This window comes from Chiloscyllium punctatum, unplaced genomic scaffold (assembly GCF_047496795.1).
Source record: "Chiloscyllium punctatum isolate Juve2018m unplaced genomic scaffold, sChiPun1.3 scaffold_286, whole genome shotgun sequence".
In the NCBI taxonomy this organism is placed as follows: domain Eukaryota; kingdom Metazoa; phylum Chordata; class Chondrichthyes; order Orectolobiformes; family Hemiscylliidae; genus Chiloscyllium; species Chiloscyllium punctatum.
In genome coordinates this window covers 177,756-249,844 of record NW_027310020.1, presented here as the reverse complement: position 1 = coordinate 249,844, position 72,089 = coordinate 177,756, and the positions used below count along the sequence as shown (strand labels likewise).

The 72,089-nt window shown below is 45.3% G+C and overlaps 1 long non-coding RNA gene across 1 annotated transcript; it reads right to left on the bottom strand.

Annotated features, from left to right (window-relative positions):
• Positions 1-25,471: 25,471 nt before the first annotated feature.
• Positions 25,472-58,918, bottom strand: LOC140472263 (uncharacterized). The gene is made up of 4 exons (XR_011957500.1): positions 58,806-58,918; positions 51,630-51,736; positions 30,004-30,097; positions 25,472-25,822 (listed from the first exon to the last, which is right to left on the bottom strand). It is a non-coding gene; the product is annotated as an uncharacterized lncRNA (long non-coding RNA).
• Positions 58,919-72,089: the final 13,171 nt, after the last annotated feature.

The window sequence follows — 72,089 nt, the reverse complement described above, 5'->3', positions numbered from 1 at the left end:
ATTGACAAAGTCTTTTCCTCGCTGTAGTGGAGTCCAGAACGAGAGGGCAGAGGTTTAGTGTGAGAGGGGAAAGATATGGAAGAGATCTAAGGGGCAACTTGTTCACTCAGAGGATGGTCCATGAATGGAATGAACTGTCAGAGGAAGTGGTGGAGGGTAGTACAATTGCAACATTTAAAATTCAGCTCGATGGGTATGTGAAGGGGAAAGTTTTGGAGGGAGATGGGCCAAGTGCTTGAAAAAGAGACTAGAGTAGGTTAGGATATCTGGTCGGCATAGACGGGTTGGACCAAAGGGTCTGTTTCCATGCTGTACATCCCTAGGAGTATATGACTCCGCGATTTTGTGACTCACTACATTCTGTCCATAAACCACACTGAACCCCTTGATTAGATTCCAGGCTGTAACTCACTCAGGGCTATCTGTTATTCTGTATATAAACAGGTCTGAACCCCTCAATAAGATTCCATGCCTTAACTCACTCCAGGGTATCTGTTTTCTGTATATAAACCACCCCGATCCCCTCGATTAAATTCCAGGCTTTAACTCACTCCGGGCTATCTGTTATTCTGTATATAAACCACTCTGAACCCCTCAATTAGATTCCAGACTTTAACTCACTCCGGGATATCTGTTATTCTGAAGATAAACCACTCTGAACCCCTCAATTAGATTCCAGGCTGTAACTCACTCCAGGGTATCTGTTATTCTTCACATAAAACACTCTGAACCCCTCAATTAGATTCCAGGCTAGAACTCACTCCGGGATATCTGTTATTCTGTATATAAATCACACTGAACCCCTTGATTAGATTCCAGGCTGTAACTCACCCCGGGCTATCTGTTATTCTGTATATAAACAGGTCTGAACCCCTCAATAAGATTCCATGCCTTAACTCACTCCAGGGTATCTGTTTTCTGTATATAAACCACCCGATCCCCTCGATTAAATTCCAGGCTGTAACTCACCCTGGGCTTTCTGGTATTTTGTATATTAACCACTCTGAACCCCTCAATTAGATTCCAGGCTGTAACGCACCCTGGGTTATCTGTTATTCTGTATATAAACCACTCTGAACCCCTCAATTAGATTCCAAACCGTAACTCATTCCGGGCTATCTGTTATTCTGTATATAAACCACTCTGCACCCCTCAATTAGATCCAGACTGTAACTCACTCCAGGATATCTCTTATTCTGTATATAAACCACTCTGAACCTCTCAATTAGATTCCAGGCTGTTACACACTCCGGGATATCTGTTATTCTGTAGATAAACATGCCTGAACCCCTCAATTAGATTCCATGCCTTAACTGACTGCAGGGTATCTGTTTTCTGTATATAAACCACCCCGATCCCCTCGATTAAATTCCAGGCTTTAACTCACTCCGGGCTATCTGTTATTCTGTATATAAACAACTCTGAATCCCTCAATTAGATTCCAGGCTGTAAGTCACTCCGGGCTATCTGTTATTCTGTATATAAACCACTCTGAACCTCTCAATTAGATTCCAGGCTGTAACTCACTCCAGGCTATCTGTTATTCTGTGTATAAATCACTCTGAACGCCTCAATTAGATTCCAGGCTGTAACTCACTCTGGACTACCTGTTATTCTGAATATAAACCACTCTGAACCCCTCAATTAGATTCCAGACTGTAACTCACTCCGGGATATCTGTTATTCTGTAAAAAACGACTCTGAAACTCTCAATTAGATTCCAGGCTGTAACTCACACTGGACTATCTGTTATTCTGTATATAAGGCACTCTGAACCCCTCAATTAGATTCCAGGCTGTAACTCACTCCGAGATATCTATTATTCTGTATATAAACCACTCTGAACCCCTCAATTGGATTCCAGACTATAACTCACTCCGGGATATCTTTTAGTCTGTATATAAACCACTCTGAACCCCTCAATCATATTCCAGGCTGTAACGCACTCTGGGCTATCTGTTATTCTGTATATAAAACACTCTGAACCCCTCAATTAGATTCCAGCCTAGAATGCTCTCCGGGCTATCTGTTATTCTTTGTACAAACCACCCTGAACCCCTCAATTAGATTCCAGGCTGTAACGCACCCTGGGTTTTCTGGTATTTTGTATATAAACCACTCTGAACCCCTCAATTAGATTCCAGGCTGTAACTCACTCCGGGATATCTATTATTCTGTATATAAACCACTCTAAACCCCTCTATTAGATTCCAGGCCGTAACTCACCCTGGGTTATCTGTTATTCTGTATATAAACCACTGTGAACCCCTCAATTAGATTCCAAACTGTAACTCATTCCGGGCTATCTGTTATTCTGTATAAAAACCACTCTGAACCCCTCTATTAGATTCCAGGCTGTAACACACCCTGGGTTATCTGTTATTCTGTATATAAACCACTCTGAACCCCTCAATTAGATTCCAAACTGTAACTCACTCCGGGATATCTGTTATTCTGTATATTAACCACTCTTAACGCTTCAATTAGATTCCAGGCTGTAACTCACCCTGGGCTTTCTGGTATTTGGTATATTAACCACTCTGAACCCCTCAATTAGATTCCAGGCTGTAACTCACTCCGGGATATCTGTTCCTCTGTATATAAACCACCCTGAAGCCCTCAATTAGATTCCAGACTGTAACTCACTCCGGGATATCTATTATTCTGTTCTAAACCACTCTGAACCCCTCAATTAGATTCCAGACTGTAACTCACTCCGGGATATCTGTTATTCTGTATATAAACCACTCTGAACCCCTCAATTAGATTCCAGGCTGTAACCCACTTCGGGATATTTGTTATTCTGTATATAAACCACCCTGAACCCCTCAAATAGTTTCCAGACTGTAACTCACTCCGGGATATCTGTTATTCAGTATATAATCCACTCTGAACCCCTCAATTAGATTCCAGACTGTAACTCACTCCGAGATATCTGTTCTTCTGTATATAAACCACTCTGAACCCCTCAATTAGATTCCAGGCTGTAAGTCACTCCGGGATATCTGTTATTCTGTATATAAACCACTCAGAACCCCTCACTTAGATTCCAGGCTATAACTCACTCCGGGATATCTGTTATTCTGTAACATAAACCAGAGGATTTGAGCCACGGGGAGAGGCGGAATAGGCTGACGCTGTTTTCCCTGGAGCATCAGAGGCTGAGGGGTGACTTTATCGAGGTTTATAAAATCAAGACGGGCATGGATAGGAAAAATTGACAAAGTCTTTTCCTCGCTGTAGTGGAGTCCAGAACGAGAGGGCAGAGGTTTAGTGTGAGAGGGGAAAGATATGGAAGAGATCTAAGGGGCAACTTGTTCACTCAGAGGATGGTCCATGAATGGAATGAACTGTCAGAGGAAGTGGTGGAGGGTAGTACAATTGCAACATTTAAAATTCAGCTCGATGGGTATGTGAAGGGGAAAGTTTTGGAGGGAGATGGGCCAAGTGCTTGAAAAAGAGACTAGAGTAGGTTAGGATATCTGGTCGGCATAGACGGGTTGGACCAAAGGGTCTGTTTCCATGCTGTACATCCCTAGGAGTATATGACTCCGCGATTTTGTGACTCACTACATTCTGTCCATAAACCACACTGAACCCCTTGATTAGATTCCAGGCTGTAACTCACTCAGGGCTATCTGTTATTCTGTATATAAACAGGTCTGAACCCCTCAATAAGATTCCATGCCTTAACTCACTCCAGGGTATCTGTTTTCTGTATATAAACCACCCCGATCCCCTCGATTAAATTCCAGGCTTTAACTCACTCCGGGCTATCTGTTATTCTGTATATAAACCACTCTGAACCCCTCAATTAGATTCCAGACTTTAACTCACTCCGGGATATCTGTTATTCTGTATATAAACCACTCTGAACCCCGCTATTAGATTCGAGGCTGTAACTCACTCCGGGATATCTGTTATTCTGAAGATAAACCACTCTGAACCCCTCAATTAGATTCCAGGCTGTAACTCACTCCAGGGTATCTGTTATTCTTCACATAAAACACTCTGAACCCCTCAATTAGATTCCAGGCTAGAACTCACTCCGGGATATCTGTTATTCTGTATGTAAACCACTCTGAACCCCTCAATTAGATTCCAGGCTGTAACTCACCCCGGGCTATCTGTTTTTCTGAATATAAACCATCCTGAACCCCTCAATTAGATTCCAGGCTGTAACTAACTGTGAGAGGCGATTTCGGTTCAAACAATTAAGATGTGCATTACCCTAAAGACTTGGGAATAGAGCTATAGGGGTGGGGTAAAACAGGCTTCTCTATAATAAAGGACAAGACATGCTTCTTTTGTAAGAACATTTTGTGAGCAGAGTAAAGTGGGATAATTTAAATTGTGCAAATGCTGACATTTTGTGAGCAGAGTAAAAAACAAGTCCTTGATTGATGAGACCACTAACACAGACAGAGAAGAATAAGTCCTTGACTGATAAGACTACAGGGTAGAAAAAAACAACTCGGGAGACATCTGCTGCAGACTTTGTGACAAGTGTGCAGAATGGAAAAATACTGACGGTTTAGAATGTGAACCTCGTGACTCTTTAGAGCCAAAGAGGGGAGGGACTTGTGCTGTATATAGTGAGAAACTTTGTAAGCCTCAGCGCGCCTTTTTCTCAAAAGGGTGCCCAACTCTGCAGACTTGCTAATAAAACTTTGTTTTCCTGAATTTGTCTAGAGCGATTATTAAGAAGCGATTTTCGTTTCTAACAAACTTGGGGGCTCATCCGATCAACTCTCCGGCCACGAGGGGAGCTGAGGAAGGACATCGGAGAAGGTGCACCCTGCCGAGTTCGGCAGTCCCTGATTCCTTGCTTGTCGCCCCGCGCGGCTTGAGCGAGTGATATCCGGAAGGCTCAGGAAACCAAAGAAGGGGTGTGGCCGAGGCAGTGGGGTCGGTTCACGATCGAGTAATTTCGATGCACCGAACCCAGGTAAGAAAAAACTTGCGGGGACCGTGTTTCCGGAGGACTGGGGACCTGCGGAGTGCCTGTAGGTTTTTCTACAGAGGCATGGGACTCAGGAATCTAGAGACCAAGGCTCGTCTGTGAGAGATTTTGCAGAGACCGTTGTTTGCGGAGGAACATAGACCTACGGGGTGCCTGTGATCTGTTTCACAGAGACGTAGGACACAGGAATCCAAAGACCGGGGGTGCCTGCAAAGGGACCTGGGCGATCACGTGACTGATGGTCCGGGAATTGGCTAAATCGTGATAGATTATCACGGGATAATACAAGAATCTCCGATTTTACAAAGTCCTCGGCAATGGGAATTAAGGGATCCAAGGCGAATAAGGGAAAGGTAGGCTTGAACGTAGACAATGAAAAATACCCCGGGGTACCTGATGATAGTCCGTTAGGAAGAATGTTAAATAATTGGGATCAGGGTAGGAGAAAAGGAAAATCTAGACAACAGATGGTGAAATACTGTCAAACGTGGTCCCAGAAACCTATTCAGGGAGACTCAGTGTGGTGGCCTAGATTCGGCACTGACGAAGACTGGGTCTGGCAAGCTCTAATTTTATATGTCAATTCCAAACCTAATGTTACTCGGGAGGAAAGTGATTACGCCCTTTGTTGGCTACCGGTTACGATATCTTGCAAAATGAAGGTAACTAATGAAGACTCGAAAGGGCAGAACGAATGGGAACCTTTAGATCACTTACCGCCGCCCTACGTGACCCCGTCTGCCCCACAAAATATTCCTTCGGGTGGCGACGATTCAGGGGAAGGGGAAGAACAAGGGGAGGAACCACCGGGAGCCTCAGGAGTACAGACTAGATCTCAAACTGAAAGGAGTCACAGACAAAACCCTGTCTCGATTGTAAGAATGAATCCACTCCGGGAAGTGCCCATGGGAGGCGAGGAAGGAGGGACGGGATATGTGAACGTCCCCTTAACGAGTACTGAAGTACGGAATTACAAGAGGGAGATGAAGGGCCTACTGGAGGACCCCATGGGCCTGGCTGAACAATTAGATCAGTTCCTGGGGCCGAATACTTACACGTGGGATGAGATGTATTCCATTATGGGAACATTGTTCTCTAGCTAGGAGCGACAGATGATACGACAAACTGCGCTGTTGGTCTGGGAGAGAGAGGGAAGAGCAGGAGGGGAGCAGAAATTTCCCCTCACCGACCCCGAGTGGGATAAGCAAACGGAAGAAGGACGGCGCAACATGAGGGACATGCGGGAAAATTGAATAAAAGGAATAAGGCAGGCAGCCCCGAAGGGGCACAATTTTACCAAGGCCTTTGGGAATCATCAAAACCCGGAGGAAACCCCTACAGACTTCCTAGACAGGATTAGGAAGAACTTGCAGCAGTTCGCTGGGGTGGACCCTGAGACAGAAGTGGGACAACAACTCATACGGGTAGAGTTTGTATCAAAAGCCTGGCCGGACATAGGAAAGAAGTTAGAGAAGATGGATGATTGGGATAGTAAATCTCTCAGTGAACTACTACGGGAGGCGCAAAAGGTGTTTGTGAGAAGGGACGATGAGAAGCAAAAGAAGGCGACAAAGATAATGATGCAGACGGTGCAACAAGTGACAGCTGGAAGGAGGGAAAAGGGAGAGCCGTGGCAGGAACAGGAAAGGGGAGAGTCGTGGCAAGAGCAGAGGAAAAGAGAACCATGGCCGGAACAAAGGAAGAGTGGAGGAACGCGAGACCGCGACAGGGAAACGAAGAGGATACTCAGATGTTACTACTGTAATGAAGAGGGACATTTTAAACGAGAGTGCCCCCGCTACAAGCGGGAGGTGCGGTCGTACGCCCTGATGGAGGAAGATTAGGGGGGTCGGGGATTCCTACCCTTGGGGCAAAAGGACTATCGACAGGAACCCCTGGTAAACTTGAAAGTAGGACCCCAAGGATCGGCGATCACATTTATGGTGGACTCGGGAGACGAAAGATCAAGTATAATCCAAATACCCCCCGGCACCCGAGCAGGAGGAAAGGTTATGGGGGTATCTGGAATTGGAGGAAAGACATTGCAAGTCCCAGTAGTGGAGGACGTGGAAATTGGGTATGAAAACAGAACTACTAAACGAGACCTCCTTCTACTGCCATCGGCGGGGTTTAATTTGTTAGGAAGAGACTTGCAGGTCAAACTAGGGATCGGAACGGTACCAAGTAACGGGGAAATGGTGGTAAGGTTGTTCTCTCTCACTGAAGAAGATGATCAACAAATAGACCCGGAAGTATGGTACCGAGAGGGGAACAGAGGGGGTCTAATTATCAAACCTCTCCAAATCACCATGTTACCAGGAAGAGGCCCGGTAAGAAGGAAACAGTACCCGATTGCTGTGGAAGGATGGGAGGGGTTACAACCTGTGATAGAAAAATTAATCACAGATGGACTACTGGAGGAATGTATGTCCCCTTTCAATACTCCAATACTCCCTGTGAGGAAGCCGAATGGGACGTATAGGCTGGTGCAAGACTTGCGGGGGTTGAATGAAGTAGTCCAGGCTAGGTACCCGGTGGTACCCAATCCCTACACGTTAATGAGTAAAAGTCCCCCCGAACATGAATGGTTCAGCGTAATAGATCTGAAGGATGCCTTCTGGAGTTTCCCCCTTGACGAAGAAAGTCGGAACCTTTTTGCATTTGAATGGGAGAATCCCTTCACAGGACGAAAGCGACAGTTAAGATGGACAGTCTTGCCGCAGGGATTCACGGAGTCATCCAACTTGTTTGGACAAATACTGGAGCAGATCTTAGGAGGATTTCGGTGTAACGCTGAAAATCAATTGCTCCAATATGTCGATGATCTCTTAGAACATAGAACATAGAACATAGAACAATACAGCACAGAACAGGCCCTTCGGCCCACGATGTTGTGCCGAACTTCTATCCTAGATTAAGCACCCATCCATGTACCTATCTAAATGCCGCTTAAAGGTCGCCAATGAATCTGACTCTACCACTCCCACGGGCAGCGCATTCCATGCCCCCACCACTCTCTGGGTGAAGAACCCACCCCTGACATCTCCCCTATACCTTCCACCCTTCACCTTAAATTTATGTCCCCTTGTAACACTCTGTTGTACCCGGGGAAAAAGTTTCTGACTGTCTACTCTATCTATTCCTCTGATCATCTTATAAACCTCTATCAAGTCACCCCTCATCCTTCGCCGTTCCAACGAGAAAAGGCCGAGAACTCTCAACCTATCCTCGTACGACCTACTCTCCATTCCAGGCAACATCCTGGTAAATCTTCTCTGCACCCTCTCCAAAGCTTCCACATCTTTCCTAAAGTGAGGCGACCAGAACTGCACACAGTACTCCAAATGTGGCCTAACCAAAGTCCTGTACAGCTGCAACATCACCTCACGACTCTTGAATTCAATCCCTCTGCTAATGAACGATAATACTCCATAGGCCTTCTTACAAACTCTATCCACCTGAGTGGCAACCTTCAAAGATCTATGTACATAGACCCCAAGATCCCTCTGTTCCTCCACCTGACCAAGAACCCTACCATTAACCCTGTATTCCGCATTCTTATTTGTTCTTCCAAAATGGACAACTTCACACTTGGCAGGGTTGAACTCCATCTGCCACTCCTCAGCCCAGCTCTGCATCATATCTAAGTCCCTCTGCAGCCGACAACAGCCCTCCTCACTGTCCACAACTCCACCTATCTTTGTATCATCTGCAAATTTACTGACCCACCCTTCGACTCCCTCATCTAAGTCATTAATAAAAATTACAAACAGCAGAGGACCCAGAACTGATCCCTGCGGAACTCCACTTGTAACTGGACTCCATGCTGAATATTTACCATCTACTACCACTCTCTGACTTCGACCGGTTAGCCAGTTTTCTATCCAATTGGCCAAATTTCCCTCTATCCCATGCCTCCTGACTTTCCGCATAAGCCTACCATGGGGAACCTTATCAAATGCCTTACTAAAATCCATGTACACTACATCCACTGCTCTACCCTCATCCACATGCTTGGTCACCTCCTCGAAGAATTCAATAAGACTTGTAAGGCAAGACCTACCCTTCACAAATCCGTGCTGGCTGTCCCTAATCAAGCAGTGCCGTTCCAGATACTCGTAAATCCTATCCCTCAGTACCCTTTCCATTTCTTTGCCTACCACAGAAGTAAGACTAACTGGCCTGTAATTCCCGGGGTTATCCCTATTCCCTTTTTTGAACAGGGGCACAACATTCGCTACTCTCCAGTCCCCTGGTACCACCCCCGTTGCCAGTGAAGACGAGAAGATCATTGCCAACGGTACTGCAATTTCCTCTCTTGCTTCCCACATAATCCTAGGATATATCCCGTCAGGCCCGGGGGACTTGTCTATCCTCAAGTTGTTCAAAATGTCCAACACATCTTCCTTCCTAACAGATATCTCTTCTAGCTTATCAGTCCGTTTCACACTCTCCTCTTCAACAATACAGTCCCTCTCGTTCGTAAATACTGAAGAGAAGTACTTGTTCAAGACCTCTCCTATCTCTTCCGACTCAATACACAGTCTCCCACCACTGTCCTTGATCGGACCTACCCTCGTTCTTGTCATTCTCAGGTTTCTCACATACGCATAGAATGCCTTGGGGTTATCCTTGATCCTATCCGCCAGGGATTTTTCATGCCCTCTCTTAGCTCTCCTAATCCCTTTCTTCAGGTCCCTTCTGGCTATCCTGTATCCCTCCACTGCTCTGTCTGAACCTTGTTTCCTCAACCTTATGTAAGCCTCCTTCTTCCTCTTTACTAGACATTCAACCTCCCTCGTCAACCAAGGCTCCCTCACACGACCATTTCTTTCCTGCCTGATCGGTACATACATATCAAGGACACGTCGTATCTGCTCCTTGAAAAAGTCCCACATTTCCACCACATCCTTCCCTGACAGCCTATGCTCCCAACGTATGCTCCTCAAATCCTGTCTTACAGCATCGTAATTTCCCTTCCCCCAATTGTAGAAACTTCCTTGTTGTGCGCACCTATCTCTCTCCATAACCAAGGTGAAAGTCACAGAATTGTGGTCGCCATCACCAAAATGTTCACCCACTAACAAGCCCACCACTTGTCCCGGTTCGTTACCGAGTACCAAATCCAATATGGCCTCCCCTCTGGTTGGACAATCTACATACTGCGTTAGAAAAGCTTCCTGGACACACTGCACAAACACCGCCCCATCCAATCTACTTGATCTAAAGAGCTTCCAATCAATATTTGGGAAGTTGAAGTCGCCCATGACTACGACCCTGTGGCTTCTGCACCTTTCCAAAATCTGTTTCCCAATCTGTTTCTCCACATCTCTGCTGCTATTGGGGGGCCTATAATAAACACCCAACAAGGTGACTGCACCTTTCCTATTTCTGACTCTCAGGACCAAGAGAAGAGGAGTTACGAGCAGATACCGTTGCCCTGCTGAACTTCCTGGGGAAACAGGGACTACGTGTCTCCAGGACAAAACTCCAGTTTGTGGAGCAAGAAGTAAGATATCTGGGCCATCAAGTCAGTAAGGGGCATCGCCGTATCACGCCGGAACGAATATCGGGGATTACGGGTATGCCAATACCCAGGACGAAGAAGGAAATCAGACAATTCCTGGGACTAGTAGGGTATTGCCGGATATGGATTGAAAGTTACACCACTTTAGTAAAATTTTTGTACGACAAACTGGGACAAGAAGGACAAAAGGTGGACTGGTCAGATGAGGAGGAGCAGCAATTTAATATTATTAAAAGTAAACTGATCCGAGCTCCGGTATTGGCTTTACCCACCCTGAAGGAACCGTTCCAGTTATATGTCAATAGCGCCGGCGGAATTGCCCAGGGTGTGCTTTCCCAGCTGTGGGCAGGGAAACGTCAGCCGGTTGCATTTTTGTCAAAAATGTTAGACCCTGTGTCATGTGGATGGCCGACCTGTATACAGGCAGTGGCAGCTACGGCAATGTTAGTAGAAGAGGCCCGGAAACTTACCTTTGGAGGAAGAATCATAGTATACTCCCCACATTCGGTTAGTACCATACTGGCTCAGAAGGCTCACCGCTGGTTAACAGACTCTCGCATCCTGAAGTATGAGACGATTTTGATGACCGGGGACGATCTCAATTTTGCAAAAGATCTCAGTTGCAACCCTGCCCAGTTTCTATACGGACGTCCTGCAGATGGGGAACAGGAGCATGATTGTGTGGAATTTGTAGACTTGCAGACCAAAAGCCGAGAGGACCTGCAAGAGGCCCCGCTGGGTGAGGGACAGGAACTGTACATCGACGGATCCTCCCGGTGCGTCAGTGGGGTCCGGTACAGTGCCTATGCTGTCGTAGATGGTGCAACGAAACGGACGATTGAGTCCGGACGACTGCCCGGGAAGTGGTCAGCCCAATCCTGTGAGTTGTACGCCCTCCAGAGGGCCCTGAAGTTGTTGGAAGGGAAAGTGGGGACCATATATACTGACTCAAAGTATGCATATGGAATCGTTCATACTTTCGGAAAAATCTGGAAAGAGAGAGGATTGATAACTTCCCGGGGAAAAGAATTGGCTCACGAACAAATGATCAGCCTAACGTTGGAAGCCCTGGCGTTACCTACGGAACTCGCAGTAGTCCATGTACCCGGTCACCAGAAGGGGTCGACACCGGAAGCGGTGGGAAACTGGCTGGCAGATGAGGAAGCCAAGCGGGCAGCGGTCGAAAAATCCGTCCAATTGTTAACGTTAATACCGTTGAGGGAAGGGCTCGCTAAACAACCCGTCTTCACCCAGGGGGATATTGATAAAATGGATCAATTGGGTGCCCGGCTAGATACTAACGGGAAGTGGACGGTTCCTGATGGGAGACAAGTACTGAACAAACAGATCACCCGGGGTATTCTGCACCGATTACACCATCAGACCCACTGGGGGGGTGCAAGCCATGTGTGACATGATCCTGAGGGACGATGTATGCAGGGGTATATACACGTTAGCCCAACAAGTAGTAGTCGGATGCCCCACTTGCCAGCGTATTAACCAGAAAGCCATGCGTTCTATGCCAGCCGGTGGTCAGCCCCTCGCAATTCGGCCATTCCAGAGGATCCAAGTCGACTTTACAGAATTACCCCCAGTACAGAGATGGAAATATCTGCTAGTAATAGTAGACCATTTCACTCACTGGGTAGAGGCTTTCCCAACCGCCAAAGACGATGCACCAACCGTGGCCCGACTGTTGTTAGAGAACATAATCCCGAGATATGGCATAATGGAATCTATCGACTCAGACTGTGGGACACATTTTATTTCTAAGCTACACCATTTGATCTGTACTGCCCTGGGTATCCAATGGAAATTCCATGCACCCTGGCATCCTCAGAGTTCGGGTCGGGTTGAGAGAATGAATGGCACGCTCAAGACCCAATTAAGCTGGTGTTAGAAACTAAGTTACCTTGGCCGAAGTGCCTTCCCATTGCCCTATTGAGGATACGTACGGAACCTCGCCGGGATGTCGGGGTTTCCCCCTATGAAATGCTGTTCGGATTACCATATTGGAGTAAGGTTGATGGCTGTCCCACTCTACAAGGGGGAGATGTATTTGTCAGAAACTATTTACTGGCCTTATCCCGTTCTTTTGCAGAACTCCGGAGGAAGGGTCTCCTGGCTCAGACTCCGCCGCTCGACATCCTCTTGCATAAGGTGGAGCCCGGAGATTGGGTACTTGTTAAGACCTGGAAGGCCGAAAAGCTCCAGCCGCGGTGGGAAGGACCGTTCCTGGTTCTGTTAACAACTGAAGCAGCTGTTCGGACGAAAGAAAAAGGGTGGGTCCACGCATCAAGGATAAAGGGGCCTGTTCCGCCTGAAGGAGAGAGCACTTGGACATGCGAGCAAGGGGACAAGCCGTTGGTGGTAAAACTGAAAAGACAGCGATAATGAACTCGACTTGGACTGTATTGGTGGGGATATTGATCAGTTTACTCCTGTATGTGGGGGAGGGCGAGGGGAGATGTGACAAATGTCGGACTACAGTAAGGCTTGGGATTCGAATCTACTCGGGATCATTTGTGTCTCACTCCCATGTGGACGATTGGTGTTACGATGTGAGTGCACGACACGAATGTTGGGAGGGTGGAAGACCCTATTATCAGGTGTATAATAAAGGATACGGTGGCAAAATCCGTGGATGCCCTATAAATGACCGCTGGGTGTGTGTTAGCAAAACTGGGAGGTGGGACCCATCCTCCGTGTTGCTCAGGGAGCAGGTTGACAGAGTCAAGGAGGCCAAGATACAGAACACTGATCGGGGGTTGGGGAAAGAGCAAGACCGTCAGGGAACGGTCGTGCTCTCTAAAGTGCCATCTGTATACGAAGAGGTAGAAGAAAAGATTGAACTCCCTGATGTTACACAAAACCTGTTTATTGATCTCACCTCTAGAATAGCCACTGTTTTAAATGTTAGCAATTGCTGGGTTTGTGGGGGGCCGCATATGTCGGAACAATGGCCGTGGACTGGTCAAAGCTTAGACATATGGGAATTGCTGCAAACCACTTGGACTCATGTCAACGAAAGGAAAAGCCAGGGGTGGAGACTGACAAACAGCCCTGAGGGCCAGTTCTGTATTGAAGGCAAGGGGACCGTGGAGGTAGGGATTAGTCCCTGTCAGAATGTATTGGATGCGACCACGCGAGTATGGTGGCCTGAGGATATTACTTGGTACATTGCAAACCGAGGTCATGGAAATTGCGTTCCATTACGTACTGATTCCTCCTCTGACGAGCTGGGGGCTGATTACTGGAATTGCAGTGGTCCTGGTCCTTATGAGGGCGTCCCTGGGGTAAAGGAACTGTGGGATGACGTTGTGAGGCAGGGAGGGCCTGCTCCAGATGGCCTATTTTGGATATGCGGTAATCAGGCATACCCCAAACTGCCCATGGGATGGGCTGGGGTATGCTTCCTGGGTCTAATACGACCTGCGTTCTTCCTATTACCACGGAAGGAAGGCAACGATTTGGGAATTAAACTCTTTGACTCCCTCCGTAGGTCGCCAAGGGATATCCAAGTCGGTGATTGGGGGGGATGAGTGGCCACCGGCCCGGATTATTGAATACTACGGGCCAGCTACATGGGCACAGGACGGATCATGGGGATACCGTACTCCTATCTATATGTTAAATCGAATTATCAGGCTCCAAGCAGTTGTAGAGGTTATTACTAACCAGACTGCCCTGGCCCTGGAGTTGCTGGCTAAGCAGCAGGATCAGATGAGGGCTGCTATATACCAAAACCGACTTGCCTTGGATTATCTGTTGGCCTCGGAGGGGGGGCGTGTGCAGGAAATTTAACCTGACTAACTGTTGTCTAGAAATTGACGATAATGGTAAAGCGGTTTTGAAAATTTCCGATGAAATTCGGAAATTGGCCCATGTGCCAGTACAATCCTGGCGTCCTCTTAGTGGCATCGGATGGTGGGATGGTCTCCTGGGTGGTAGTTGGTGGCGCACGGCGTTGCTGGTGGTTGGGGGGGGGGGGGAGCGTGATGCTTCTCCTCATATTACCCTGCCTAACCCCCTGTATTCAGTTTTTAATTCAGAAAAATATTTCCCAACTCCAGGCAGTGGCGGTTCCACAACATGGGACGCGTGAACTTAAAGTGATGTTGCTGCGAAAGACCAAGGATTTCCCGGGCCCTTGGGGAGGGGCTTATCTTCGTCAGGCACATCTTAAAAAGAAAAAGGGTGGAATTGTGAGAGGCAATTTCGGTTCAAACAATTAAGATGTGCCTGACCCAACAGGCTTCTCTATAATAAAAGACAAGACTTTTGCTTCTTTTCTAAAACATTTTGTATACTCAAGAGTGGGATAATTTAAATTGTGCAAATGCTGACATTTTGTGAGCAGAGTAAAAACAAGTCCTTGATTGATGAAACCATTAACACAGACAGAGAAGAATGAGTCCTTGACTGATAAGACTGCAGGATAGAAAAACAACTCGAGAGACATCTGTTACAGATTGACAAGACCGCTAGCACAGACAGAGAAGAATAAGTCTTTGACTGATAAGACTACAGGGTAAAAAAACAACTCTGGAGACATTTGTTGCAGACTTTGTGATAAGGGTGCAAAATGGAGAATAATGACAGTTTAAGAATGTGAACCTCGTGGCTCGTTAGAGCCAAGGAGGGAAGGGACTTGTGCTGTATATAATGAGAAACTTTGTAAACCTCGGGGCGCCTTTTTCTCAGAAGGGTGCCCAACTCTGCAGACTTGTAAATAAACCTTTGTTTTCCTGAATTTGTCTAGAGCGATTATTGAGAAGCGATTTTCGTTTCTAACACTTAGCTTTAAAAACATTCATTGAACTAGCATCAAATACTTCCCTGGGCAATGCACCCCATCAAGGTCAAGACATTTCTTCTCAATTCACTCCTAAATTTGCTGCCTCTAACCTTGTGGTGATGCCCTCTTGTCCTAGCTTCACCTGCCAGTGGATACATCCTATCTACTTCTATTTTATTTATTCCATTCATTATTTTATATCTATCCATGCTTCTGAATTCCAATGAATATAATCCCAATCTACTCAGTCTCTGTTAAGCCAAACCCCTCACCACCGGAATCAACATAGTTAACCTCCTCTGCACCCCCTCTAGGGCCAGTACATCCCTAAGCACGTCAGGAGATAAAAACTGCATGCAGTACTCCAGGTGTGGCCTCACCAGCACCCACTATAGCTAGAACATAACCTCTGCTTTTAAACACAATCCCTTCAGAAATGAAGGACAAAATTCCATTTGCCTTCTGAATTGATTGTTATACCTGGTGACTAACCCTCCTGCAGAAGGATGTTCGGGTGCCTCTGCATAGCAAATAATGTAACTTTTTAAAAATTCAAGTAATAGTCTTTTTATTAATGTTACTCCAACCAAAGAGTATGACTTTACATTTATGAACATAATATTTCACTTGCCAAACCATTGCCCACTCACTCAATGTATCTCTGTTCCTCTGCAAAGTTTCACAGTCCTCCACACACTTTGTTCTGTTACTCATCTTAGTCTAAGATGCAAACTTTGACACCCTACATGTGGTCCCCAACTCTAAATCATCTGTATCAATTCTAAATAATTGCAGTCCCAACACTGATCCTAGAGGCACACTACTAGTTACCGATTGCCAGCCAGAATAAGGCTTATTTATCCCGACTCTTTGCTTCCTGTTATTCAACCAATCTTCTATCCATGCTAATACTCTATCCCATGCACCCTTATATAATGCAACAGCCTCTTGTGTGGCACCTTGGTGAAGGCCTTTGGGAAATCAAGGTACACTGCATCCACTGGGTCCCCATTGTCCACCTTGCTCGAAATGTCTTCATAGAATTCCAAACGATTTGTCAAGCATGACCTGTCCTTCATGAATCCATGCTCTGTCTGCCCAATGGGACAATTTGTATTGAGATTCCCTGCTATTTCTTCCTTGATAATAGACCCAAACATCACTCCAACTACAGAGAATAAACTAACTGGTGTAGAATTCCCTACTTTTTGTCCACTGCCTTTTCTTACAGTCCTTCCTTTTCACTGGAATATGCCTTTGCTGAGCACTTCCTAAAATGTCTTTGAAAATCTTTTACTGCTCATCAACAGTCCCACCATAAAATCTTTGTTTCCAATCTACATTATCCAGGTTCTCCCTCATTCTATTTTAGTTCCCCATGTTCAAGCACAGGACCAAGGTATTAGATTTTATCTTCGCACTGGAGGAGAAAGCGAGGACTGCAGATCAGAGCTGAAAATGTGTTGCTGGAAAAGAGCAGCAGGTCAGGCAGCATCCAAGGAGCAGGAGAATCGACGTTTCGGGCATAGGCCCTTCTTCGGGAATGAGGAAAGGGTGTCCAGCAGGCTAAGATAAAAGGTAGGGAGGAGTGTTGGAAATGCGACAGGTGGAAGGAGGTCAAAGTGAGGGTGATAGGCCGGAGTGGGGGTGGGGCAGAGAGGCCAGGAAGAAGATTGCAGGTTAGGAAGGTGGTGCTGAGTTCGAGAGGTTTGACTGAGACAAGGTGGGGGGGCTGGAAAAAGAGGAAACTGGAGAAATCTGAATTCATCCCTTGTGGTTGGACTGTTCCGAGGCGGAAGATGAGGAGCTCTTCCTCCAACTGTCGTGTTTCTATGGTCTGGCGATGGACGAGTCCAAGGACCTGCATGTCCTTGGTGGAGTGGGAGGGGGAGTTGAAGTGTTGAGCCATGGGGTGGTTGTGTTCGTTGGTCCAGGTGTTCCAGAGGTGTTTTCTGAAACGTTCCGCAAGTAGGCAGCCTGTCTCCCCAATATAAAGGAGGCCACATCGGGTGCAGCGGATGCAATAAATGATGTGTGTGGAGGTGCAGGTGAATTTGTGGTGGATATGGAAGTATCCTTTGGGGCCTTGGAGGGAAGTAAGGGGGGAGGTGTGGGCGCAAGTTTTGCATTTCTTGTGGTTGCAGGGGAAGGTGCCGGGAGTGGAGGTTGGGTTTGTGGGGGGTGTGGACCTGACAAGGGAGTCATGGAGGGAGGGGTCTTTTCGGAATGCTGATAGGGGAGGGGAGGGAAATATATCCCTGGTGGTGGGGTCTATTTGGAGGTGGCTGAAATGAGGACGGATGATACGCTGTATATGGAGTTTGGTGGTGTGGTAGGAGAGGACCAGTGGGGTTCTGTCCTGGTGGCGATTGGAGGGGCGGGGTTCAAGGGCGGAGGAGCGGGAAGTGGAGGAGATGAGGTGGAGGGCATCGTCGACCACGTCTGGGGGGAAATTGCGGTCTTTGAAGAAGGAGGCCATCTGGGTTGTACGGTATTGGAACTGGTCCTCCTGGGAGCAGATGCAGTGGAGACGAAGGAATTTGGAATATGGGATGGCGTTTTTTACAGGGGGCAGGGTGGGAGGAGGTGTAGTCTAGGTAGCTGTGGGAGCCGGTCGGTTTATAGTTAATGTCCGTATTGTTTTGGTCGCCCGAGATAGAAATGGAAAGGTCTAGGAGGGGGATGGAGGAGTCTGAAATGGTCCAGGTGAATTTGAGGTTGAGGTGGAAGGTGTTAGTAATGTGGATGAACTGTTCAACCTCCTCATGGGAGCATGAGGCAGCGCCGATACAGTCATTGATGTAGCGGAGGAAAAGGTGGGGGGTGGTGCCAGTGTAGTTGCGGAAGATGGAACTGTTCCTCATATCAAGAGGCAGGCATAGCTGGGGCCCATGTGGGTGCCCATAGCTACTCCTTTGGTTTGGAGGAAGTGGGAGGATTGGAAAGAGAAGAAGTTGTTCAGGGTGAGGACCGGTTCAGTCAGTCGTAGGAGGGTGTCAGTGGAAGGATACTGGTTGGTACAGTGGGAAAGGAAGAAGCGGAGGGCTTTGAGTTCTTCGTGATGGGGGATGGAGGTGTATAGGGACTGGTGAAGATAAGGCGTTGGGGGCCGGGGAAACGAAAATCATGGAGGAGGTGGAGGGCGTGGGTGGTGTCCCGAACGTAGGTGGGGAGTTCTTAGACTAAGGGGGACAGGACCGTGTCGAGGTATGCAGAGATGAGTTCGGTGGGGCAGGATCAGGCTGAGACAATGAGTCGGCCGGGGCAGTCACGTTTGTGGATTTTGGGCAGGAGGAAGAAACTGGCGGTGGGGTTGAGGGACTATGAGGTTGGAGGCGGTGGATGGGGTGATGAGGTTATGGATGGTCTGGGAGATGATGGTTTGGTGGTGGGAGGTGGGGTCATGGTCAAGGGGGCAGCAGGAGGAGGAGGTGTCCGCGAGCTGGCGGTTAGCCTCAGCGGTATAAAGGTCGGTGCGCCAAACTACTTCCGCGCCTCCCTTGTCTGCCAGTTTGATAGTGAGGATGGGGTTGGAACTGATGGAGTGGAGGGATGCACGTCCAGAGGTTGAGAGGTTCGAGTGGGTGAGAGGGGTGGAGAAGTTGAGATGGTTAATGTCACAGCGGCAGTTGGCTATGAATAGATCGAGGGCAGGTAATTTATCTTCACACCTCTCCATATGTATTCTTACTTCAACCATACAGTGATCACTTCTTCCAAGAGGATCCCTAATTCTGAGGTCATTAATTATTCCTGTCTCATTGCACAGGGGCCAGATCTTGGATAGCTTGCTCCTTGTCGTTTTCATTTCATACTGTTCAAAAAAACTATCATGTATACACTTAATGAACTCCTCAAGGCTACCCTGACTGAGCTGGGTCGACCAATCTACATGTAGATTAAAATCACCCATGGTGATAGACATACCATTTTTACAAGCATCAGCTATTTCTTTCTTTATTGTCCATCCCAATGTGATGTTATTATTTGGCCTACACACTTCGCCTATCAGTGACTTACTTGTTATAATTTTGAAAGCATTATTTCTGTTTCCCCTAATGTACAGCAATAACAACAACTACTTGCTTAATATGGAATCTTTCATCATGGCAAATCTCCTAAGGTGTTTCATGGATGATCAAAACATTGATTAAGAAGGATGATTTTAAAATACATCTTAAAAGAGGATAGAGAAGGTTAGGGAGGGTATTCCACAGACTTCTGCCATTGACAGCTCCAATTGTGGAGTGATGCAGGTGGGGTGGGGTGGGGTGGGGTGGGGTGGGTGGGGTGGGGTGAAAAGGGAACGTGCAAAGGGGAAATGGTTGAGCGTAGGCAGTGCATAAAGGTCTTAAGGATAGAGGAGGTTCCAGACTGAGTCTGTCTGTCATAGACAGTATGGCTGCCTCATGGAATTTGAAGCACCGCAATGGGCCATGCATGTCATGTTAGTCAAGGATAGTATAACGGTGGCTGAGAGAACATTTGGTGAGGACTTGTCTACTGAAGTAGTGTGGGCTGAGGTTAGAAACAGGAGAGGGGAGGTCACACTGCTTGTAGTTTTTATAGGCCGCCACCGAGTTCCAGGGAGGGGGAAGAGAGGATTAGAAAAATTACTCTGGGTAGGAGTGAAAGTGACATGGTGGTCATTATGGGGGACTTTAACTTCCCCAACATTGACTGGAAATTCTATAATTCTAGTACGTCGGATGGATCAGTTTTTGTCCAATGTGTACATGAGGGTTTCCTGACACAGTATGTCGAAGGGCCGACAAGAGGGGAGGCCACATTGGATCTGGTGCTTGGTCATGAACTAGACTAGGTGTTTGATTTAGGTGTAGGTGTGCACTTTGGAGAGAGTGATCATAATTCAGTTATGTTTAGTTTAGCGATGAAAAGGGATAGGTACATGCCACAGGTGAAGACTTATCGATGGGGCATTGGCAATTATAATAACAGCCTTACTTCTGTTGGAGGAATGGTTTTCGAAAGGATTATAAGAGACACTATTTGTAATAATCTGGCAAACAACAGTATGATTTCAGATCGTCAATATGGTTTCGTCAAGGGCAGGTCGTGTCTCACAAACCACATTGAGTTTTTCGAGAAGCACATCGAGTCATAGACACGTAAAAAGCTCCATATTTTGTTGACTCACATTCCTGGGATATCAGGACTGATGGCTGAACAGGGACTCAATCTTCGTTTAATCCTCATTTCCTTTGGCTTTCTGAGCCGCTAACTACATCACTAATATTCTACCTCCCATTCCCTGTCCTGAATCTGACCCTCTAAGCCTACACTTTAGTTCCCATCCCCCTGCCAGACTAGTTACAAACTCACCAACAGAACTGGCAAAAGCCCCCACCAGATTTGTCTCAGCTCTGCCCAGGGTAACCAGTCAGGCTGGTATTGGTCCCACCCAGAAACAGTCCCAGTGCCTGAAGAAACAAAACCCTTCTCTGGTACACCATTTCCCCAGCCACACATCCAGCTGATCTGCCTTCTCATTCCTGCTCTCATTAGCACATGGCACTGGGAGCAAGTCTGACATTATTACATTTCAGGAGCTACATTTTAATGCATCTGCTGTCTCTCCCACTCCTTCATATTCAGTCCCCCCTCACAGTGACACTGCGCCTGCAAAGCTGATGGTCATGTGTTGGCCTGCTGGACCCACCCCTCATTCACTCCCATTGGCTGGAGGATCATGACACCTCTCCTATTGGTCTGAAGCTGTGTCAATCAGCCAGGCCCCATTGTGACCCGAGTGGTGGGATCCTCCCAGGTGCATCAGAGGCTGAGGGGTGACCTCATAGAGGTTTATAAAACCATGAGGGGCCTGGGTAGGATAAATAGACAAGGTCATTTCCCTGGGGTCGGGGAGTCCAGAATGAGAGGGCATATGTTTAAGATGAGAGGGGAAGAATTTAAAATGGATCTGAGGGGCAATTTTTTTTCCCCACTGCGGTTGGTGCGTGTATGGAATCTTCTGCCGGGAAGTGGAGGATGTTGGTACAATTAAACCATTTGGCATTTGGATGGGTGTATGAATAGGAAGGGTGTAAAGTGATATGTGCCAAGTGTTGGCAAATGGGTCTAGATTAGGTTGGGATATCTGGTCAGCATGGACCAGATTAACCAAAGGGTTTATTTTCATGCTGTATATCTCTACGGCTCTGCCCTGTGATGAGCTTCATCATTCACAGTGAATGGGTCAGTATCACAGACCACAGGGACTGGAGGCTATTCAGCTCATTGGGGCTGTACTCTCTCCCTCTGGAGATGGTGCCAGTCAGTCCCAACTCACCTCCCATTTGGACATAGCCCTCCAAATCCTTCCTTAAAAATGTTAAATTTCAAATTTGTTTTGACAATAACTACTGAATCTGCATCCAGCTGTTGGTCAAACTGTTGCAGATGCACAGAACTCAGTGAGCAAAATAATCTTCACATTTTTCTTTGCATTATTTGCCAGTTACCTGAAAATAGTTACTAAAAATTGTGATGTTAAAAATTTCTCACTCTGTCTCTCTGTAAATGAAATACCCTGGAAACAAATCAACTCCTGGTCGAAATCACTGCTTCACCTTCTCAGCTCCAAGGAGAATTATCTGACCTTCTGCTAACTCTCCATAAAAGAGAAACTATCTTAATTTTAATTTATTAGTGCCATAGAGATATACAGCACAGAAACAGACCCTTCAGATCAACTTGTCCAAGCAGACCAGATATCCTAAATTAATCTCGTCCCATATGCCAGCCCTTGGCCCATAACCTTTTAAACCTTTCCCAATCACATATCCAGTGAGATGCCTTTTAAATGTTGGAACTGTACCGGCCTCCACACTTTCTCTGGCAGCTCATTCCATACACATACTATGTTCAGCTTGAAACTTTGCCCCTAATATCCCTTTTCAATCTTTTCCCTCATGCCTGTGCTTTCTAGTTTTGGATTCACCTAAACAGGAATAAGACCCTGGCTGTTTACCCTATCCATGCCCCTCACAATTTTATCAACCTCTATGGTCACCTCTCAGCATCCGATTCTCCAGTGAAAACAGCCTCAGTCTATTCAGCCTCTCCCTATATCTCAATCCCTCAACCCTGGCAACATCTTTGCATCTTTTCTGAATCCTTTCAAGTTTCACAATATCATTCCAACAGCGGGGAGACCAGGTCTGAAAGCAGAATTCCAAAAGTGGCTGAATGAATGTCCTGTACAGCAGCAAAATGACGTCACAACTCCTGTACTCAATGCACAGACCAATAAAGGCAAGTACACCAAACACTTTCTTCACTACACTTCCTATCTATGATTCCACTTTCAAGGAATTATGAACTTGCACTCCAAGATCTATGTGTTCAGCAACACTCCCCAGGACCTTCCCATTAAGTGTAGAAGTCCTGCCCTGATTTGCTTTTCCAAAATTCAGAACCTCACATATATCTAAACTAAACTGCATCTGCCACTCCTCAGCCCATTTGATCGGAGTCTCATTGTACTTTCAGGTAACTTTGCTGTCCATTGCACCTCCAATTTTGGAGTCTATTGTAAACCTACAAACCATAGCTCCTATATTCACATAGAAATCATTTATATAAATGGCAAAAAGCAGTGGACCCAGTACCTAGTACCCAGCCTGACAGAATATTGCTCATCACAGGCTTCCAGTCCAAAAAGCAGCCTGCACTATGACACTGACTGCTCAGCAAGGTTAGAGCTCATGGCATACAGGGAGATCTAGCCATTTGGATACAGAACTGGCTCAAAGGCAGAAGACAGAGGGTGGTGATGGAGGGTTGCTTTTCAGACTGGAGGCCTGTGACTAGTGCAGTGTTACAAGGATCACTGCTGGATCCACTACCTTTCGTCATTTATATCAATGACTTATATGTGAACATAGGAGGTATAGTTAGTGAGATGATACCAAAACTGGAGGGGTAGTGGACAGTGAAAAAGATTACCTCAGAGTACAATGGGATCTTGATCAGATGGGTAAATGGCTGAGGAGTGGCATTTTGGGAAAACAAATGTTAGCAGGACATGTACACTTAATGGTAAGGTCCTGAGGAGTGTTACTGAACAAAGAGGCCTTGGAGTGCAGGTAGATAGGATAGTGAAGGCGGTATTTGGTATGCTTGCCTTTATCGGACAATGTATTGAGTACAAGAGTTATGAGATCATGTTGCAGCTGTACAGGACATTGGTTAGGCCACTTTTGGAACGTTGCGTACAAATCTGGTCTCCCTCCTATTGGAAGAATGTTGTGAAACTTGAAAGGGTTCAGAAAAGATTCACAAGAACGTTGCCATGGTTGGAGGATTTGAGCTAGTCTGGGGGTTGAATAGAGGTTGAATAAACTGGGGCTGTATTCCCTGCAGCGTCGGAGGCTGAGAGGTGATCTTATCTAGGTGTATAAAAACATGAGGTGCATGGATTACCTAATTACCCACAAAGTTCTGGGATATACCTGATCAGATTCCAGGGATTTATCCAACTTTATGCATTTTAAGACATCCAGTACCTCCTCCTCTGTAATATGTACACTTGCCAAGTTATCACTATTGATTTTGCCAACATCTCTAACTTCGATATCGCCTTTCAGTAAAAACTGACATGAAATACATACAGAATCTCTCCCACCTTCTGCTATTCCACAGACAGTCTTGTTGATCATTGAGGGTCGCTATTCTCTGCCTAGTTATTCTTTTGTCTTTAGTGTATTTGTACAATCTCTTTGGATCCTCCTTAAACCTATTTCCCAAAGCTATCTCATGTCCCCTTTTTTGCCTCCTGGTTTCCCGCGAGTGTACTCCTACTGCCCTTATAGTCCTCTAGGGATTCACACAAACACAGTTGTCTGTACCTGGAATATCCTTCCATCATTTTCTTGACCAGAGCCTCAATATCGCAGGTCATGCAGCATTCTCGACACCTCCCAGCCTTGGCCTTAACAGGAACATACTGTCTGTGTAGTCTCATTGTCGCAGGCCTATCGAGGCAATGGCAGATGAGGACAGAGAAACAATCATTATAAGTAAAGAGGTAGCGTTGGGAAGGCTAACAACTTATCCTTATTTCTATAATTCCTCTCTAGTCTCAGAACTATCACTATCTCTGCATCAAAAACATCTCAATCCTCCAATCTCTAATCTCCTCCAGTCGCAACACCCTCTCTATCTTTCATCTTGTCCACCCTCACAAATCTCTGTGATGTGCCTTTCTTTAATTCCAGCCTTCAGCATAACCCATTTTTATTTCAGATTCCTGCAGGCAGAGCTCCACAATGTCCCGCTTAACCTCTGTCACATTTTCCTCCAAAAACATTAATTAATCACGTATCATCTATTCTAATGTCACCTTCTCGGACCTGGTTTCTATTGTGGCTTGTCATATTCCTATATTACGCATCTGTGGTCGACAAGACGGAAAACAGTTTTGTGGTCCATTGGATTTATGCTGTAAAGAAATCTCCCAGCTAACTATTTTAATCCCATTTTCCAGCACAGAGCCCATAGACCTGTCAGCCTTGGCCTTGCAATTGTGTTCCTAAATAGATTTTAAATGCCTTCGGGATTTCTGTCTCTCACTCTCTTCCAGACAGTGATGTTTAGTGCAACTGTTACTCTATGCTATCATCCACAGGGTTCAGAGCAGCTGGGTCTGTGCAAACCACCGATTGCCCACACATTGTGAAGGATGGCAGGGTCCCTGAGAGGGGGCACAGGAGATTTACCAGGATGGTTCAAGGAATGGGGGATTTTAGTTGCAGAATTTGTGGGGCTTTTTTAACATTAATTGTTCACGTGATATGTGTGTTGCTAATACACATCAAGAATAACCATCCACAATTAATGGACTCTCCTTTTCAACCTCTCCCCTTGCCTGCGCTGCGGTAATATTCAGGTTAACCACTACCTGACATCTCTCTCTAATAAGAGAGCAGTGCTATGGTCGGGTCGGACAATGCTGACTTGATCTTTTACACAGTGATACCACTGTGCCTCGAGGGAATGCTGAAGGTGGTGGATGGGAAACCACTCAGGTACAATGCTTTATCCTGGAGGATGTTCACTTTCTTTAATATTGTTGGGTGGGGGGGGGGGGGGGGGGGGGGGGCTGGTGTACTGATGCAGGCAAGTGGAGAATGTTCCAACACAACCCTGATGTGTACCTTATAGAGAGAAAACAGACATTGGGGAATCAGCGGTTTGGAAAAACTGAGACTGTTCTCCTTGTTGCAAAGGAAATTTGGGGAGCTGTGACAAAGCGGTTTACAAAAGTTACACGTTATAATAATAAACCTTACACCCATCAGCTCATTATACAAGGGTTACAGAACACATGTTGAAGATTTGGGAAGATCTATTGAGAGGATGGTTTGATTCAAAGGAGAACTTTTATTCAGCAAATGGTATTGATCTGGAACACAATACACTCACACAATATGAATATCCATGTCCTGATGAATGGAGTAATTCGGTCAGAGTTTGGCGTTACAATGACTGAGATTACCATCTGAATATCTGCCTGTAATACAAGTTTATAAAATCCGTCACTGTCAGTTCAAGTTTGAAACTCATACAATCCTCTCCTCCTGGCACAGGATGACTGTACACGTTACCCCTGGTGGAGGTCAGCAGGCACTTCAAGGGCAAATCTATGTGGGTTTCTATGAGTTTCCACCTTGGGACTTCATGTGACTGAACATGGGACAGAATATCCCAAGATTCAGTGAGATATGGAGAGCAGGATTTCCTTCCTTTTCTTTCCTTCCGTGCTGCCGCTGTGCCTCCTCAATAAGACATAGGGTGTGAAAGGCTCATGCACCTTGGTGGGCAAGATGTCTCCATTCTGACCAATGGGCAACAAGCTCCTCCCAGTCATTAAACAGAGTACCCCTGAAAGATAGCAACTGCGCATGCTTCCCACTGCCCAGTGCTCACAGGACATGTTTTGAAATCTCCGAGAAAAGGCATAACAGGAAAGTTCCAAAAGGATTATCAACAGTTTACAGAGAGATATTCACAGGAAACATGAGCAACAAGTTGGCAAATAGAGTATAACTTGGGATAAACTGTAGAAAGCTGCACCACAAAGGGACTTGGGGAAAATGAGCAGGAAACACAGAAAGCGAGCACACAGTTACAACAGGGAATCAGGAAAGGGAATGGAATGCTGTCCCTTATTTCAAAGAGTTTGCAATATAAGAGTTTGGAGTATATACCTTAGGGCAACTAAACAAATGGCGAGTGAGACCACATCTGGAGTAACGTGAACAGATTTGGTCACTTTAGTTATCCAAATAGAGCATTTCAGAGATGATCCATTGGGATGATCCCTGTTTTGAAGGGATTATCCTGTAAGCAAAGGCTGAATAAATTGGGAATCTACTCACTGGACTTTGGAAGAATGAGAGGTGATCTCTTTGAAACATACAAGATTCTGTCGAGGTTTGACAGGGTAAATATGGAGAGGATGTGTCCCATTACGGGTTGTTCTTGAACCAGATTCTGGGTCAGTCGCGGAATCAAGGGTTCTGTTTCAGATTTGTCAAGTTAAAGGCAACACCGACACAGGGTAGGGTTTCAGTAGCAATGGAGCTGGCGTGAGAAGGAGATAAGCAACGTTTTAGAGATTGGAATTCCTGGTGTTTGTGATTGTGTAGATGTCTGATCAGAAGGTCACCTTGGGGTCAGATATGAAAGCAATATTGTGAAGAATGTAGTTCTGACTCAGACACTTCCCAGTGAGAGGGAGGGACACAGCAGGAAGGGAAATGAATTTGGAATAGCAACTGAAGGCAATGGGTTTAACAATTACAGTGTTTCATTGGAGTGAATTGCAGCTAATTGAAGCGTGGTAAGCAGTTTGATAACTGAGTAATAGTGGAGTAATGGAGAGGGATGATGGGGAGGGGGAGCCGGGCATTGTCAGTGTACATGTGAAACCTAACACGGTGCTTTTGGGCGAAGTTACCTCCTGGCAGTGTGTAGGTGAGAAACAGGAGGGACCAAGGATAGATCCTGGAGGGACACCAAATACAATGAATTCAGAAAGGAAAGGGAGAGTGGAGATGGAGCAGGATTTGCCAATGATGGTGAGATCAAATATTAGGTTTTAGCAGAATGGGAGAGAAGGACATAACCAGAAAAGACAGACAGATGGATCATGGAACAATATCTGTGAATTGCAAAGTTGGGGGTGGGGGGGGGGGGGGGTGGTAACAAGCAGGAGAATGAGACAGAGATTTGGAATGTCCATCATTTAGCTACTCTAGGGTAAATGGTCAAGAAAATCTTGATAAGAGACTCTAGGAAATGCAAGTTTAGGACTAAAATGAGGAGCACCCTTGTGAGGCACTGTGGCTCGGTGGGCTAGTGGAGAAGGAGGAAAGAAGCAGAGGCAGCTGATTGGGTTGTCTCAATGTTATGGACAGAGAAACTCCATGTGCTCCTCACTCTTGTTGTTGGAGAGGAGGATGGAGGAGACAGGATAATATACATTGTTTTCGAAATAAAAAAAAACAAAACCTGTGATAGTGATTCTAAAAATAAGTGAACAAACCTGTCGTATTTCTCACGAATATTAAAATATACAACTGAAGTTCAGGTTTGAATCCCAAATTGGTAGAGGGTTGCTCTGAAGTCAAGAAAAATAAAGAAACTGGAATGAAGAATCTACTGTTTGCCACGGAACCATTGGGGATGTTTTTTCTGCCATTGACAATGTTCTTGAGGGAAAGAAACCAGACAGTGGCCCATCAAATCACTCATTGTATTAATCACTGCACAGTCTCAACAAAGGACCGCACAGTGGCTAGCACTGCTGCCTCATAGTGCCAGAGACCCGGGTTCAATTCCTGCCTCAGGCGACTGACTGTGTGGAGTTTGCACGTTCTCCCAGGGTCTGAGTGGGTTTCCTCCGAGTGCTCCAGTTTCCTCCCACAGTCCAAAAATGTGCAGGTTAGGTGAACTGGCCATACTAAATTGCCCGTACTGTTAGGTGAAGGGGTAAATGTAGGGGAATGGGTCTGGGTGAGTTGTGCTTCAGCGGTTCGGTGTGGACTTGTTGGGCCGAAATGCCTGTTTCCACACTAAGTAATCTAATCTAAAAGTAATGAAACTGGATGGACCACATTACATCTACCAATACACTAGCAAATACAACCACACAATCAGCCCTCTTAACCCTGCAACTTCTGCCTCACTGTGGACCAACAGCAGCAGCAGAACTGTTCTCCAGCCCAATCTGAAATCACATGGCCTGATATTCCCCCAACCATTAACATCAAGCCAGGGGAATCAACCCTGGTTCAATAGTGAATGCAGGAGGGCATGCCAGCAGTACCAGGCATACTTCAAAATGAGGTGCCAACCTGGTGCAGCACAAGCAACACCAAATCGAACGAAGTGATCCCATAAACAATGGATTAGATCGGAGTTCTGCAGTTCTGCCACACCTCGTCAGGAATGGTGATGGACAATTACAGCATCACAGATATCCCACCCTTACTGATGGAGGGGTCTCACACATCCATTCCACAGATAAGAGGACAGCATTTCCAGCAATCTTCAGCCAGCAGTGCCAAGTGGATGAGCCTTCTCCATTGGTCCCTGACATCACAGATATGAATCGAAATGGTTTAAAACTCATGTCAAATCAGAGCAAGAAATGGATAAGTAGTGTAAAGGTTATGGACCCTGCCAATATTCTGGCAATAATACTGTTGGCTGTGCTCCAGAACTTGCTGCCCACCAAGGCAAGTCCTGCTCCAGCACTGGCACCTACCGACTTTGTGGAATATTGCTCAGGGATGTTCCAACACAAAAACACAGGGCAGATTCAACTCAGCCAATTCCCCTCCATCAGTCCACACTCGCTCAGCAGTGAGGTGATGGAAGGTGTCATCAACAGTGCTGTCAAGCTACTGCTCAGCAATAACCTGCTCAGTGATGCCCAGTTTGGGCTCTGCCTGGGTCACTCAGTTCCTGAGCTTGTTACAGACTTGATTCACAAACAGACAAACAGCTGAATCCCAGAGGCGAGGTGAGGCTGAGGCCAGACCCCCGCCAAGTCCACTATTTCGACTTCAGTGATATCACCTGACCTCACCACAGTCTCAGCTCATTTGCTGAAACTCTCATTCATTCCTTTTGTTTACACTAGATTTCATTATCTAAACCCACTCCTGGCCAGCATCCCACATTCACCCTCCCGATAATCTCAAGAATATTGAAAACTCTACTGCTGAAGTGCTCACTTGTACCAGAATTTGCTGATCAATCAAAAGATTCCCATTTATAATCAACAACAATTTACTTTTGCACCTTTGAATTAATTCCTGGCTGTAATCATTCCTATTTCCCTGCACCACACACCCTTTCATATCTCAATAACTCATTTTAGTTCAGACTCTCAATCATGTGTTTATTTTTGAGTTCACCTGTGTGAATGTTTCTATAGACTCCAAGGGAACATGGTCTGGAATCCCCACTCTAACCCACGAAGATCGACTTTCTTCCTTTAAGGCATTCTTGAAAAACTGCTTATTTGGCAATGGTTTTGGTCACTGGACACAATATTCTCCATCTGTAGCATTATGTCAAAAGTTCTCAATAATATATTTGTGAAATTAAAACCGTGATGATTTGTACAGATATCTTCTACTCTTCAATAACGCTGAGTGAATAATCTGTAATGTCTCTTACCCAACCACCTTCACCATACAAACCGCAGCAGTACAAGGAAGTCAAACATCACCCTCTCCACAGGCAACAAGGCTTTGGCATTGATCACTGGTTTCTGTGGAAGGAGAAATACACAGTTGATGTTTCAGGGAGTGCAATATGAATCACAGGGAATGAAAATGGTGCAAAATTCGACTGTCAGAAATTGAAGGAAAATGCACTCGCTTATTGGACAAAAGAATTCTTGACTGTCAAAGATATTGTGGAAAAAATAACCTGATAATGGAACAGCATATGGTCAGGAGCCAGGCAGCAGTGGACAATTCATTTACATTCCTGAAGAAGGGCTTATGCCCAAAACGTCGATTCTCCTGCTCCTCGGATGCTGCCTGGCCTGCTGTATTTTTCCAGCTCTACATTTTTCAATTCATTTACAAAACAGCTGTGAAAATAACAGTAAAATACTATACAGAGCAAAAATACACCCATGAGAGACTGAGGAAGCTAGATAATGAACAAGTGGACATCAGAGAACCCAGAGATGAACCAGAGCAGAATTCACTTTTATGATCCCACAGTCAAAGTTGTCTAGCACAGAAACAGACTTCTTCGGTCCAACCTATGCCAACCAGATATCCTAACCTAAGCTATCTGCCACTCCTTAGCCCATTGGCCCATCTGATCAATATCCCACTGTACTCTGAGATAACCTTCTTCATTGTCCACAATACCTCCAATTTTGGTGTCACCTGCAAACTTATTAACTATACGGCCTCTATTCACATCCAAATCATTTAAATGAATGACGAAACAAGTCCAGAAAAACAAATCCATTTCTCTGGGTTTGAATGTGCTCTGTGTAAATCCTGCCCTATGACTCTTTTTACCAGGGAAGGCTGCACATACATCCCTCTGAACTTTGCCCCCTACAAAGCTGGCGGCCGCGCACGTGTCCAGTGAATCATTGCCCCGAATAAAGATGGCGGCGCTCACTCGGGCCGATTACTCAACGAGACATATTCCCGTTTGCTGCAAAAACGGCACTGCAAGTTTCAAATTTGTATTTTTCGATGTCCAGCAAATGATTGTAAAACCTCTCAGACCATACCAACACCATTTCCCTGCTGTTTATTTTTCCTTAGCCATAGCTCTCCGCGCACACACTTTCCGAACATCCTTGTCCACCGTGAGGATAATCACGTGGTATAGTCTAGTCCCGCCCTCATTCACTGATTGGCCGGAGGACCAACTGCTGCCAGGTCCTCCAGCTCCTCCCCTGCTTTTCCATTGGTCCGCCGCTGACATCAATCACTTCTTCGGTCCAACCTGTCGATGCCAACCAGATATACCAACCTGATCTATCTAAATTAAATACTGGATTAGTGGTGCTGGAAGAGCACAGCAGTTCAGGCAGCATCCAAGGAGCAGCGAAATCAACGCACTGCTTCGTGGCTTTTGTTGCTGTTTTTCAGTTACAAGAGTGAGGGACAAAGTTAAAAATCACACACCCACCTGATGAAGGACCAGCAAAGTAGTGCTTCCAAATAAACCTGTTGGACTATAACCTGGTGTTCTGTGAATTTTAATTTTGTCCATCCTAATCCAACACCAGCACCTCCAAGTCACGAGTGAGGGAGGAATGCATAACATAACAAAAGATCTTGGGAAAAAAAGGCCGTCCTGCCCTTGGAGCCTGCTCTAAAATTCAATTAGATCATGGCTGATCATTTTGTGGGTGCAGAACGATTTACCCACGTTCTCACCATATTCCTTAATTAATTATTTCTTTTTAAAAAAACTAACAGCTTTAAAAACGTTCATTGAACTAGCATCAAATGCTTCCCTGGGCAATGCACTCCACCAAGGTCAAGACATTTCTTCTCAATTCACTCCAAAATTTGCTGCCTCTAACCTTGTGGTGATGCCCTCTTGTCCTAGCTTCACCTGCCAGTGGACACATCCTCTCTACTTCTATTTTATTTATTCCATTCATTATTTTATATCTATCCATGTTTCTGAATTCCAATGAATATAATCCCAATCTACTCAGTCTCTGTTAAGCCAAACCCCTCACCTCCGGAGTCAACATAGTTAACCTCCTCTGCACCCCCTCTAGTGCCAGTACATCCCCCTAAGCACGTAAGGAGGTAAAAACTGCATGCAGTACTCCAGGTGTGGCCTCACCAGCACCCACTATAGCTAGAACATAACCTCTGCTTTTAAACACAATGCCTTCAGAAATGAAGGACAAAATTCCATTTGCCTTCTGAATTGATTGTTATACCTGGTGACTAACCCTCCTGCAGAAGGATGTTCAGGTGCCTCTGCATAGCAAATAATGTAACTTTTTAAAAATTCAAGTAATAGTCTTTTTATTAATGTTACTCCAACCAAAGAGTATGACTTTACATTTATGAACATAACACTCCACTTGCCAGACCATTGCCCACTCACTCAATGTATCTCTGTTCCTCTGCAAAGTTTCCCAGTCCTCCACACACTTTGTTCTGCTACTCATCTTAGTCTAAGATGCAAACTTTGACACCCTACATGTGGTCCCCAACTCTAAATTATCTGTATCAATTCTAAATAATTGCAGTCCCAACACTGATCCCAGAGGCACACTACTAGTTACTGATTGCCAGCCAGAATAAGGCTTATTTATCCCCACTCTTTGCTTCCTGTTAGTCAACCAATCTTCTATCCATGCTAATACTCTATCCCATGCACCCTTATATAATGCAACAGCCACTTGCGTGGCACCTTGTTGAAGGCCTCTTGGAAATCCAGGTACACTGCATCCACTGGGTCCCCATTGTCCACCTTGCTCGAAATGTCTTCATAGAATTCCAAACGATTTGTCAAGCATGACCTGCCCTTCATGAATCCATGCTCTGTCTGCCCAATGGGACAATTTGTATTGAGATTCCCTGCTATTTCTTCCTTGATAATGGACCCAAACATCATTCCAACTACAGAGAATAAACTAACTGGTGTAGAATTCCCTATCTTTTGTCCACCGCCTTTTCTTACAGTCCTTCCTTTTCACTGGAATATGCCTTTGCTGAGCACTTCCTAAAATGTCTGAAAATCTTTCACTGCTCATCAACTGTCCCACCATAAAATCTTTGTTTCCAGTCTACTTTATCCAGGTTCTTCCTCATTCTATTTTAGTTCCCCATGTTCAAGCACAGGACCAAGGTATTAGATTTTATCTTCGCAATGGAGGAGAAAGTGAGGACTGCAGATGTTGGAGATCAGAGCTGAAAATGTGTTGCTGGAAAAGCGCAGCAGGTCAGGCAGCATCCAAGGAGCAGGAGAATCGACGTTTCGGGCATACGCCCTTCTTCAGGAATGAGGAAAGTGTGTCCAGCAGGTTAAGATAAAAGGTAGGGAGGAGGGACTTGGGGGAGGGGCGTTGGAAATGCAACAGGTGGAAGGAGGTCAAAGTGAGGGTGATAGGCCGGCGTGGGAGCGGGTCAGAGAGGTCAGGAAGAAGATTGCAGGTTAGGAAGGCGTAGCTGAGTTCGAGAGATTTGACTGAGACAAGGTGGGGGGAGGGGAAATGAGGAAACTGGAGAAATCTGAATTTATCCCTTGTGGTTGGAGTGTTCCTAGGCGGAAAATGAGGAGCTCTTCCTCCAACTGTCGTGTCACTCTGGTCTGGCGATGGAGGAGTCCAAGGACCTGCATGTCCTTGGTGGAGTGGGAGGGGGAGTTGAAATGTTGAGCCATGGGGTGGTTGTGTTCGTTGGTCCGGGTGTCCCAGAGGTGTTTTCTGAAACGTTCCGCACGTAGGCAGCCTGTCTCCCCAATATAGAGGAGGCCACATCGGGTGCAGCGGATGCAATAAATGATGTGTGTGGAGGTGCAGGTGAATTTGTGATGGATATGTAAGTATCCCTTGGGGTCTTGGAGGGAAGTAAGGGCGGAGGTGTGGGCGAAAGTTTTGCATTTCTTGCGGTTGCAGAGGAAGGTGCCGGGAGTGGAGGTTGGGTTGGTGGGGGGTGTGGACCGGACAAGGGAGTCACGGAGGGAGTGGTCTTTTCGGAATGCTGATAGGGGAGGGGAGGGAAATATATCCCTGGTGGTGGGCTCTATTTGGAGGTGGCTGAAATGACGACAGATGATACGCTGTATATGGAGTTTGGTAGGGCGGTAGGTGAGGACCAGTGGGGTTCTGTCCTGGTGGTGGTTGGAGGGGCGGGGCTCAAGGGCGGAGGAGCGGGAAGTGGAGGAGATACGGTGGAGGGCATCGTCGACTACGTCTGGGAGGAAATGCCGGTCTTTGAAGAAGGAAGCGATCTGGGTTGTACGGTATTGGAACTGGTCCTCCTGGGAGCAGATGCAGTGGAGACGAAGGAATTTGGAATATGGGATGGCGTTTTTTTTACAGGGGGCAGGGTCAGAGGAGGTGTAGTCTAGGTAGCTGTGGGTGCCGGTCGGTTTAAAGTAAATGTCCGTGTTGATTTGGTCGCCCGAGATAGAAATGGAAAGGTCTAGGAGGGGGGAGGGAGGAGTCTGAAATGGTCCAGGTGAATTTGAGGTCGGGGTGGAAGGTGTTGGTAAAGTGGATGAACTGTTCAACCTCCTCATGGGAGCATGAGGCAGCGCCGATACAGTCATCGATGTAGCGGAGTAAAAGGTGGGGGGTGGTGCCAGTGTAGCTGCGGAAGATGGACTGTTCAACATATCCTACGAAGAGGCAGGCATAGCTGGGGCCCATGCGGGTGCCCTTGGTTACTCCTTTGATTTGGAGGAAGTGGGAGGATTGGAAAGAGAAGTTGTTTAGGGTGAGGACCGGTTCAGTCAGTCGTAGGAGGGTGTCAGTGGAAGGATACTGGTTGGTACAGTGGGAAAGGAAGAAGCTGAGGGCTTTGAGTTCTTCGTGATGGGGGCTGGAGGTGTATAGGGACTGGTGAAGATAAGGCGTTGGGGGCCGGGGAAACGAAAATCATGGAGGAGGTGGAGGTTGTGGGTGGTGTCCCGAATGTAGGTGGGGAGTTCTTGGACTAAGGGGGACAGGACCGTGTCGAGGTATGCAGAGATGAGTTCAGTGGGGCAGGATCAGGCTGAGACAATGAGTCGGCCGGGGCAGTCACGTTTGTGGACTTTGGGCAGGAGGTAGAAACTGGCGGTGGGGTTGAGGGACTATGACGTTGGAGGCGGTGGATGGGAGATCCCCTGAGGTGATGAGGTTATGGATGGTCTGGGAGATGATGGTTTGGTGGTGGGAGGTGGGGTCATGGTCAAGGGGGCAGCAGGAGGAGGTGTCCCCGAGCTGGCGTTTAGCCTCAGCGGTGTAAAGGTCGGTGCGCCAAACTACTTCCGCGCCTCCCTTGTCTGCCAGTTTGATAGTGAGGATGGGGTTGGAACGGAGGGAGTGGAGGGACGCATGTCCCGAGGGTGAGAGGGGTGGAGAAGTTGAGGCGGTTAATGTCACAGCGGCAGTTGGCTATGAAGAGATCGAGGGCAGGTAATTTATCTTCACACCTCTCCATATGTATTCTAACTTCAACCATACAGTGATCACTTCTTCCAAGAGGATCCCTAATTCTGAGGTCATTAATTATTCCTGTCTCATTGCACAGGGGCCAGATCTTGGATAGCTTGCTCCTTGTCGTTTACATTTCATACTGTTCAAAAAAACTATGTATACACTTAATGAACTCCTCAAGGCTACCCTGACAGAGCTGGTTCACCCAATCTACATGTAGATTAAAATCACCCATGGTAATAGATATGCCATTTTTACAGGCATCAGCTATTTCTTTGTTTATTGTCCATCCCAATGTGATGTTATTATTTGGCCTACACACTGCGCCTATCAGTGACTTTCTTGTTAGAATTTCGAAAGCATCATTTCTGTTTCCCCTAATGTAGAGCAATAACAACAACTACTTGCTTACTATGGAATCTTTCATAATAGAAAATCTCCTAAGGTGTTTCATGGATAATCAAAACATCGTTTAAGGAGGATGATTTTAAAATACCTCAGCCCACACTATTGAAAAGAGGATAGAGGAGGTTCGGGAGGGTTTTCCACAGGCTTCTGCCCTTGACAGCTCCAATTGTGGAGTGATGCAGGTGGGGTGGGGTGGGTTGAAAAGGGAACGTGCAAAGGGGAAATGGAGGAGCGTAGGCAATGCATAAGGTCTTAAGGATAGAGGAGGTTCCAGACTGAGTCTGTCTGTCATAGACAGTGTGGCTGCCTCATGGAATTTGAAGCACCGCAATGGGCCCATGCATGTCATGTTAGTCAAGGATCATGTAACGGTGGCTGAGAGAACATTTGCTGAGGACTTGTCTACTGAAGTAGTGTGGGCTGAGATTAGAAACAGGAGAGGGGAGGTCACACTGCTTGGATTTTTTATAGGCCGCCACAGAGTTCCAGGGAGGGGGAAGAGAGGATTAGAAAAATTACTCTGGGTTGGAGTGAAAGTAACATGGTGGTCATTATGGGGGACTTTAACTTCCCCAACATTGACTGGAAATTCTATAATTCTAGTACGTTGGATGGATCAGTTTTTGTCCAATGTGTACAGGAGGGTTTCCTGACACAGTATGTCGAAGGGCCGACAAGAGGGGAGGCCACATTGGATCTGGTGCTTGGTCATGAACCGGACGAGGTGTTTGATTGAGGTGTAGGTGAGCACTTTGGAGAGAGTGATCATAATTCAGTTTTGTTTAGTTTAGCGATGAAAAGGGATAGGTACATGCCACAGGTGAAGACTTATCAATGGGGCAGTGGCAATTATAATGCGATTCAGCAAGAATTAGGATGCATAGGATGGAGTAGCAAAATGCAGTGGATGCAGACAATGGAAATGTGGAGCTGGTTTAAGGAACAGATATTGCGTGTCCTTGATAGGTATGTCCCTGTCAGGCAGGAAGGAAGTGATAAGGTAAGGGACCCGTGATTTAGTACAGAAATTGCATCTCTCACTAAGAAGAAGTAGGAGGCTTATGTGTTGATGAGACAAAAGGTACAGATGAGGCAATGGAGACTTACAGATCAGCTCGGAAGGATTTCAAGAGAGTTAAGAAGAGCAAAGAGAGGACACGAGCAATCTTTAGCGAATAGAATAAAGGAGAACCCTAAAGCTTTCTATAGGTATGTGAGGAATAAAGGATAAGGTAGGAATCGGGCCAATCAAAGACAGTAGTGGGAAGTTGAGTGTGGACACTGTGGAAATCGGAGAGGTGCGAAAGAAACATTTCTCATTGGTTTTCACTCAGGAAAATTAGAATATGATAGATAATAATGAGATAGAAGATGTTAGACTAGAAAGGATCGAGGTTAGTTACGAACAGGTGTTATCAATTCTAGAAGGATTAAAGTAGACAAGTCCCCTGGGCTAGATGGGATTTATCCGTAGATTGTCTGGGAAGCTAGGGAGAAGTTAGCAAAGACTTCGGCTTTGATATGGAGTTGTCATTGCCTACAAGTTCGGTACCAGAGGACTGGGTGATTGCAAATGTTATGCCCTTGATCAAGAAGGCCAGTAGAGATGACCCAGGTAATTATATACCAGTGAGCCTTACTTCTGTTGAAGGAATAGTTTTGGAAAGGATTATAAGAGGCACTATTTGTAATCATATGGCAAACAACAATATGATTTCAGATCGTCAATATGGTTTCGTCAAGGGCAGGTCATGTCTCACAAACCTCATTGAGTTTTCCGAGAAGCACAGAGAGTTATAGACATGTAAACAGCTCGCTCCAAATTTTGTTGACTCACATTCCTGGGATGTCAGGACTGATGGCTGAACAGGGACTCAATCTTCGTTTAATCCTCCTTTCCTTTGGCTTTCTGAGCCGCTAACTACATCACTAATATTCTACCTCCCATTCCCTGTCCTGAATCTGACCCATATAAGCCTACACTTTCGTTCCCATCCCCCCTGCTAGACTAGTTACAAACTCACCAACAGAACTGGCAAAAGCCCCCACCAGATTTGTCTCAGCTCTGCCCGGGGTAACCGGTCAGGCTGGTATAGGTCCTACCCAGAAACAGTCCCAGTGCCTGAAGAATCAAAACCCTTCTCTGGTACACCATTTCCCTACCCACACATCCAGCTGATCTACCTTCTCATTCCTGCTCTCATTAGCACATGGCACTGGGAGTAAGTCTGACATTATTACATTTCAGGAGCTACATTTTAATGCATCGCTGCTCTCCCTATGTCCAGCTTTCAGGCCCCCATCCCTCTGTTTAGCGATGTCCTTGGTATCTGTGTGTTGCACGACCACGGCCTGTTTACCCTCCAGCTCCAGAATATCCTGCAGCCACTCCATGATATCGTGGATCTTGGCACCAGGGAGATTACATGCCATCCTTGATTCATGTCTGTGGGCACAGAAGTGCCTGGCTGTACCCCTGATTATTGAATCCCCTGTCACTGTAGCCCTGCCACTCTCAGTCCTCTTGTTCTGATCAGCAGAGCTCTCTGTGGTGTCATTAACCTGGCTGATGCTGATTTCCCGGAGAAGCCACCCCACCCATTCCCACCCTTACAGAATCCCAAGTGATATACAGTATCTGTATGAGAAGGGGATAACAACGGGGGACTCCTGTACTCACTTCCTTAGCCTTTTACTAGATCTGATGTTCACCCATTCCCTTTCTGCCTGTGTAACCCTCACCTGCAATGTGACTAACTCCCTAAACGTGCTGTCCATAACATTCTCAGTATTGCAGATGTTCCACAGTGAGTCCACTCTCAGCTCCAGCTCTGAAAGGCAGTTTCCCAGTAGCTGCAGATGGGAACCCTTGCTGCACACATAGCTGTCAGGGACACGAGAAGCGGCCCTTGTTTCCCACATTGTGCAAGAGGAGCACACCACGGGTCTGAGGGCTCCTGTCACGTCTCTCTACATTCATCTAGTTACTCCCATTAAGAGAATTTAAATGAGTGAGTAACCTTCCTTCACTTCAAACATGTCCATTATAATAACAAAAAAAACTTTACTTAAGCTGATATGTCATTCTTTAAAAACTTATATACTCCACAGGTATCACTGACAAATTGGCTATTCCCATTGGGAATGTGAATTTCTGAAAGGCCTGAACTAAAACGGAGTTTCAGCTTCACCTTCTCCCTGTCTCACCTCACTATTTACACCCAACACCAAAACACTCATTGAGCCAAGCAGCACTCACAGTCCAGCCCTTTCATTGTCTGCTCACACCTACACTGTCCTGTTCCAATGCACCTCAATGGGAGCTCAGACCAGCACTGCATCTTTTAATTCAGCCCTTTGTATCCCCAGAGACAAAATGGACTTCAGCAGTTTCTGAATGAACAGACAGTTGTCAGAATCTGGAATGTTCCACCTGAAATGGTGCTGGAATTTGAATCCACGAGAAATTTGCAGAGAATTGGAAGCAGGGAATTTACAGATTAACATTACAAAGTGGATAATTGAGACTAAATCTGACAGTTCCTGCAAAAAGATGAGGTGTAATTTGGATAAATCTGTGCGCCCTCTCAGGCCAATACCTCCTTCCACAGCTGCAGGGCCAAGAATTGAACACATACCCCAAGGGTGATCCAACCATGGACTTGAACATCTTTCTGCTTTTGGCTTGACAAAAATATTGAAGATATTTTCCCACAGACAGAACAGACAAACCTTTCTCGTTCCACAGTTAAATCCCAATGATATTCAGATCCCGATGACTCCGCTGATTGTAGAAACTTGTTTATTGAGATCCCTGTCTCAATTAATATCCGATAAAATGAATTCACAAAACAAAGCTCACAGTCAATGCAAGTTGAATAGTGAAGACAAACACTTCTCTCGGTATGTGTTTGATGTGTAAATGCTCCTCTTCAAATCACCCCGCCCCCACCCAGGAAGAGGACACGTGCATGCTCCTTGCTGTACCTTGCCCCAAATAAAGATGGTGGCTATAACCCAGGACCTCTCACTGCCTGAGGCCCAAGCCATCTTCCCCTTTGCTGCAAACGTGGGACCAAGAGTTTCTAATTCAGACAAACTACCTGCACAGAGTGTAACTAAACCCTCCCAGTCTACACTGATACATTTCATCCGGTTTCTGCTGCCACTCTCCCCTTTCCGCCTCCTGCACACACCATGGGTTATCGCGGGTCCAGTGACCCTTCCTCAGAACCGATGACAGCTGGGAAAATTAGAATCCCTTCAGGAAACAGGCCCTTTGGCCTAACAATTCCACACCCACCCTCCGAAGTTTATCCCACCCAGACCCATTCTCCTATTCTATTACTCTCCATTTCCCCCGAACTAATGCACATCCCTGAACCCTACGGGAACCTTAGCTGGGCCAATTCACCGAACCTACAGATCATTGGACTACAGGAGATAGGGGTTAAAGAGTAAATAATAGGTGGGGACAGAGCCGAAAGAGAGACAGGAACATTTGGAAAGATAAAGGAGTGGGAAGTTGGAAAGCTGTTAATGGAGGAGACAGGAACCTTCTAGCATCTCAGTGGCGGTGGTGGAAATGGTGGCTGATGATCTACATTGTGCCGGAAAAAAAGACCCTGAGCTTCCAGTTGCCTGCTCTTTAACACACAAGACTGTTCCCTGTCCAACATCTCTGTCTCATGCTTACTGCAGTGTTCCAGTTAAGCTTGATGCAAGCTGGAAGAACACTTCAGAACATACCAAATGGCTTCCTATTTCAAGGACTGCAATTTCCCCTCACATGTGGTCAACAATGCCCTCCAGTGTATCTCCTCCACTTCCCACACCACTGCCCTTGAACCCCACCCCTCCAAATGCAACAAAGATGGAATCCCACCATCCTCACCTTCCACCCAGATACAACGCATCATCCTCTGCTCTTTCCACCATCAGATCCAACCCCCTGAGATATATTTCCCTCCCCACCCCTTTCAGCATTCCACAGAGACCATACCTTCTGTGACTTCCACGTTAGATCCACACTCCCCACCAACCCACCCTCCACTCCAGGCTCCTTCGCTTGCCACTGCAAGAAGATGAAAACCTGTGCCCACACCTTCCCCTCCCCTCCATCCAAGGCACCACTGGATCCTCCCACATCCAGCAGAGATTTCCCTGAACCACCCAAACACCTCACCTATTGTGTCCCTTTCTCTCAGGACACCAAATTGTGGAATATTTCAGGGAACATATCTGGGATACATCCACCAACCAAACCCACCGCCCTGTGGCCGACCACTTTGGCTACCCCCCACACCCTCCGCCACCACGCTACCGAGGACATGCAAGCCCTCCATCCCAAATCCGAGCCACCCGACACCTGGAGGAAGAACACCTCATCTTCCACCTTGGGAACTTTCAACCACACAGCATCAAGGTTTCCTCATCTCCCATCCCCCAACTGATCTCAGATTCAACCCTCCAACTCGGCACTGGCTTCTTGAACAGTCCCACCTTCCCATCTTCCTTCCCAATTATCCATTCCACCCTCTCACCACGACCCTCCATCTACAACCACCTATTGCCAACCTAGCTCCCTTCCCCCAACCCCAAACACCCCTCCCTATTTATCTCTCAGCCATATTCCACCACCCACATTTCTGATGAAGTGCTGACATGCCCAATACGTCAATTCTCCTGCTCCTTGGATGCTGCCTGATCTGCTGTGCTTTTCCAGAGCCACACTGTAACACAAGCTGGAAGAACAACACCTCATCTCCCACTCGGGAATCCTGCAATCCTCTGGCTTCAACATCAAATTCAATGATTTTAGGTCCTGAACTCTCCCACATCCTCGTGTCTTTCCCCCCTACACAACATACCTGGCCTTGTTATTATGTAGCCTACCATTACACACTACCTATGGTTAGCCACTAACAGTCCCCATAAACAGCTATTCACCCTCCCCGCATCAGATCGTTATCCACTACTTTGTCCAACTGCTCTTATCTCTCTCTTTGGACTCTATCCCCACTTATCATTTACTCCTCAGCGCCTACCTTCTGCATAAAAACAGACATTTTTTTCTCAGTAACATCAGTTCCTGAGGAAGCATCACTGGATCGAAAATGTGAATTGATTTATTTTCACAGATGCTGCCAGATCTGCTGAGCTTTTCCAGCACCTTCTGGTTGTTGTGTGCGATTTACAGCATCCGAAGTTCTTTTGGTTCTAATTTACCCGGAGTATCTAATTCAGGTCCAGCAGACTGAAACAGTGTTTATCAACCTTCCCAGTCTACACTAACTCCATCTCTCTCCCAGTATCTGCTGTCTCTCCCACTCCTTCACATTCAGTCCCCCCCCTCACAGTGACACTGCGCCTGCAAAGCTGATGGTCATGTGTTGGCCTGCTGGACCCACCCCTCATTCACTCCCATTGGCTGGAGGATCATGACACCTCTCCTATTGGTCTGAAGCTGTGTCAATCAGCCAAGCCCCATTGTGACCCGAGTAGTGAGATCCTCCCAGGTGCATCAGAGGCTGAGGGGTGACCTCAGAGGTTTATAAAACCATGAGGGGCCTGGGTAGGATAAATAGACAAGGTCATTTCCCTGGGGTCGGGGAGTCGAGAATGAGAGGGCATAGGTTTAAGATGAGAGGGGAAGAATTTAAAATGGATCGGAGGGGCAATTTTTTTTCCCCACTGAGGTTGGTGCATGTATGGAATCTTCTGTCGGGAAGTGGAGGATGTTGGTACAATTAAACCACTTGGCATTTGGATGGGTGTATGAATAGGAAGGGTGCAGAGTGATATGTGCCAAGTGTTGGCAAATGGGTCTAGATTAGGACCAGTTTAAGCAAAGGGTTTATTTTCATGCTGTACATCTCTACGGCTCTGCCCTATGATGAGCTTCATCATTCACAGTGAATGGGTCAGTATCACAGAGCACAGGGGCTGGGGGCTATTCTCTCTCCCTCTGGAGATGGTGCCATTCAATCCCAACTCACCTCCCGGTTGGATATAGCCCTCCAAATCCTTTCTTAAAAATGTTAAATTTCAAATTTGTTTTGGCAATAACTACTGAGTCTGCATCCAGCTGTCTTTCAAACTGTTCCAGATGCTCAGAACTTAGTGAGTAAAATAATCTTCACATTTTTCTTTGCATTATTTGCCAGTTACCTGAAAATGGTTACTAAAAATTGTGACGTTAAAAATTTCTCACTCTGTCTCTCTGTAAATGAAATACCCTGGAAACAAATCAACTCCTGGTCGAAATCACTGCTTAACCTTCTCAGCTCCAAGGAGAATTGTCTGACCTTCTGCTAACTCTCCATAAAAGAGAAAACTATCTTAATTTTAATTTATTAGTGTCATAGAGATGTACAGCACAGAAACAGACCCTTCAGTCCAACTTGTCCATGCCGACCAGATATCCGAAATTAATCTCGTCCCATATGCCAGCCCTTGGCCCATAGCCTTCTAAACCTTTCCCAATCACATATCCAGTGAGATGCCTTTTAAATGTTGTAACTGTCCCGGCCTCCACACTTTCTCTGGCAGCTCATTCCATACACGTGCCACGTTCAGCTTGAAACTTTGCTCCTAATATCCCTTTTCAATCTTTTCCCTCACGCCTGTGCTTTCTAGTTTTGGACTCACCTAAACAGGAATAAGACCCTGGCTGTTGACCCTATCCATGCCCCTAACGATTTTATCAACCTCTATGGTCACCTCTCAGCATCCGATTCTCCAGTGAAAACAGCCTCAGTCTATTCAGCCTCTCCCTATAGCTCAATCCCTCAACCCTGGCAACATCTTTGCATCTTTCCTGAATCTTTCAAGTTTCACAATGTCATTCCAATAGTGGGGAGACCAGGTCTGAAAGCAGAATTCCAGAAGTGGCTGAATGAATGTCCTGTACAGCCGCAAACTGATGTCACAACCCCTGTACTCAATGCACTGACCAATAAAGGCAAGTACACCAAACACTTTCTTCACTACCCTGCCTATCTATGATTCCACTTTCAAGGAACTATGAACCTGCACTCCAAGATCTCTGTTCAGCAACACTCCCCAGGACCTTCCCTTTAAGTGTAGAAGTCCCACCCTGATTTGCTTTTCCAAAATGCAGAACCTCACATATATCTAAATTAAACTGCATCTGCCACTCCTCAGCCCATTTGATCGGAGTCTCATTGTACTCTCAGAAATCATTTATATAAATGGCAAAAAGCAGTGGACCCAGTACCCAGCCTGACAGCATATTGCTCATCACAGGCTTCCTGTCCAAAAGCACCCTCCACTATGACACTGACTGCTCAGCAAGGTTCGAGCTCATGGCATACAGGGAGATCTAACCATTTGGATACAGAACTAGCTCAAAGGCAGAAGACAGAGGGTGGTGATGGAGGGTTGCTTTTCAGACCGGAGGCCTGTGACTAGTGGAGTGTTTCAAGGATCACTGCTGGATCCACTACCTTTCATCATTTATATCAATGACTTAGATGTGATCATAGGAGGTTTAGTTAGTGAGATGACACCAAATCTGGAGGTGTAGTGGACAGTGAAAAAGATTACCTCAGAGTACAATGGGATCTTGATCAGATGGGTGAAGGCGGAGGAGTGGCATTTTGGGAAAGCAAATCTTAGCAGGACATATACACTTAATAGTAAGGTCCTGAGGAGTGTTACTGAACAAAGAGACCTTGGGGTGCAGATAGATAGGATAGTGAAGGCGGCATTTGGTATGCTTGCCTTTATCGGACAAAGTATTGAGCACAGGAGTTATGAGATCATGATGCAGCTGTACAGGACATTGGTTAGGCCACTTTTGGAACGTTGCGTACAAATCTGGCCACCCTCCTATTGGAAGGATGTTGTGAAACTTGAAAGGGTTCAGAAAAGATTTACAAGAACGTTGCCAGGGTTGGAGGATTTGAGCTAGGCTGGGAGTTGAATAGAGGTTGAATGGATTGGGGCTGTTTTCCCTGCAGCGTCAGAGGCCGAGAAGTGATCTTATCTATGTATATAAAAACATGAGGTGCATGGATAGGATAAATAGACAAAGTCTTTTCCCTGGCGTGGGGGATCCCAGCACTAGAGGGCATAGGTTTATGGTATGAGGGGAAAGACTTTAAAGAGACTTGAGAGGCAACGTTTTCACACAGAGGGTGGTACGTGTATGGCATGAGCTGCCAGAGGAAGTGGTGGAGGCCATTACGATTACAACATTTAAAAGGCATCTTCATGTGTATATGAATAGGAAGGATATGGGCCGGGTGCTGACAGGGGGGACTAGATTGCATTGGGATATCTGATCAGCATGTCCTGGTTGGACCAACGGGTCTCTGTTTCTGTGCTGTCCATCTATGACTCTTTGACCTTCCAGCCAATTCCGTATCCAAACAGCTAGTTCGGCCAGAATTCTATGGTATTGAACCTGCTAACCAGTGTGTTATGTGAAACTTTGTGTCTTTCTCAAGTCCAAGTTAATGATTTCTATGCACAAAGCCATGCTGACTCTCCCTAATCATATTTTGCTTTTCCAATGACATGTAAATCCTGTCCCTGAGAATCCCTTCCAACAACTTCTCTGCCACTGACTTCAGGCTCACCGATCTATAGTTCCCTGGCTTTTCCTGACCACCTTTCTCAAATAATGGCACCCATCTTCCAGCACCTCACCTGTGGCGATCGATGATACAACTATTGCAGTGAGGGGCCCAGCAAAAGCTTCCCTATTTACCCACAAAGTTCTGGGATAAACCTGATCAGATTCAGGGATTTATCCACCCTTATGCATTTTAAGACATCCAGTACCACCTCCTCTGTAATATGTACACTTGCCAAGTTATCACTATTTATTTCTCCAACTTCTCTAACTTTCATATCCTCTTTCAGTAAAAACTGACATGAAATACTCACAGAATCTCTCCCACCTCCTGCTGTTCCATAGACAGTCTTGTTGATCTTTGAGGGTCGCTATTCTCTGCCTAGTTATTCTTTTGTCTTTAGTGTGTTTGTAGAATCTCTTTGGATTCTCCTTAAACCTATTTCCCAAAGCTATCTCATGTCCCCTTTTTTGCCTCCTGGTTTTCCGCAAGTATACTCCTACTGCCCTTTTAGTCCTCTAGGGATTCACACAAACACAGTGGGGTCTGTACCTGCCATATCCTTCATTTTCTTGACCAGAGCCTCAATCTTACAGGTCATGCAGCATTCTCGACGCCTCCCAGCCTTGGCCTTAACAGGAACATACTGTCTGTGTACTCTCATTGTCGCAGGCCTATGGAGGCAATGGCAGATGAGGACAGAGAAACAATCATTATCAGTAAAGAGGTCGGGTTGGGAAAGGTAACAACTCATCGTTATCTCTATAATTCCTCTCTAGCCTCAGAACTATCACTATCTCTGGGATCAAAGACATCTCAATCTCTGCAACATCCTCCAATCTCTAATCTCCTCCAGTCTCAACACCCTCTCTATCTTTAATCTTGTCCACCCTCACAAATCTGTGATGTGCCTTTCTTTAATTCCAGCCTTCAAGATAACCCATTTTTATTTCAGATTCCTGCACCCAGAGCTCCACAATGTCCCGCTTAACCTCTGTCACATTTTCCTCCAAAAAACATTAATCAATCACGTATCATCTATTCTCATATCACCTTCTCTGACCTGGTTTCTATTGTGGCTTGTCATATTCCTGTATTACGCGTCTGTGGTCTACAGGAAGGAAAACGGTTTTGTGGTCCATTGGGTTTATGCTGTAAAGAAATCTCCCAGATGACTATTTTAATCCCATTTTCCAGCACAGAGCACATAGACCTGTCAGCCTTGGCCTTGCAATTGTGTTCCTAAATAGATTTTAAATGCCTTCAGGATTTCTGTCTCTCACTCTTCCAGACAGTGAGGTTTAGTGCAACTGTTGCTCTATGCTATTACCCACAGGGTTCAGAGCAGCTGGGTCTGTGCGAACCACAGATCGCCCACACATTGTGAAGGATGGCAGGGTCCCTGAGACAGGGCACAGGAGATTGACCAGGATGGTTCAAGGAATGGGGGATTTTAGTTGCAGAATTTGTGGGGCTTTTTTAACATTAATTGTTCACGTGACATGTGTGTTGCTAATATACATCAAGAACAACCATCCGCAATTAATTGACTCTCCTTTTCAACCTCTCCCCTTGCCTATGCTCTGGTAATATTCAGGTTAACCACTACCAGACATCTCTCTCTAATGAGAGAGCAGTCCTGTGGTCGGGTAGGACAATGCTGACTTGATCTTTTACACAGTGATACCACTGTGCCTCGAGGGTGGGGAAAGGGAATGCTGAAGGTGGTGGATGGGAAACCACTCAGGTACAGTACTTTATCCTGGAGGATGTTCACTTTCTTTAATATTGTTGGGGGGGGGGGGGGGGGGTGCACTGATGCAGGCAAGTGGAGAATGTTCCAACACAATCCTGATGTGTACCTGATAGAGAGGAAACAGACATTGGGAAATCAGCGGTTTGGAAAAACTGAGTTGTTCTCCTTGTAGCAAAGGAAATTTGGGGAGCTGTGACAAAAGTTTACAAAAGTTACATATTATAATAATAAACCTTACACCCATCAGCTCATTATACAAGGATTACAGGACACATGTTGAAGATATGGGAAGATCTATTGAGAGGATGGTTTGATTCAAAGGAGAACTTTTATTCAGCAAATGGTATTGATCTGGAACACAATACTCTCACACAATATGAATATCCAGGGCCTGATGTATTGAGTAATTCTGTCAGTTTGGCGTTACAATGACTGAGATTACCATCTGAATATCTGCCTGTAATACAAGTTTATAAAATCCGTCACTGTCAGTTCAAGTTTGAAACGCATACACTCCCCTCCTCCTGGCCCAGGAGGACTGTACACATTACCCCTGGTGCAGGTTAGCAGGCACTTCAAGGGCAAATCTATGTGGGTTTCTATCAGTTTCCACCTTGGGACTTCATGTGACTGAACATGGGATAGAATGTCCCAAGATTCAATGAGTTATAGAGAGCAGGATTTGCTTCCTTTTCTTTCCTTTCCTTCCATTCTGCCGCTGTGTCTCCACAATAAGACGTGGGGTGTGAAAGGCTCATGCACCTTGATGGGCAAGATGTCTCCATTCTCACCAATGGGCAGCAAGCTCCTCCCAGTCATGAAACAGAGTATCCCTGAAAGATAGCAACTGAGCATGCTTCCCACTGCCCAGTGCTCACAGGACATGTTTCGAATAATGAGGGGGGAAATCTCCTAGAAAAGGCATAACAGGAAAGTTCCAAAAGGATTATAAACAGTTTACAGAGAGATATTCACAGGAAACCTGGGCAACAAGTTGGCAAATAGAGTATAACTTGGGAAAAACTGTAGAAAGCTGCACCAAAGGGACTGGGGGAAAATGAGCAGGAAACACAGAAAGCTAGCACACAATTACAACATGGAATCAGGAAAGGGAATGGAATGTTGTCCCTTATTTCAAAGAGTTTGGAGTATATACCTTAGGGCAACTAAACAAATGGCAAGTGAGACCACATCTGGAGTAACGTGAACAGATTTGGTCACTTTAGTTCATGAAATAGTGCAGTTTATTGGAGGCATTTCAGAGAAGATCCATTGGGATGATCCCTGTTTTGAAGGGATTATCCTGTAAGCAAAGGCTGAATAAGTTGGGAATATACTCACTGGACTTTGGAAGAATGAGAGGTGATCTCTTTGAAACATACAGGATTCTGTCAAGGTTTGACAGGATAAATATGGAGAGGATGTGTCCCATTACGGGTGAGTCTTGAACCAGATTCTGGGTCAGTCGTGGAATCAAGGGTTCTCTTTCAGATTTGTCAAGTTAAAGGCAACACCGACACAGGTTAGGGTTTCAGTAGCAATGGAGCTGGGGTGAGGAGGAGACAAGCAACGTTTTAGAGATTGGAATTCCTGGTGTTTGTGATTGTGTGGATGTCTGATCAGAAGGTCACCTTGGGGTCAGATATGAAAGCAATATTGTGAAGAATGTAGTTCTGCCTCAGACACTTCCCAGTGAGAGGGAGGGACACAGCAGGAAGGGAAATGAATTTGGAATAACAACTGAAGGCAATGGGTTTAACAATTGCAGTGTTTCATTGGAGTGAATTGCAGCTAATCGAAGCGTGGTAAGCAGTTTGATAACTGAGTAACAGTGGAGTAATGGAGATGGATGATGGGGAGGGAGAGCTGGACATTGCCAGTGTACATGTGAAACCTAACACGGTGCTTTTGGGCGATGTTACCTCCTGGCAGTGTGTAGGTGAGAAACAGGACGGGCCAAGGATAGACCCTGGAGGGACACCAAATACAATTAATTCAGAAAGGAAAGAGAGAGAGTGGAGACGGAGCAGGATTTTCCAATGATGGTGAGGTCAAATATTAGGTTTTAGCAGAATGGGAGAGAAGGACATAACCAGAAAAGACAGACAGACAGATCATGGAACAAGATCTGTGAATTGCAAGGTTGGATTGGGAGGGGGGGTCGGGCGATGACAAGCAGGAGGATTAGACAGATTTGGAATGTCCATGATTTAGCTACACTAGGGTAAATGGTCAAGATGACCTCTAATAAGGCTTGACAAGAGACTCGAGGAAATGCAAGTTTAGGACTAAAATGAGGAGCATCCTTGTGAGGCAGTTTGGCTCGGTGGGCTAGTGGAGAGGGAGGGAAGAAGCAGAGGCAGCTGATCGGATTGTCTCAATATTATGGACAGAGAAACTCCATGTGCTCCTCACTCTTGTTGTTGGAGGGGAGGATGGAGGAGACAGGATAATGGACAGTGTTTTTATTTCCAAAACAATAAACAAAGCCTGTGATAGTGATTCTAAAAATAAGTGAATAAACCTGTCGTATTTATCATTTATCAAGAATATTAAAATATACAACTGAAGTTCAGGTTTGAATCCCAAATTGGTAGAGGGTGGCTCTGAATTCAAGAAAAAAATACCTGGAATGAAGAAACGACTGTTTGCCATGGAACCATTGTCAATGGCAGAAAAACATCCCCAATGTCCTTGAGGGAAAGAAACCCGATAGTAGGCCCATCAAATCACTCATTGTATTAATCACTGCACAGTCTCAGCAAAGGAATGAAACTGGATGGACCACATTACATCTACCAATGCACTTGCAAATACAACCACACAATCAGCCCTCTTGACCCTGCAACTTCTGCCTCACTGTGGGCCAACAACAGCAGCAGAACTGTACTCCAGCCCAATCTGAAATCTCATGGCCTGATATCCCACACTTGACCATTAACATCAAGCCAGGGGAATCAATCCTGGTTCAATGGTGAATGTAGGAGGGCATGCCAGGAGCAGTACCAGGCATACCTGAAAATGAGGTGCCAACCTGGTGCAGCTACCAAACCTGCATGCCAAACAGCACAAGCAACACCAAATAGAACCAACAGATTAGATCGGAGTTCTGCAGTTCTGCCACACCTAGTCAAGAATAGTGATGGACAATTAAACAACTCACTGGAGGAAGCATCACAGATATCCCCACCCTTACTGATGGAGGGGTCTCACACATTCATGCACCAGATAAGAGGACAGCATTAGCAGCGATTTTCAGCCAGCAGTGCCAAGTGGATGAGCCTTCTCCATTAGTCCCTGACATCACAGATATGGATCGACTTGGTTGAAAACTCATATCAAATCAGATCAAGAAATGGATGAGTAATGTAAAGGCTCGGGGCCCTGCCAATATTCTGGCAATAATACTGTTGGCTGTGCTCCAGAACCTGCTGCCCAACAAGACAAGTACTGTTCCAGCACTGGCACCTACCGACTTTGTGGAATATTGCTCAGGGATGTTCAACACAACAACACAGGGCAGATCCAACTCAGCCAATTCCCCTCTATCAGTCCACACTCGTTCAGCAGTGAGGTGATGGAAAGGGTCATCAACAGTGCTGTCAAGCAACTGCTCAGCAGTAACCTGCTCAGCGATGCCCAGTTTGGGTTCTGCCAGGGTCACTCAGTTCCTGAGCTTGTTACAGACTTGATTCACAAACTGACAAACAGCTGAATGAGGTGAGGATGACAGGCCAGACCCCCTCCAAGTCCACTATTTCGACTTCAGTGATATCACCTGACCTCACCACAGTCTCAGCTCATTTGCTGAAACTCTCATTCATTCCTTTTGTTAACTCAAGATCTCATTGTCTAAACCCACTCCTGGCCAGCATCCCACATTCACCCTCCCGATAATCTCAAGAATATTGAAAACTCTACTGCTGAAGTGCTCACTTGTACCAGAATTTGCTGATCAATCAAAAGACTCCCATTTATAAGCAACAACAATTTACTTTCGCACCTTTGAATTAATTCCTGGCTGTAATCATTCCTATCTCCCTGCACCACACACCTTTTCATATCTCAATAACTCATTTTAGTTCAGACTCTCAATGATGTGTTTATTTTTGAGTTCACCTGTGTGACTGTTTCTATAGACTCCAAGGGAACATGGTCTGGAATCCCCACTCTAACCCACTAAGATCTACTTTCTTCCTTTAAGGCATTCTTGAAAAACTGCTTATTTGGCAATGGTTGTGGTAACTGGACACAATATTCTCCATCTGTAGCCTTATGTCAAAACTTCTCAATAATATTTTTATGAAATTAAAACTATGATGATTTGTACAGATATCTTCTACTCTTCAATATCACTGAGTGAATAATCTGTAATGTCTCTTACCCAACCACGTTGGAGGCGCACAATCACCATACAAATTGCAGCAGTACAAGGAAGTCAAACATCACCCTCTCCACAGGCAACAAGGCTTTGGCATTGATCACTTGTTTCTGTGGAAGGAGAAATACACAGTTGATGTTTCATGGAGTGCAATATGAATTACAGGGAATGAAAATGGTGCAGAACTTGACTGTCAGAAATTGAAGGAAAATGCACTCGCTTATTGGAAAAAAGAATTCTTGACTGTCTAAGATATTGTGGAAAAAATAACCTGATAATGGAACAGCATACAGTCAGGAACCGGCAGCAGTGGACAATTCATTTACATTCCTGAAGAAGGGCTTATCCCGAAACGTTGATACTCCTGCTCCTCGGATGCTGCCTGGCCTGCTGTGTTTTTCCAGCTCTACATTTTTCAATTCATTTACAAAACAGCTGTGAAAGTAATAGTAAAATACTATACAGAGCAAAACTACACCCATGAGAGACTGAGGAAGCTAGATAAGGAACAAGTGGACAGAGAACCCAGAGGTGAATCAGAGCAGAGTTCACTTTTATGATCCCACAGTCAAAGATGTCGAGCACAGAAACAGACTTCTTCGGTCCAACCTATGCCAACCAGATATCCGAACCTAATCTACCTAAATTAAATCCTTTTTGCCACTCCTCAGACCATTGGCCCATCTGATCAATATCCCACTGTACTCTGAGATAACCTTCTTCATTGCCCACAATACCTCCAATTTTGGTGTCACCTGCAAGCTTATTAATTATACGGCCTCTATTCACATCCAAATCATTTAAAAGAATGATGAAACAAATCCAGAAAAAAGTCCATTTCTCTGGGTTTGAATGTGCTCTGTGTAAATCCTGCACTATGACTCTTTTTACCAGGGAAAGCTGCACATACATCCCTCTGAACTTTGCCCCCTACAAAGCTGGCGGCCGCGCACGTGTCCAGTGAATCATTGCCCCGAATAAAGATGGCGGCGCTCACTCGGGCCGATTACTCAACGAGGCATATTCCCGTTTGCTGCAAAAACTGGACTGTAAGGTTCAAAGTTGTATCTTCCGATGTGTACCAAATGATTTTAAAACCTCTCAGCCCATACCAACACCATTTCCCTCCCGCTTCCTGCTGTTTATTTCTTTCCTTACCGACATCCCCAACATTTGCGCCCACCGCGAGGATGATCACGTGGTATAGTCTAGTCCCGTCCTCATTCACTGATTGGCCGGAGGACCAACTGCCGCCAAGTCCTCCAGGTCCTCCCCTGCCTTTCCATTGGTCCGCCGCTGACATCAATCACTTCGGTCCAACCGGTTTTTGCCAACCATTTATCCTAACCTAGTCTATCTAAATTAAATCCTATCTGCCGGTCCTCAGCCCATTGGCCCATCTGATCAATATCCCATTGTATTCTGAGATAACCTTCTTCATTGTCCACAATACCAACTGTTGGCTGGAGCTTGCGCACTGCTTCGTGGCTTTTGTTGCTGTTTCTCAGTTACAAGAGTGAGGGACAAAGTTAAAAATCACACACCCACCTGATGAAGGACCAGCAAAGTAGTGCTTCCAAATAAACCTGTTGGACTATAACCTGGTGTTCTGTGAATTTTAATTTTGTCCATCCTAATCCAACACCAGCATCTACAAGTCACGAGTGAGGGAGGAATGCATAACATAAGAACAAAAGATCTTGGAAAAGGAGAAGGCCGTCCTGCGCTTCGAGCCTGCTCTACCATTCGATAAGATTATGGCTGATCATTTTGTGGATGCAGAACCATTTACCCACGTTCTCACCATATTCCTTAATTAGTTATTTCCTTTTAAAAAAAAACTAACTTAGCTTTAAAAACGTTCATTGAACTAGCATCAACTACTTCCCTGGGCAATGCACTCCATCGAGGTCAAGACATTCCTTCTCAATTCACTCCTAAATTTGCTGCCTCTAATCTTATGCTGATGCCCTCTTGTCCTGGCTTCATCTGCCAGTGGAAACATCCTCTCTACTTCTATTTTATGCATTCCATTCATTATTTTATATATTTCCCATTCTTCTGAATTCCAATGAATATAATCCCAATCTACTCCGTCTCTGTTAAGCCAAACCCCTCACCTCCGGAATCAACATAGTTAATCTCTTCTGCACCCCCTCTAGTGCCAGTACATCCTTGAGCACGTAAGGAGGTAAAAACTGCATGCAGTACTCCAGGTGTGGCCTCACCAGCACCCATTATAGCGAGAACATAATCTCTGCTTTTAAACACAATCCCTTCAGCAATGAAGGACAAAATTCCATTTGCCTGCTGAATTGATTGTTATACCTGGTGACTAACCCTCCTGCAGAAGAATATTCAGGTGCCTCTGCATAGCAAATAATGTAACTTTTTTTAAAATTCAAGTAATCATCTTTTTATTAATGTTACTCCAACCAAAGAGTATGACTTTACATTTATAAAAATAATATTCCATTTACCAAACCATTGCCCACTAACTCAATGTATCTATGTTCCTCTGCAAAGTTTCCCAGTCCTCTGCACACTTTCTCCTGCTACTCATCTTAGTCTCATATGCAAACTTTGACACCCTACATGTGGTCCCCAACTCCAAATCATCTGTATCAATTCTAAATAATTGCAGTCCCAACACTGATCCTAGAGGCACACTACTAGTTACTGATTGCCAGCCAGAATAAGGCTTATTTATCCCCACTCTTTGCTTCCTGTTAGTCAACCAATCTTCTATCCATGCTAATACTGTATCCCATGCACCCTTATATAATGCAACAGCCACTTGCATGGCACCTTGTTGAAGGCCTTTTGGAAATCAAGGTACACCGCGTCCACTGGGTCCCCGTTGTCCACCTTGCTTGAAATGTCTTCTTAGAATTCCAAACGATTTGTCAAGCATGACCTGCCCTTCATGAATCCATGCTCTGTCTGCCCAATGGGACAATTTCTATCGAGATTCCCTGCTATTTCTTCCCTGATAATAGATCAACGCATCTTTCCAACTACAGAGAATAAGGTAACTGGCGTAGAATTCCCTATCTTTTGTCCACCGCCTTTTCTTATAGTCCTTCCTTTTCACTGAAATATGCCTTTGCTGAGCACTTCCTAAAATGTCTTTGAAAATCTTTCACTGCTCATCAACTGTCCCACCATAAAATCTTTGTTTTCAGTCTACTTTATCCAGGTTCTCCCTCATTCTATTTTCCCCGTGTTCAAACACAGGACCAAGATATTAAATTTTATCTTCACACTTTCCAGATGTACTCTAAATTCAACCATACAGTGATCACTTCTTGCAAGAGGATCCCTAACTCTGAGGTCATTAATTATTCCTGTCTCATTGCACGGGGGCCAGATCTTGGATAGCTTGCTCCTTGTCGGTTACATTTCATACTGTTCAAAAAACTATCATGGATACACTTAATGAACTCCTCAAGGCTACCCTGACTGAGCTGGTTTGACCAATCTACATGTAGATTAAAATCACCCATGATAATAGCCGTACCATTTTTACAGGCATTAGTTATTTCTTTGTATATTGCCCATCCCATTGTGATGTTATTATTTAGCCTACACACTGTGCCTATCAGTGACTTTCTTGTTAGAATTTTGAAAGCATCATTCCTGTTTCTCCTAATGTACAGCAATAACAACAACTACTTGCTTTATATGGAATCTTTCACAACGGCAAATCTCCTAAGGTGCTTCATGGATGATCAAAACATTGATTGAGGAGAATGATTTTAAAATACATCGTAACGGAGGAGAGAGAAGGTTAGGGAGGGTATTCCACAGACTTCTGCTCTTGACAGCTCCAATTGTGGAGTGATGCAGGTGGGGTGGGTTGAAAAGGGAACGTGCAAAGGTGACATGGAGGAGCATAGGCAGTGCATAAGGTCTTAAGGATAGAGGAGGTTCCAGACTGAGTCTGTCTGTCATAGACAGTATGGCTGCCTCATGGAATTTGAAGCACCGCAATGGGCCCATGCATGTCATGTTAGTCAAGGATAGTATAACGGTGGCTGAGAGAACATTTGATGAGGACTTGTCTACTGAATTAGTGTGGGCTGAGGTTAGAAACAGGAGAGGGGAGGTCACACTGCTTGGATTTTTTATAGGCCACCACAGAGTTCCAGGGAGGGGGAAGAGAGGATTAGCAAAATTACTCTGGGTAGGAGTGAAAGTAACATGGTGGTGGTTATGGGGGACTTTAACTTCCCCAACATTGACTGGAAATTCTATAATTCTAGTACGTCGGATGGATCAGTTTTTGTCCAATGTGTACAGGAGGGTTTCCTGACACAGTATGTCAAAGGGCCGACAAGAGGGGAGGCCACATTGGATCTGGTGCTTGGTCATGAACCGGACTAGGTGTTTGATTTAGTTGTAGGTGAGCACTTTGGAGAGAGTGATCATAATTCAGTTATGTTGAGTTTGGCGATGAAAAGGGATAGGTACATGCCACAGGTGAAGACTTATCGATGGGGCAGTGGCAATTATAATGCGATTCAGCAAGAATTAGGATGCATAGGATGGAGTAGTGAAATGCAGTGGATGCAGACAATGGAAATGTGGAGCTGGTTTAAGGAACAGACATTGCGTGTCCTTGATAGGTATGTCCCTGTCAGGCAGGGAGGAAGTGATAAGGTAAGGAAACTGTGGTTTACCACAGAAATTGCATCTCTTGTTAAGAAGAAGTAGGAGGCTTATGTTTTGATGAGGCAAATGGTACAGATGAGGCGATGGAGACTTACAGATCAGCTAGGAAGGCTTTAAAGAGGGTTAAGAAGAACAAAGAGAGGACATGAGCAGTCTTTAGCGAATAGAATAAAGGAGAACCCTTAAGCTTTCTATAGGTATGTGAGGAATAAAGGATAGGGTAGGAATCGGGCCAATCAAAGACAGAAGTGGGAAGTTAAGTGTGGACACTGGAAATTGGAGAAGTGCGAAATGAATATTTCTCATTCGTTTTCACTCAGGAAAATTAGAATATTGTAGATAATAATGAGGTAGAAGATGTTAGACTAGAAAGAATAGAGGTTAGTTTCAAACAGGTGTTATCAATTCTAGAAGGATTGAATGTAGACAAGTCCCCTGGGCTAGATGGGATTTATCCGTAGATTGTCTGGGAAGCTAGGGAGAAGATTATCAAAGCCAAAGTCTTTGCTTTGAGCTGTCATTGCCTACAAGTTCAGTAACAGAGGACTGGATGATTGCAAATGTTATGCCCTTGATCAAGAAGGGAAGTAGAGATGACCCAGGTAATTACATACCAGTGACCCTTACTTCTGTTGTAGGAAATGTTTTGGAAAGGATTATTCGAGACACTATTTGTAATCATCTGGCAAACAACAATATGATTTCAAATCGTCAATATGGTTTTGTCAAGGGCAGGTCGTGTCTCACAAATCTCATTGAGTTTTTTGAGATGGTGACCAAGCATATAGATGAAGGTAGGGCAGTTGACGTGGTATACATGGACTTCAGTAAAGCCTTTAATAAGGTTCCACATGGTAGGCTGTTAGAGAAAATGCAGTGACATGGAATTGAGTGTGATTTAGCAGTTTGGATTAGAAACTGGTTTTCTGAAAGGCGGCAGCGAGTGGTGGATGATGGAAAATAATCAGCCTCCAGTGCGGTTATTAGTGGTGTGCCACAAGGGTCTGTTTTGGGATCACTGCTGTTTGTCATTTTTATAAAGGTGTTAGACGCAGGCATAGGGGATGGATTAGTAAATTTGCAGACGACACCAAAGTCAGTGTGGAGTAGTGGACAGTGTGGAAGAATGTTACAGGTTGCAGGAGGACTTTGATAAACTGCAGAATTGGGCTGAATGTAGCAAATGGAGTTCAATGCAGCTAAATGTAAGGTGATGCACTTTGTGAAGGATAACAGGAAGGCAGAGTACTGGGTCAATGGAAAGATTCTTGGTCGTGTAGATGTGCAGAAGGATGTTGGAGGCCATGTACATAGATGCCTGAAAGTTGCCACCAGGTGTACACTACTGTTAAGGCGGCATACAGTGTGTTAGATTTCATTCGTAGATGGATTGAGTTCTGGAGCCGCAATATCATGCTGCAACTATCCAAAACACTGGTGTAGCCATATTTGGAATATTGTGTGCAGTTCTGGTGCCCATATTTCTGGAAGGATGTGGAAGCATGGGAAAAGGCGCAGAGGATATTTACCAGGATGTTGTGTGATCTGGAGGGAAGGTCTTATGAGGAAAGGTTGAGAGACTTGAACGTGTTCTCAGCGGCAAGAAGAAGGCGAAGAGAGGATTTGATAGAGACATACAAGATGATCGGAGGCTTAGATAGGGTAGACAGTGAAATTCTTTTTCCTAGGATTATGACATTAGTGTGTATAAGGGGGCATATCTCCAAATCGAGGGGCGATAGATTTAAGACAGATGTCAGAGGCAGGTTCTTTACTCAGAGCGGTTAGGACATGGAATCCACTACCTACTAATGTAGTTAACTCAGCCACGTTAGTGAGATTTAAACAATCCTTTAGATAAGCACATGGGTGATTTCAGGATAGTGTAGGGGGATGAGCTGAGAATAGTTCATAGGTTGGCGCAACATCAAGGACCAAAGGGCCTATTCTGCACTGTATTGTTCTCTGACTATTGTGCTACAAGAGATTTTTACTGTCTTAAACAGAGTGATGGATCTTGTATTGTGGGCTTACGAAGTGTCACTGATCTCTACCAAACATGTACGAGGTAGAGAATGCTGCCTGACCTGCTGCGCTTTTCTAGCAACACATTTTTCAGCTCTGATCTCCAGCATCTGCAGTCCTCACTTTCTCCATGTACGAAGTAGAGCCACGACAATAATAAGAGGCTGCAACAGGAGGGGGACAGGTAGCTCCATACAAAACCCGACTCCTTCTCAACAGTTTTCACCACAAAAACTGAGCGCCTTCCAGAAAAGCACCTCTATAGCCCACAACATTTTGCCCCCACAATCGTGGTATCTGGCTGTGCACTAAGAGGCGTGCAAGAGTCTGTACTGGGACCCTGATACGCTTGGTAAAGAGTCAAATCATCTGAGCATTGAGAGCCCCACCACATTGCATGCATTTTCTCTTGTTTTCTCTCTGTTCCTGACTTCCCTTGTTTTTCTTAATGAACCTGGTAAAAGTTGTTATTACACACACCTGCACAAGCTGTGAATTGAACCCAGGCCCCTCGGTCCAAGATTCGGGATATTTTCACCGCGTCACAAAACATCGACTCGAACTTCCTTTGTCCATTGCCTGCTAAGTCACGCCTGAATCAACTCTGCAATTGGGAGGAAGGGGCGGAACAGGAGGACCGAGTAGAGGCCGGTCCTCCAACCAGAGTGAGTGAGGAGCGGGGCCAAAGCATTCTCGGGAGTGAACGCTTCAAGATTGGTCAGAGAGCAAACTATTTTGCAGGATTGATCATTCTCACTACATAGTGGAGCATTAAACCTCTCTTATAAATCAATGTGAGATTTTAAGAAATACTGTAGTTGAAATGTAAATCTGATAACGTACATATTTCCAATCGATTTACATAACTCGAGTAAGAAACTTCTTTTCAAGCTCCCAGAACAACTGGTAATTTGCATACCTGGCCGTTATGGTTGATTTGGACCGGACAATCTATTTGACTGTTAGACATCTCTATGACTATAACTCGACAAAACAATTGTTAATGAATAATATTTTACCCATCAGTCTGTGCAGTTATGAATATTCTCTCTCAATTCAATGATAACCTCAGACGCACGCGTGGTTTGGTGTCTATGCAGAGCATGCGCAGTGTCACATTGGTCAGGACAGAGAGAAATGGAGCTGCTTTCTCCGGCAGCGGCTGCGATCGGCTCCAGAGAGCGGTGCTCAGAGCCGGTGTGTGGGAGCATCGCCGGGAGTAAGGAGCGGAGAGAATTCACAAGTCCCGGATAAAGGTTAAAAAAATCGAAAAAGTTCCTCCAGGCCCGGGTAAAGAGGTGGCGGTCTCTGATCAGGGAAGTGGTCCAGGGTCACAGCCGCCATTTGTTTGAGGGAAGAGTGGGGATGGTCAGGGCCGCCATCTTGAGAAGGTCAAGGTGCAGGGGGGCGGGGTTATCGGGGTCTGTAGAACAATCAGAGGAAAGGGAAGCTCCATTGTTATTGATTAATTCCACGAACACAGCTTCACTGGGCGATCCTGCAGGAGTATCCTCTCTCAGTCCTGCTGGGATGTTTCACCCAATCAGAACCAGCAGCTCTCCTCCTCTCTCAGCTCCCCTTCTGTCCTTCCTGCAGCATCTGTCCCTTGGAACATTGAGCTGCCTGTCCTGTCCCTCCCTCAGCTGTTGTTTCTGTAATACCTGTGATATCCCAGACCCATCTTAGATTACTTCACTAAAGACAGGAATGCACCCGATGGATGTTTCTTATCATCAGCAATTGTTTAATACTCACTTACCTGTTTTTAATTAAATCTTTTTTGAAGCATTTCATTCACATTCAATCATTTGCAATGGCGGGATTTAAAACTGTCCAGAGAACTTTTGCTGAGTTTCTGGATAAATTGCTTCACAATAATGCCCCTAGGCCATGACTTCGTCTGCTCACAGGTTGCACATCCCAGTACAACATGAATCAAAACCCTTTCTTTGTGCACAATTATTTGATGCTGAACTCTGGTGATGTCACTCAGTATCTCTCCTTGTGCGGTCCCTCACTGTGGGTCTAATTGCTGCCTCTGTCAGCGTCTCTCACTCTTGCAGCTACTCCAGATCCTGAGCCAACAGAATTCTCCACTCCAGAGAGATGAGGCAGTACAGGCCAGGAATGGAGACTGGGATTTTCCAGATCTCTGTGGGGCTCAGTGCCATTTTACATGTGTAACCCTCACAAGCATCAGTCTAATTTCCCATTCTGCCTATTTCTGCGTCTTCTACAGGTACTTGAAGGAGTTACTGACTCAATAGACCTGCCAACTGCTGGTTGGGAAGATGTTTGGTCAGCCAGAGAGAAAAAGGTCAGGGAGGTCAGGAGCCTTATATAAATCCTGCCACCAGGTAAGATTACACACAGTGCACAGAGCAAAGAGCAATGAGAGGGCTCCAAACATCAGCTAACAGGCCATGACATAGATATAGTGCTGGAGGGGGAGCAGACTCGCCTCAGGCTCAATCACCACTTCTACTTTAAGTTTTATTGTACTGAGATCGCATCGGGAGTTCCCAGTTTTCAATCCAGGCGTGTGCTGTCTTGTTGAGCACCAGGACAACAGAGGGGAAAACAGGCCTGCAATGAGAGAGTGGTAATACTGCCTGGGATCTTTCTGTTAACTATTCCCTCTCCAACATTGTATCTATGGCTCATCTTGTGGACCAGTGTCTTCAATCATTCTAACTCCTATAACAGTTCCTATCTCTGTCATCTCCTCCACTCTCACCAATTATTTCACATATTTGAAACCTCCAGTCCAGACGACCACCCGTATCGCTGTAACTTGCTTCAGTCTCTACAACATGCCTTGTCTCGATAGTCTCCTCCTCCAACAACTGGAGACATAGGGTCTGTTTCTGTGCTGCATGACTCTTTGTTTGATGTTTCCTAAATGGAATCAGTTGCATTTGCCTGTGTTTGGCCCATATCCCTTCCAATCTTCTCCTTTCCATGTACCTGACCAAGTGTCATTTCCATGTTGTAATTGTACTTGATTTCACCATTTCCTCTGGCAGTCCGCTCCATCTATGCACCATCCTCTGTGGAAAATGTTGCCCCTCAGCTCCCTCTTTAAATCCTTGCTCTCTCACCACATGTTTATGGCTCCAGATTTGGACTCACCTACCCTTCGCAATGCACCTTACTTAAGCCCTACATTGTTTCATACACCTTTATAAGGTCAACCCGTGGCCTCCTCTGCCCATGAGAATTATTGACGACAATGTTACAAATATCTCCAACTCATGTACTCAATGTTCTGACCAATGAAGACAAGTGCCAAATGCTGCTTTCCCCTCCCTGTCCCCCTGTGATGCCACTTCCAAGGAACAATGTAACTGCACCCCTTGATCTCCCTCTGTTCGACAACACTGCGCAGGTCCCTACCATTAACTGCTTTAATCCTCCCTGGTTTGTCTGAACTAAATCGAACACCTGAATTAAATTTCATCTTTCATTCCTTGGCCCACTGACCAGTTGATTAACATCCCCTTCGATAACTATATTCCCTGCCCACTCTTCCACTAATCTTGGTATCCACAAACATACTAACAGGGACTCCTATATTTTCACTCAGATTGTTTATGTAAGTGGTGCACAACAGTGGCCCCAGCACCAATCCTTACAGCACACTGCTGGTCAGAGGCCCCAGTCTGAACAACAACCCTCTCCCACCACCCTCTGTCTCCCACTGTCATCCCATTTTGTATCCAGTTGGCTAGCTCTCCCTGATCCCTTGTGACTTAACCTTACTAACCAATGTATCATGGTACACCCTGACCAAGGGTTGCTGAAGCCAGAAACAACGTCTGTTGCTCTGCCTTCATCTATCTTCAAGTCAAATTTGTGAGGCATGTTTTCCCATGCACAAAGCCATACTGGCTGCCGTAATCAGTCCTTGTCGTTCCAAATACCACCTACCTCTCAGAATGACCTCCAACAACTGACGCACCCTGATGTCTGGCTCATCAGTCTGTAGTTTCCTGGCTTCCTCTTGCAGCCTTTGTTAATTAATGACACAACATTATAATCATAGTCAGAGAGTCAGACCACACTGTTCGGTCAATGCTAACCATACTCGAAAACTGATCTTGTCCCACCTGCCTGTACCTTGATCCTATCCCTTCAAACCTTTCCTATTCATGTACTAATCCTAATGTCTTTTAAACATTGTAATTGTCCCCACATTCACCCCTTCCTTGGGAAGTTCAGTCCACACACAATCTACTCTCTGTGTAACAATGTGACCCTCATGACTTTTTTTTTAAATGTCTCTCCTCTTACACTTAAAAATGTAGCTTCTAGTCTTGAAACTCCCCTGTCCTTGGGAAAAAACCAGCTCCCATTAACTCTATCTATTCCCCTCATTATTTTATAAACTTCTACGAGGTCATCTGTCAACATTCAGGTTTCAATGAAAGAAATATCAACCTATTCAGCCTTTCTTTAGAACTGAAAACTTCCATAACCAGCCACATTCCAGTAAATCTCATCTGAACCCTTTCGAGCTTAATAATATCCTTCCGATAACTGGGCGACCTGAACTGAACACAGTATTCCAGAAGAGGACTCACCAATGGCCTGTATAATCTCAATGCAACTTCCCAACTCCAATATCCAAAGTAATGAAAGCAAGTGTGGCAAGTCCCTTTTTAACCATCCTCTCTCCATGTTGCAAACTTCAAAGAATTATGTACCTATACCTCGAGGTCCCTCTGTTCTACAACACTACTGAAGGTCCTACCATTAATTGTATAGGCCCTGCCTGTGTTTGTTGTACCAAATGCATTCCCTCGCATTATACAGATTGAACTCCATCGACAGTTTTTCAGCCATTCACGCATTTCATCAGGATCCCTTTGTAATCTCAGAAAACCTTCTTCACTGTCCACAATGCCACCCTCCAGTCTACCTGCCTATCACACATGGTACAGATATCTCTGCTAGGGGCCCTACAATTTCTTCACCAGCTTCCCATAATGTCCTGAGATACATTTAATCAGGGCCTGGGGATTTATCTACCTTTGTGGTTTAAAACCTCCAGCACCTCCTATTCTATAATGTGGACTCATTTCAAGATATTGAGTTATAGAGATGTACAGCACGGAAACAGATCCTTCAGACCAACTCCTGCATGATGTATCTAGTCACATTTGCCAGAATTTTGCCAATATCCCTCTAAATCCTTTTTATTCATATACCCATCATATAAAATGTATTTCTATCAGCCTCCACTATTTCCACTGGCAGTTTATTCCATAGACTCTGCCGGAACCAGTTTTCCTTTAGGTCCCTTCGAAACGTTCCTCTCGCACTTTAAAGCTATGCCCTGTCAGTTTGGAAACCCCCAGCCTGGGAAAAAGACCTTGTCTATTGACCCTATCGATGACCATCATGATTTTAAACACCTTTATCGGGTAACTCCTCAGCCTCCCATGTTCAAGTGAAAACAGCCCCAGCTTATTCAGGCTTTTCCCTGAAGAGCAAACCCTCCAACCCTGGCAGCATCCTTGTTCATTTCTTCCGAACCTTTCATGTTCCATAACATCCTCCCGATGGCATTGAGACCAGAATTGCACACAGTATTCTAATAGTAGTTCAGACAAACATGGTTTAGTCCCCCGAGCGCCCCAGTCTTTATCCACACTAAGTTCCAAAGTGAAATATTTGTTTCGGATCCTGTAGTTGACTACATTGTTGGCTTCATTGATCATTATGGATACCTGTTTGGTCCCTCACTCTTCTTTTGCTCTTAATACACTTATAGAATCTCTTTCAATTCTCCTTAACTTTCTCAGCCGAAGCTATCTTATGTTCCGTCTTTACGTTCCTGATTTCCATCCTAAGAGTATTTCTACAGCCCCGATGCTCCTGAAGGGATTCACTTGAGTCAGCCAGTTATGTGCCCCCCTGTTTTCTTGACCAGAGCCTCGAAACTCAGCCAGTATTTCTTAATTCAGTCAGCATTGAGCTGCACACTAACAGGAACACGCTGGTGCTGAACGCTCCTTTTATCTTGATTGTAAAATATTCCTATTTGCCAGACTTGCCTTTACCTGCAAATAGCCTCCCAGATCTACTTTTAAAATTTATGTCTAATACTATCTTGCTCCATGGTATAACTTGAACTTGTGGACCAAGCCTGTCCTTTTCCATTGCTATTTTCAAACTAATACAATTGTGGTGACTTTCCAAAGTGCTCCCCCACTAACACCTCAGTCCCGTTCCCGACCTTGTTTCCCAAGGGGAGGTCAGGTTTAGCCCCATTCTCCAGTTGGGCCGCTTACATAATGACTGTGTACCTGTGCTGACATCTTCAGACATCCAGGGACTTGCCCACCAAGGTCCCTGTGTTCCTCAGTTCTCCAGGAGGACCTACCATTCATGACGTATACTGTTCGCTTACGAGACTCCCCACAGTGCATTACCTCACAGTGATCAGAAGTAAACACTGTCTGCCATTACTCTGCTCAGTTTATCATCTGATCGATATCAGACTGCAGCCTGAGACCATCCCCCTCACTGTGGACAACACCCTCACTTTTCATGTCATCGATAAACCTACTAATGATTCCTTCTGCTTTCATATCCGAGATATTAATCCGAGATGGTTCCTGCACAGATCCCTGTTGTACATCCACTGGACAAAGGCTTTCAATCGTAAAAACAATCCTCCACCAATTGTGGATACAATTTATCAACTTGCCTTGGATGCCATGGGCTCTTCCCTTTTGGACCAGCCTTCCATGTGGGACCTTATCAAAGACCTTAATGAACTCCATGTAAACCACATCATCTGCATTGCCCTCATCAAAATCAGAGGACAGTCCTCAAGCAAATCCATACAGACAATTCCTAATATATTCCTGTCCTTTCGAATGTTGATTCATCATGTTCCTCAGAATTGTTTCCAATAATTTCCCTCCCCCTCCTATCAGACTATCTGCTGTGTAATTACCTGGCCTATCCCTGCTGCTCTTGATCAAAGGAATCACATTAGCGATCCTCCAGTCATTCAGCACTTCAGCTGTGGCCAGTAAAGTATTAAATATATCCGCCAGGGCCCCAGCAATCTGCTCCATTACCTCCCATAGCAGCTTGGGATATATTTGATTGTTACTGGGGATTTCTCCACCTTTTTGCCTGTGAAAATATTTAATGCCTCCTCCTCATTGATCTTAAGATGTTCCTGAACCTCACCATCCCTGGCTTCAATGTCTTTCTCCTGTGTGAATACTGATGGGAAGGATTCATTGAAGACCTCACCTTCTTCCTCTGGCTCCATGCACTGATTGCCCATTTGGTTTCTAACAGGCCCCACTGCTTCGTTGGGAATTCTCTTACTCTAACTGTACTTATTAAGTACCTTGTGGCTTATCCTTAACATTATTAGCTAAGGATATTTTGTGACCGTTGTTTGCCTGTTCATTTTTAAGGACTACAACCACCACCCCCAGCATCCACCCCATTCCCCCTGCCCCACACACTCTAGACTTTTGAATGGCTTCGTCTGTTTTTATTGCTCTGTATTTTCTTTCTCAAACTCACAATATCACTTGATCAGTATTTGCTAAATGTGCTGTTTGAGCCATTCACTCCTCGCAAAACACATTTGCTCTGAATTCTCACTGCATCACATTTAACATCTCCCATGTTCCAAATAGAGACTCCAACAAGTGTAGTTCCTTGCAGTCGAGGCTTGCCAGTCTAATGATAACGTTGAATGACAGTGATAATCTAATGATTAATGGCCTCCCCAAGTTTAGATACTTAGCTTCTGCATTACCCTTATCTTTTTCCATAATGTCTTTGAAGCTAACAGTTATAGTCTCTGTGCTCAAAAAAGCTCCTCATCTCTGTCATCTTGTCCAGAACCTACAGCCCACCCTGTCTCTAACATTCTCGAGTCCTTACCAACCTCCCCATCTGTGCACCTTCCTCCAGCCTGGAGAGCACATGATATCACTGTAACCCTCTCCAGTCTTCACACCACTCATTCATTCTCCTATTTACAATAGTGGAATTTGAACATGGCTGAGTTTCTGGATAAATAGCACAGCGATAATACCACCAGACCATCACTTCACCTTCTCACAGGTTTCCCATCCCTGAGCACTGACACCAGAAGCAAAATGAATCAAAACCCCTTCTTTCTACACAATGGTTTGTTATGAAATCTTCCTGCGCTCTGCTGATATCACTGAGTATCTCTCCATTTGGTATTCCTCACTGTGAGGGTTTAATTGCTGCCTCTGTCAGTGTCTCTCACTCTTCCAGCTACTCCAGATCCTGAGCCAACAGAATCCATCTCTCCAGAGAGATGAAGCAGCACAGACCAGAGATGGAGATTGGGATTTTTCAGGTCAGTATGGCAATTATTCCCATTCTGCATGTGTTTCCATCACCCTAATTTCAGAGACTGTCTATTTCTCTGTCTCCTGTAGGTATTTAGGAAGTTCCCGACTCAATAGTCTTCCCAATTGCTGGGTGTCTCATCCATCACCTCATTGAAGATGGTTGGTCAGCCAGAGCGACAAAGGGCAGGGAGATCTGGAGCATTCAATAAATCCTGCAGTGAGGTAAGATCACTCACAGTGCACAGAGCAGAGAGCAATGAGATATCTCCAAACATCGGCTAACAAGACATGACACAGATACAGTGCTGGAGGGAGAGCACAGTACAGACACACCTCAGGCTCAATCACCACCCCCACTGTATGTTTTGTTGCACTGAGACAGCATCGAAAGTTCCCAGTTTTCAATCCAGGCCTGTGCTGCCTTGGTGAGCATCTGGACAACAGAGGGGAAAGCAGGCCTCCCACGAGAGGCTTGTAACCGTGACCAGTCTAAAGAGTCCTTGCTAACTCTACAACCCTCAATATTGCTAACTTCATCCAGTCTCGACAACCGAGCAGAAAGCAATGAGAAGGCTCCAAACCTATGTTAACAAGACATGACATCGATACAGTTCTGAAGGGGGAGTACAGAATATCCCCACCTCATGCACAATCACCACCCTGGCTTTAAGTTCTGTTGTACTAAGACTTGCTACTCTCCAACGCTGCATCTACGGCATGTCTTGTGGACCAGTGTCTTCAATAATTTGTAACTCCTATAACAGATCCTATGTCTGTAACCTCCTCCTATCCCAATCGTCCCTCCACATATTTGAAATGTACTGCATTCCAGACTACCATCCCTGTCGCTGTAACTTGCTTCAGTGTCTACAACATGCCTTATCTAAGTAATCTCCTCCTCCAATCACTGGAGACAGAGTCATACAGCATGGAAACCGTTCCTTTGATTCAAATAGTCCATAATGACCAGAGACCCTGAACGATTCAAGTTTCCCTGTATTTGACCCAAATCCCTTCAAAGCTTCTCCTCTCCATGTACCTGCCCAAATGTCTTTTGCATGTTGTTATTGTACTTTGCTCTACCACTTCTTCTGGAAGCTCATTCCATACCTGCACCATCCTATGTGTGGAAAATGTTCTTCTCCAATCCCTTTTACGTCTTTCTTCGCTCCTTTCATATTTATTCCCTCTAGAACATAGAATGTGGCAGCGCAGTACAGGCTCTTTGACTCTCGATGTTGCGCCAAGCTGTGGAACAAATTTGAAGCCCAAGTAGCTGACACTATTCCATTCTCATCCATATGACTATCCAATGACTATTTAACTGCCTTTCAGGTTAGCAGATCTACTCCTGTAGCTGGCAGACCTGAGGAGAGTCAATACAGTGTGTGAATAATCCTGGGACCTGAGAATGGTCAGTACAGTGTGTGAATACTCACGTGGCCTGAGAATATCAATACTGTGTCGCCTGTGATTGGCCCAATGATGTGTGAACAATCCAGTGGCCTGAGGATGGTCAATAATGTGTGAATACCCCTGTGGCCTGAGGATAGTCAATGCTGAGTGTTAGTTATCCTTTGGCCTGAGGATTGTGAACATAGATTGTGAAAAATCCTGCGGCCTGAGAATTTCCGTACTGTGTGTAAATAATCCCGTATCCTGAGAATGGCTAATATTGTGTTTGAATGATTCTTTCCTGAGGATGGTCAATACTGTGTGCGAATAATCCTGGGAACTGAGAATGCACAATACTGTGTGTGAATATTACTGTGGCCTGAGGATGGTCAATGCTGTTTGTAAATAATCCTATGGTCTGAGAATGGTCAATATAGCGTGTGAAAAATCCTGCGGCCTGAGAACTTCAATACTGTGTGTAAATAATCCTGTAGGCTCAGGATACTTAATACTGTGTGTGAATTAATCTTATTGAGTGAAGATGGTCATTACTGTGTTTGAATAATTCTCTCTTGAGGATGGTCAATACTGTATGTGAATAATCCTGGGAACTGAGGTTCGTCAGTACTATGTGTGAATATTATAGTGGCTGAGGACAGTCAATGCTGTTCGTGAGTAATCCTGTGGCCTGAGGAAGGTCAATACTGTGCGTGAATAATCCTGAGGCCTGAGAATATTCTATTCTGTGTGTAAATAAACCTGTGGCCTGAGGATGGTAAATACTGTGTGCTAATAATCCGGTGTCCTGAGGATGATCAATACTATTAGTGGGCAGCACATTGGCACAGTGGTTAGCACCAGAGACCCAGGTTCAATTCCCACCTCAGGCGACTGACAGTATGGAGTTTGCACTTTCTCCCCGTGTCTGCGTGGGTTTCCTCCGGATGCTCCGGTTTCCTCTCACAGTCCAAGGATGTGCAGGTCAGGTGAATTGGCCATGCTAAATTGTTCATTGGTGTTAGGTGTAGGGGTATGGGTGGGTTGCGCTTCGGCGGGTCGGTGTGGACCTGTTGGACCGAAGGGCCTGTTTCCACACTGTAATGTAATCGAATCTAAATGTTTATGAATAATTCTTTGGCCTGAGAATATTCAATACTGTGTGTGATTAATGCTGCAGTCTGAAAACGGTCGGTACTGTGTGGGAATAATCCTGTGGCCTGAGAATATTCAACACTGTGTGGGAATAATCCTGTGGGCTGAGAATATTCAACACTGTGTGGGAATAATCCTGTGGGCTGAGAATATTCAACACTGTGTGGGAATAATCCTGTGGGCTGAGAATATTCAACACTGTGTGGGAATAATCCTGTGGGCTGAGAATATTCAACACTGTGTGGGAATAATCCTGTGGGCTGAGAATATTCAACACTGTTTGTGAATAATCCTGTGGGCTGAGAATATTCAACACTGTGTGGGAATAATCCTGTGGGCTGAGAATATTCAACACTGTGTGGGAATAATCCTGTGGGCTGAGAATATTCAACACTGTGTGGGAATAATCCTGTGGGCTGAGAATATTCAACACTGTGTGGGAATAATCCTGTGGGCTGAGAATATTCAACACTGTGTGGGAATAATCCTGTGGGCTGAGAATATTCAACACTGTGTGGGAATAATCCTGTGGCCTGAGAATATTCAATACTGTTTGTGAATAATCCTGTGGGCTGAGAATATTCAACACTGTGTGGGAATAATCCTGTGGGCTGAGAATATTCAACACTGTGTGGGAATAATCCTGTGGGCTGAGAATATTCAACACTGTGTGGGAATAATCCTGTGGGCTGAGAATATTCAACACTGTTTGTGAAGAATCCTGTGGGCTGAGAATATTCAACACTGTTTGTGAATAATCCTGTGGCCAGAGGATTAGAAATACTATATGAATATTCCTGTGGCCTGAGGACAGTCAATACTGTGTGTGAATAGTCCAGTGATCTGGGAATGGGAAATAATATGTGTGAATAATCCTATATCCTGAGGATGGTCAATACTGTGTTTGAATAATTCTCTCTTGAGGATGGTCAATACTGTATGTGAATCATCCTGGGAACTGAGGTTCGTCAGTACTATGTGTGAATATTATAGTGGCTGAGGACGGTCAATGCTGTTCGTGAATAATCCTGTGGCCTGAGGATGGTCAATACTGTGTCTGACTAATCCTGTAGTCACTGAAGTGTTTTTTTTTTGATTAGCAACTGGTTGATCCTCTCCCTCATATGTCCCTCCACATTGCTGCAAACCCCTCCAGCTGCAGCAATCCGTACTGGCTTTGTAACACTGTTCAGGCCCTGATGACTCTCTGTAACACTCTCAGCACATTCGTCTCTCCCTGATCGTGTCATGTCATTAAACGCTGACAATGATTCCCCTTCCCACAGCCCTCCCCCTGCTTGCAGACCCTTTGCAATCTCTTTAAAACTTACTCCTAAAACACACTCTCACTTTAGGATTTTAAGTACTTTTTGGTGACCTTCTCCACCTCATAATCTAATATGATCCATTTTGTTCTGAGTGAGGGACCGGTGGGAATTTCTTGCTGAGGATTTGTCTGTTTTAATGAAATGTTCTTTTGTTGAGTGTTTTACACTGTTCTTTCAAACGTTTTCCACTGTCCATTTACAGACACATATTTCAGTCCGTTGAGCCTGTTAACCTTGGTCAGTTCTACTGTCAAACTTATGTGATTGGCTATTTTTGTTTCTAGTTGTAGCTTGGCCTTTCTGTGATTCACTGAAATGCTTTAAATTAATTTAAATTGCACTTTATCGCAATTTCCCAGAGGATCTCTCCAGGTGACTTGACTCATTCACTAAGTTTCATCTCACAACTATTTACCTGAGATAGTTACATCCCTAGCCAGTTGCACAGTGTGTTATTCAAAGAAACACTGAAAAAAATCTCTTTACTCCCCTTCCAATATCACACTTATCTGTGTGATTGTCCCAGATGATGCGAATATTGAACTTTCCCAAAATTATCACAATACATTTGTTTAAAAAATTCCAATGAATTCATGTGTAATGCAGTGATGAGCAATGAAATGCTGTTCTGTGGCTAAAACTGTTCTGCTGCTTGTGTCCTTGGCAAGTACTGGCCAGAATTTGACTACTGGCTGACTCTACTTCATGATCTGAGGCCAAATGATTTCTCTGTAATGCCGTTGTTATCCATTATTGTTAGGATTGCCCATTTCGCCTGAGTTTCTGCAAGGTTGTGGATCATTGAATATTTATGTTCCATCTTTTGTTCGCCCGGAAACCATGTCTCCCTGGTGTCGAAATCTCTTTTAACTTTGGGTCACAAATCCATCGACCTTATTGATGAGACTTTGTCCATTCCAAAACAAAATTGCTCTTTCCCACAACTTTCTGTCAAAAACCGATTCACTGTTGTGCGACTTGAGTTAAACTTTGTCACATCCTGTCCCTTTCTGCTTGTCTTCAGCCACATTCCCATGCTGTTCCTATGCGTCACCTTTTCTCTTTGGATTTGGAAAGCTCCTTTCACCTGAACCCTGCATCCTCTCTGTCAGTTTAAAGCCCTGTCCATAAACCTACCAACATTATTGGCCAGGACACTGGTCCCAGCACAGTTCCAGTGGGACCATCCTAATGGATTATTTATTAAATCAGGTATGGGATGTGGGTGTCTCTGGCTGACCAGCCTTTCTTGCCCAATCCTAGCTGCCCTTGAACTGAGTAGCTTGCTCAGCCATTTCAGAGGGTAATCGAGAGGCAAACACTTTGCTGTGAGTATGTCGTGCAGACCACGAGAGGATGGGCAGATGTCTTTCTAAAAGGACAAATGTTTGGATATTTTGTACATCAGCAATGGTTTTATACTTATTTATGGATTATTATTATTTCAAAAACTATTGATTTCAAATGTCTCAATTTCAGATGGTGGGATTCAAATCGATAGAGACGGCTCAGTGGTTAGCACT